Raw genomic sequence first — 72,089 nt, 5'->3', positions numbered from 1 at the left:
ACTGACAGTCCTAGTGGGATAGGGTTCCTCCAAACAGTTTCTCCTTCTCGTCATTTGCTTTTAGTAAGAATAATTTTGTTTCGATTTTCGATTAGAGTTGAGTTATTTTGTACTGAACTTAATTTCAACAGATGGAAGCAAAAATGTTGAATGAAAAACTTCGTGTAGATTCTTTTATTTTCTTCTTTTATTTTTTTTTTTTTTTCTGAAATAAGGAAAAGAAAAGCTAGGGAAGATATCCCATTCCAAGTGCATTAAAGATCAAATCCTACAATATATACAATCCAAACCTCCTGGTTAATTATTACGTAGGAAGAAGAAAAAACAATTTGCCATCATTATCTGTCTCATGACGTTTTGATAGTCATATATCCAAAGGGTTCCCAAGTCCACGAGATGCTTGTCAATTGTGAGTACCCATTACTCTTTAACATAAACACCAGCATTCTTCACATGAGTTCACATCTCCGCCCCACAAGGGGCTGCCCCACAACAATGCCCACAGCACAGCACGTTCCTGTCGTGTATTGGAAACATCTCCCGATAATAATGTCAGAATTGATGTTATCATCATCGGGAGATACTCCTAATATACGGCGGGGATACACCGTGGGGCGGCCCCTTGTGGGGCGAAGATGTGATCTCTCTTCACATAGGCTGCATTGATTTAAATGTAGAAGGGGTTGAAAAAATATAAAGTTTTTGCATTAAAAGATGCTCAAGAATGGATGTAATATTTCAGCCTGAAAAAAATATTCATCCCTTTTGTATTGGAAGTTGAAACAAAAGGGATGAATATTTTTTCAGGAGATTTGCACAGTGTTCAATAACATGGGTAGTTTTGTTTTCAAGAACTGCAGTTCCATTGAAAACAATACAATTTTGCTGATATGGCTATTGTTTTTGTTTTTAAAAACAAAATCAATCATGTTGTTCAACACCCCTGCTTGGCTTCAAATTGTATTATATAACACAAGTATAAGGACGCATACTTCAAATTATATTATATAACATGTGTATAAATAAATAGTAAAGTTATAAGTTAAAGTTATATAATCAAATTTAACTTTTATGACCTACACAAAAAAAAAAAAAAACAAATATCTACTTTATAATAGTATATATAAATGTTCATGACCGGATTGAGAACAAGAGTTTCCACTTTATTGTGTAAAATGGGCCCGAAAGCAAAGCTTCTGTCTTTGAAAAAAAAAACAAAAACGATCAAAGGGACAAAGTAAGTCGCAAAAGGGGCACAATTAAGGGAGATCATAGATCAAGCCTGGGATGGGCTTAGCACCCACAAGAAGGGGACATAGGGCGGGCCTCTTTTATTACAATATTCTAAGACATAGAATATGTGTATAAAATTTATTTATACAATTTTTAGTGTTTTAATATTAATACATATATGATATAAAATAACACATATACACATGTTGCAGGCTGGGATGGGCCTTAAGTATTGGATCCAGGCATGACACAAAACTTATGCCCCAAATTTGGAAATTTATGGTCCAGGCCAAAAATGCTCACCGTAAAGGAGGGGAGACTTTTCATAGAACTATGTTTTTCCCATAGAAAATAAAGGTATTAGGTATAAAAAGTCCTTGATTTTGTATCTGAAGTTTTTGTTTTTCAGCATTTAAGATAAATTAAGTACAAATTGATCACCTTATTATGACATCTTCATTAATTAATGAGAGGGAAAAGAAGTATGAGTAACAAAGAAACAACTATTCAAAGTTTCCCAACCCCAAAGAAGAAGAAAGGCAAAAATGGGAAAAGAAAAGCAAAAGAAAAAAATGACGCTTTTTTTTGATAGATGACTTATAGTTATAAGCTCTTTAGCAAATAATATTTAGGGTAAATTACAAATACTCCCTATAATTTTTTTTTTGTCATAAAGACTTCCTCCGACCTTTGGCCATTGTACAGAGACATCGCTTCATTAGTGTTCCGTCAATTAACTTCGGAAAAGATTCGCATTTGACGGTTTATATTCTAAACGCTCAAACTACCCTTTTCTGATTAATTTTACTTTTAATTTTTAAAATCATCTTATTTTTTAACACTTTGTACTATTCATACTTGTGCTTGCCTTGGGACCAAAATGACGATGCCGGTTGACTTGGTTGTAGGGAATGGGATTAGCAGAGGAACAAAGGGAAGGAGGGAAGAAAAGACTGGGAGGTAGAGAGAGAGAGAGAGAGAGAGAGAAGGGAATGTTGCCGCTGTAACTACTAACAGCAGTGGTGGTGCAAGATCATGACTACAAAGGTCAGGAGAGAGAGAAGGGAATGTTTCCGCTGCAACTACTAACAGCAGCGGTGGTGCAAGATCATGACTACAAAGGTCAGGAAGAGAGAGAGAGAGAAAGCATAAAGCATACCTTCACCACGGTACAATGGAAGTTTATCTTCATGACCATGGTGATGCAAGTTACAAAATCCAATCTGTATTCAGAATTTCATATAATCGGAGAAGAGAACTCTTGTAGGAGTTGATCATGACAAGGCAAGTTAAGGCATCAATTAAAAAAGAAGAAACTGAGCCCACCTAGTATGGAACTCCATAGAGCTTAAGCATTTGGATAGGACCGATTGCAAAGGACAATCCCACCATTGCTGCCCAGCAGAGCGTGGACGTAATCACATCTTTCTTCTCATGAGGGACAAACAAATCGCTGTCTGGATGGAAGTGTGAGACTCACTTTCCGGGACTTCTGCTCCACTGTAACATAATTAAAGCGCAAACAGAGAGAAACAATAGTACATACATTAGTTGCTCTAATGGATTCTGAAGCAATCAGGAAATAGCTAACTTACCAGCAGATAGAAAGAAATGCAAGCAACGGAAAAGGCACCATGAAATGCAGCTCCAAACTCCTGTAAATCTTCTCGGACAACTGTAAAGGAGGAGATAATCAAATGTAAATAAGAAATTAATAAAAAAAAAAACACTGAGAAAACAAGAACAGAGAAGAATTTAAAGAAAGACAGAAAACAAGAGCAGACAATAGGCCAATACAGAAAATTAATTGATGGGATGCCATGATTCATCATTCTCCAACATGCCCGTGGTTTTGATGGTGAGTCCTATCGCTAATTCTCCTGCAATGTCATTACAACACAATTCGTTGAATCATGTCATCACAACACAATTCGTTGAGTCCCAAAATTTCTAGAGTTGATATTTAAGTTCATAAAATCTCTCAAAGAAGAAATAGAGCTATCAGAATAATACCAGACCACACTATTTAGCTTTGGATTTTTGGAGAATCTCCTAAGTCCCAACCACATTATTTAGCTTTGGGTTATTTGAGAAGATCGTATGATCGCTGCGCAATCCAAAACTCATTCTATAATACTGAAAAGAATAGAAGTAGGGGACCTCCCCAATCATGGCCAAGTACAAAGAGAGCCGAGAACATTGTTCCCTGCACGGCCCAGTAAAGCGGCCAAACAACTCAATTGTTGATGTAAGTTGCAGCTGCTGCTAATCCAAAGACGACAGCAACATCCCTGACAACAAAGCTCATAGACTGCCATGGGTCCTTGACCCAACAGTGTTTGGGAATGGCAGCTCGGACGTCAACCAATCGAAATGGAACAGGGGCACCGGGATCAAATTCATTATCGAACTTCATCAACCCCATTAACACCATTAATCTTCTCCTATCCTTTGTCCTCATCAACAAACACCAAGATTGAGTGGCCCAATCTTGGTGTCTACACGCACTCGAGACCCAGATGGGAGAAAAACTAACATCTCTTCCATGAAAACCACCGCCTTTACAAGCAATGAATCTAATCTTGGTGGGGTTGTTGGAAAAAACTCCCGTTCTTGATCCAAGAAAGATGAATATATTGCAATTTCCAAGTGATGCTGGCACTTTTATTCTGACGAGATGTTTGGAGAAAAGCGACATTCCTGGCAACACACCACCAGAGATTTTTTTTCCTTGCAGGAGATTTCTCGCCAAAGAAAGTCAATTTTTTTTCCTTTTTCTGCAATTGAATGTATTTTTGGGTCACTTAGGTTTTAAGAGAGAACATGAGAAAAAGAAAATAGAGAAAGTTTAATGGGATATTTTGGTAATTTAATGCCTTCTGTCATAAAAAATACAGGGGGGACTTTGTCACTGACTTTATAGTACAAGGGAGATCTTTATAATTTACCTTAATATTTAATTAGACATCCAATTTCCAAGCATTACCTGAACTTGAACTTGAACTTGAACTTGAACCAAGATGAAAGAAACCAATGTTTTCAAAACCACATTAAATCGGACGGTTGGACTGGAAAAATCGGACTGTTGATTCGGTTAGCGAACCACTGATTTGAGCAATCAGACCGTCTGACCCGGGAATATTCATTCCAACTGGACGATCAAACCATTCGACCTAAGAACCGGACTCAAAACGATTCTCTATCCAATCTGAATTTAAAAACCTTTAAAGAAACTAGATTCAACCCAAACAAACAATTGCTCATTATCATATCCAAGCTCAAACTTGAAAGTTTACAACAAAACCTTTCTTCATTAAATCACTCTCTTGGAGCTAACAATTGAATAGTGGAGCAACACTCACAAATCCTCTATATGATTTGAAATGTGTGAAGGTCCTGGGTCCAACCCAAGAATTAATGGGATGGGATGAATTAATCCTTACCAAACTATAACTCTATTTTGTAAAATATACATTTCTGTATTGATAAAGAATAATTACTCCTTAAATGGCAAGCACTCCACGTGTTTAATTACTAATTTATAATTTATTCAGTTTTATCGGCTACCTTCGGACCGGAGGGAAGTGAATGAAATGAAAGTAATTAATAGACCATCAAGTCAACCAACTGTATGGGCGTTAAATGGATGGATTGGATTGAGTTGGGTAAGGGTTTAATACCAATAATCGTATTCAAAAATTGGATTTCGAATTTCATATTTGACATAATGGAATTGAATTTGGATAATTTGAATAGTTAATTGGTCAAATTTAGATATGACCTGATTTGATTCGATAAATATCTAAATTCAATCGATTATTTAATTTATATATATAATATATAAAATATTTTATATAATTTATATATAACAATTAAGTTATATACTTTATAGACTTTATATCAATAAAATATTTATTTTATATATTTATTAATTATCTAAAATAATTAATTAATTGAATTTGAATTGAATTGAACATTTGAATATTTAATCAGATTCGAATTCAGATATTAATTTTCAATATCCATTAGATATCAAATTGAATTTGGATATCGGATTTTCTAATCGGATTCGAATTTGGATATTGCTTGATCTGATTCGAAGTCGATCCGTTTACACCCTTAATACTAATGCACCCATATTGATACATTAGCCCACCATGTAGGAAATGCTTGTCAAAGGGTCATAACCCACCTTGACCTAGGCATGATAAAAAAGCAAAAAACCGAACCGACCAAAAAAACCAACCAAAATTGAATTGAAAAATCAATTAACCAAACCGGTTGGTTTGGTTTTGGTTCGATGTTTTTAGAAAAACGAAGGTATCGATTCGGTTTCGGTTAACCAATATAGAAAACCTATGATTAACCAATCCTATTAGTATACATATATTTTTATATATTTTATATATTATAAATTAATAAATGTGCATTATATATAAATATATATATATATATATATATATTTATAATATATTATATATTATTTATTATTTAAAATACAATATTATATTTATTTACAATTTTTATTATATATATTTTATAATATATATTGTAAAAATTAAAAAATCGAAAATTGATGAATCGAACCAATGGTTAACCAAACTGGTCGACTAGCTAACCGACAAGCTTTAGTTCGGTTCTAGTACCAGTTTTGCAAAAACTGGTAGTACAGGTTCAATTCCAAAATATGCCCCACGGTTCGGTTGGCACCCCTACCTTGACCCACTCATATTGACACTTGGTCCTTATTCACCCTCTCCTATAAATACAAAAACGGGGTGGGTCGGGTTGAACGTGTGCCCAGAATAACAACTATTGAGGGAACTACCTCTCTAGGCTGTCGTGTGGCAAAAAATGGGTCCGGTTAACCCATATACCCGAAAGTAACATTTTTTGGATTAATAATCTCTTAATACTGTCACCGAGACTATCACGTGCTGAAAATGGGTCAAGCCAATCCATATACCCGAAAATAACATTTTTAAGAGAAAAAATCTCTACAATGGCTATCGTGTGGCAGAAATGGGTCAGGTTGACCCATATACCCAAAAATGCCAGAATTATGCAGAAAAATACCAAAAACTTTGCAGAAAATGCAAAAAAAAAAAGCAGAAAAATACCAGAAGATGAAAAAAGTTTGTAGAAAAAATGCAAAAAAAATACCAGAAATTTGCATAAATGCATGAAAACACCAAAAAAAAATGCAGAAGTTATGTAGAAAATTCAGAAAATACCAAAAATTGCAGAAATACCAGCAAATAGTAGAAACTGCAAAAAATGCATAAATTTTGGAGAAAAAAATGCAAAGGCAATGCAGAAAATACCGAAAATGCATGAAAACACCAGAAAAATGCATAAATTATGAGGAAACACCAGAAATTTATAGAAAATGTAGAAAATACCAGAAAATTTCAGAAATAATGCAAAAAAAAAACAGAAAGTTCAAGAAAATAGCAGAAAATATAGAAAAATACCAGAAAGTTGCAGAAAATATAGCAAATACGAGAAAGTTGTAGAAATGCAGAAAATAGCATAAAATTGCAAAAATTATGTAGAAAATTTCCAAAAATTTATAGAAAATGCATGAAGACACTAGAAAACATGAAAACATATATACAATGAAAACATGAAAATTGTAGGAGGAAGACTCGACCTTTACTTAGAAACCTTCAACCTGAATAGAGACTTTCAAATTACTGAAACCAAGGACTAAAGTATTGATATTGGGTATTGGGTATCATATTGGATAACACAGATACGGATACGCCTTGGAAATGCATGGATACAGGCAAAAAAAATATGAAAACATATGGATACACTAGGGAAATACATAATAATTTTATAAATACATTAATAACTTTAAATATAAGTAAAATAATCACAAAATAGTACATAAATACATATATATTGAGATGCATAGATATCATTTAATTTTAGTTATAATGGATCAATCGAGACTCCAAGACACTAAACGTATGCACCTATTATATGTTAATTATTATATCAATTATTATTTTAGTTTACTATTTTAATTTGTTAAAATTAATAAAAAATCAAATTGAATTAAAATATAAATTAATAATTTATAAAAATATAAACTTAATATAGATCATATCAAATTTGTTAAAATTTATAAGATACATATCATATACAAATTCAAAGTTTTTAATTACTAAAATAATTATTTCATTATTATTATTTTATTTCTATAAACTTTATGAAATAAAAATATTTTTTTGAAATAAATGTAAATTAGTAGATTTGATAGATTCAATTTAATATTATATTCTTCAATAATTTTTTATAATATTTTTATTTTTTTGTAAATAATAAATATTTTGTTATTACTTATTAATGAAAATTAAAATATTAGTTAATAATTTATTAAAAATATATACAATTTTAACATTTATATCATGTGTGAATTTATAAATTTTAAGTATTAAAATAATTATTCTATTTGTATAAATTTTTTATATTAAAAGTCATTTGTTTATATAAAATTAGATTTCATAGATTATTTGTTCTATTAGTTTATAAAATACTATTTTTCATATTATTTTTTATTTTTTAGCTAAAATTGCTAAATATAAATATGTGTTTTTTGTTTAAATTGCATATGAAAACAAAAGTTAATAAAATCTATTTTATTTCACTTTTAATCTCAAAATGAAATGTATCTTATTGGCTTGGAATTGGAGCAAGATGTGGATGTGTTAGGTGGCCTTTAGTTCGAGTCACCTCAAATGAACTTTTTATGAGGCTTCGCGAAATTGTCGACCCAACCCATCCTGACCCCCTCGACCCAACCCACCCTCGAGCCATATTGACTCGTCAAAAGAATGGGTGGGTTCCAAGGTGGGCCTAATCAAAAAGAAAATAGTCAATCACTACACTAATGTAGGGATGGCAATTTTCTTCGGGTTGGGGATGGGGATTGAGGTCCTCGCCTTGCCCCAACCCCGATTATATATATATATATATATCAAAACATATTTAAAAAATTATTTATAATTTAAACTTTTTATTTATTTTTCAAAAAAAAATACTTTTATCTAAAAAAAATTTGGAGATTCGGGTCCACAGGGAACCCATTCTCATCGGGGATCAGGGGTGGAGGACATATTTTATCCTTGGCAAGGTTCAGGAATGGGGATGCGTTTAATTTTAGTATCGGGTCAGGGATGGGAAATATGATCCCCACCCCGTTGCGTTGCCATGGGTTAACTTTGGCTGTTGAGAGAGTTTCTGGGTTGGACATGTTCACGTCAGTTCACCAATTCACATGGTAACGTGCCCAACCCAGAAACTCTCTCAACAGAAAAAGACTGTTAGCCCCCACCGGCCAAAGTTTTTCCGTTGCCATTCCTACAGTAATGCGTGTGATAATTGTAAAGTGTGGTGGGCTAATGTAGGGAGTCCATGTCCCAGTCTTACAACTATTGATGAGATCAACTGAACTCTTTCTACCAAATTTGGGTCTGAGTTCTGATTATTTCCTGCAAAATAAGTCAATTTCTTAGATAATTTTTTACAAGGAAAAGGGCTGAGCACCACTACCAAAAGTATTTGACAATGGATGGCCGTTGGTTTTAGTTATTCTGAATTTAATGTGCAACAGTGCAAGTGTAGAACATTGGGGAAGTTTGTTTTGTTCCAGATCCAAATTAGCACCCTTTTATAGATTAACAATGGAACCTAGATTTTGATGGTGGATAACCGGATATCATGAATGGTAATTTCCCTTCTCCTTGGGAGATCCACAACCCTTATTAGATCATCAAGGAATTGGTTCATAGTCTAAATGTTGCTTTTATTCACATGGATTTTGAACCGTCGTTACGTAGATGGTCTATTAAGTCAACTGGTTCTGTTTTACTGATCAGCGATCCATTGACCCGAATGGTTAGACCGATAAACGGTTTGACTGTTTTTATTTTATTTATTTATTTATGTTTAAATTAAAACATACTATCCATTCCAACCGGCCGTGGTCAACTCACTGACCTAAAAACCGATTGCCAAAGCGGTTCGGTTTTAAATCAGTTTTTAAAGCATTATTTATTTATGCGTAATTGCATAGAGAAGCAAATAGGCCAGTGGATGTATATATTAGCAAACATTGGAACCGAGAATGGAAGATTGCACTCGATGTAGCTCTGCTTCTCTTTGGGGGTGGATGATGTAAGCCTACGTACGTAAATTTTCAGAAAATTCATGAGCAAGTGCAAGTGAATCAGGGTATCGATGCTTATGCGGAAGAAGCGGTGTTTTAATTGAGTTTGGAGACTGCAGATTCAATGGATGGGACTAAGTTAAGTCATTAAACAAACAACTAAGTGAGAAAATGAATAAATTAGAAGAATCTTGAGTGAGAATTAATATAATAAATCGAAGTTGGATGGGGTTGTGCCAGGTAAGGGGGAAGGAACCTCTACCTAAATTAACATCTCTATTTTTGTGTAATTTTAGAAAAAGATGATAATACAACTGGTTAGGGGTGTCAATTGGATTGGATTTGGTCCAATTCAATCCAGTCCAATATGAATCCATTATAAATGGATCAGGTTTAATCCAATCCAATAAATATTTCAGATCAATTTGAACCAATCCAATTTATGTTTAGACCGTTCAATCTGTTCAAATTCATTTTGATTTAGATTGGTTTCAACTAAAACCCGGTTCATTAACACATATATTGTTATCTTATATCAATGGACTGGATATTGACTTAATCCAAACCAAAGCAATATAAATTTGTTGTGGACGGATCAGGTCCAATACAATCTAATAAGTATTTTAGGGCAGATTGGTCCAATCCATTCAAATTGATTTTAGACTGGACGGGATCCAATCCAAAACCGATCCATTGACACCCTTACAAGTAATTAGGTCCACCTAATTAACCTAGTTTATCTTGGGAGTGAATTGATTATACATTCTATCGGACTTTCACTCTATAAAGTATTAACGTGATTATTTTGATTCACCACCCACCAGCAACCAGAGGTCCAACCGCCACTAAACGTTGCTATTGGAAAATTTTCTTCTCGGCCAACCAGTGGTCCTTGAACTTAATTTGGGTTGGGAATACCAGAACAGCCTTGCTACCTGGTTTTAACTGTTTTGCTTAAAATACAACTGGGCTGGGTTGGATCGGGCTATAAATTGATATTGAATATAGGTGAAAAAAATGTTTTTAACCCGTCGTTGATTTGACCCGTTAAATTGTTCGAACCGTCATCCAATTAATACTTGGTTAAACCTCAAAAAGAGCCAAAATCTGTTAACTTGATCAAAAACTGTTTGATCTAGACGATTGGACTATTGACCGATCAACTTAGTGACCGATTGGACTATTGACCTAAACGATTGGACTATTGACCCGATCAATTTGGTGACTGAATCGTTTATATATATAAAGACAAAAACGGTTCGAAATCTGAATAAGTGATGATACGACAACAATACTGCTAGGAAAATGTGCATTTATGATTTAACAACCTTGCCCATACAGCGCAAAGTGTAAATCAAATCAACCTTTTCACTCGACCTTTTTAGGAGTAAGAGGAGAAATTGAAAATCCTTTTCCACCATTTTTTTCACCCATTATCCAAACAAGGTAAAGGTATATAAGTTTGTAATGTATTTTGTAGAGTTTAATAACAAGCATAAGAGACTATAATCATGATTGTGTAAGGTGGTGCTGGTGCTAGTTGCTTGATAATATGATACTATCGGTGTATTTTTTTTTTCTCACTCTCGAATGGTGTTATAAATTCTGATTCACCCCATCTTAGAATTAGAGGTGTAAAACGGGTTGTGTTGGGCCAGCACGACATGGCCCATGGCCCGAGTTTACATGGGCCTGTGTCGTGCTATGGGCCAGGCTGGTCCGTGGGCTAAGTCTTAGACCTGATCAGGCCGTGGATCAGGCCAAAGCTATTTATTTAAAAGAATTGAAAAAAATTGTTTATTTTATTAATATATTATATACTATTATTATATAATTATAATTTATATAATATTATGTATATATCAATATTATATATATATATATATATACGTATTTATATATTTATATATTTATATATTTATAGGCCGTGCTGGCCTAGCCCACAGACCGGAAACCCTAAGCCCGGTACGGACCATACAATCGTGCCAGGCCACGGGCAGCACGACCCGATTTACACTTCTACTTTGAATGAGTTAGTCTTTGAAGCCTTCAACAACAGTTCATAAAAATATCATAATTGTCAGTATTAGTCTTTCGAAGCCATTTTGAAATGATGATGGCAGATTCTGAAACTGCTATACCGTCAATATAAATAATTGAGAAATTAATTTTTTTATCTTTCGTATAAATTAAGGAATGCTTCCAACTAATTATCAAAGACCAAAACCAAATGGTTAGGCCACTAAGAATCACCAATCTGCAACAAATATGGTGTTTTTTCTTTAGTATTCAATGCTATGCACCATTAATAACTTCCCCTTGACCCCTTTTTCCCCAAAGTGTTGGTTGCGGGATTTAATTCCACGTTAACTCTGGAATAAACCAGCTAATACACCAACGAGCCAGCCCTTGGTTGCTAAGAAAAAAATGGTGGTTATGTTTATGTAGACAGGACTTGTACATAAAAGTTGGATATAATACTTTTAATCCAAAATCTTAAGCTATTAATTTATGGATCAGTTTTGTATATAAATTCTTTGATTCATTTTTCTTTTTCAAATGTGGGGCTCTTCACATTATACACTCACATGTAAATCTCAACAACCCTCCTCATGTTTGTCTCTTCCATAGTCCCCCTCATGTGTGTTTCTTTCATGGTAGATACATTGCACACTCTTGTTAACATGTGCTCTTATCTATATAACAAAGTTTGACATGCTCCTAATAAGAGTCATTTTCTCATTATTATAAGAAATCAACACTCAACCACTAGGTGCCAATGAGAGGCATCCATGGGTGGGTTTAGGCACCTAAGACTTACACACTAATTGGACACCACCTTTAACTTCAAAGCTCAAGCCAATAAGTTGTGTGCCAAATCATGTACATTAGTTTCTTTTTCCAATTTATAATTCTTTGCACTATACACTCAAACATGAATTTGGCAAATTTTGATGTAAAAGATAATCTAGAAGCATTTCTAGTTTATTTATTTATTTATTTATTTTGCACATTTTATGTGAATAAGTTAGAAGTTGAATCAAGTGGTTGAAACATTCAACCTGTGACCCCATTCACCAAAATGGTTTTATTTGGTTTGAATCTAACAATATCTATATCTATACTACTATAAAAGTACAAGTACTCTCTAAAATTTCTTGATTTTTTCTTGACTAAAATACCCCAGTTTTTGAAATATAGTCCCTTTATTCTAAGGGTAAAAAATGTAAATTCAATACTACTATTCATTGCATTCAATTCCCACATTTAAGGTATTAACTCCCATCACCCTCATTGAATCATATATTTAAAGCACCTTTATTTATAATTCTATAAAAATAAAGTACTTTTATTTATTCTCATCACTAAATTATACTAATTAAATTCATACATAATAAATTAATAATTCCAATAACATAAGAACTTATACTTTTAAGATCTAAATGGAGAAAATAGTATTTTCATCTAGTTGGTGGTAAGAAATTAAACCATTTTGGGTCAAATTGTTCAACTTATGTTGTCACAATTAAATAATAAAAAATTCAAAAATAGATCAAATGCAAAAAATATAGAAATTAAAGAAAATTTTAGGAACATTTTTAATATCATATATTTGACATATTAAATAATATTTATTATGATAAATAAGAAATATTTTTATTAATTATGGAAATGCAATGTAAAATTTAAAACCAATTGGAAATAAAACTATTTTCCTATTCTCTCTCATTAAATCTCATATCTAAGTTATATTCTCTCATTAAATCCTATATTTGAGATATATTTTTCTCATCATTAAATTATACTAATTATTTATATCAAACAAATATATATAAAAAAATTGTACACATCTCTAATATATTAATCATATCAAACAAAGATTCAGTGTAATAAGTAAAAATAATTTATATAATGTAGATGAAATATATAATTTAAAACTGATTTAAACGAAAAGTCATTTTCCTATCTAGATGGTGGGTCAGTTATCCAACTTTTAAAATAAACTCATAGTGTAATAATTGAATAATAAATAATTAAAAAAAGATAAAACCCAAAAAATGACAAAGTATAGAATTATGTCTAAAACATTTGGGAACATTTCTAATGTTATATATTCATCATATTAACTAAAATAGTTGTTAAGATAAAATTTATTTTTATTTATGATGGAAATGGAATACAAAATTTAATAATAATAAATTTTTATTATAATTTAAATTTCCCAGATGCAATCCACGTGAAGTCAAAATTTTTTGTTTATATTTGTTTTTATTTATTTATTTATTTATACTATATAAATGCAATGTGAAACTTTTTTTGGACTAAAACTACTGTTTTTTTTTTTTTTTGAGAAAGGGTATAAAAGCCATTTTATTACAACTTTAATGCCAGCTTTAGTGGCTACTAAAATGCCATAATTGTGTATTTAGTCCATCTCTAATGGCAAGGTTGAAAATATAATTTAAATTATTATTTCCCACGTCATTTAATCCCCCTCATTAAGTTTATACTTAAATTATTAACTCCCATATTCTCTTATTAAATTAGATCCGTGTCAATATTTTTAACAATATAAATCCATATATTTTAAAATTGACTAACAAACAAAAAAATTTTTAATCCAAGTGGTGGCTAAGCAATTCAACCATTTGAATCAAATTGATCAACCTACGAAGTTATAGTTACGTAATAAAATTTTTAAAATATAAATAAATATAAAATTTACAAAAAAAGTAGAAAAAATTAGATATAATTATGATATTTTTATAAATCAAATTAAAAAATAACTGTAATAAACAAGAATTATTTTTACTGGTAACGAAAATGAAATACATAAATTAGAACTCACCAAAAATGAAATTATTTTACTGTTTTGAAAAGATCAAAAGTTCAAATTTTGGGTCAAACATATTAACCTTTAATGCCATAAATAAATAAAAAAAGTTAATAAAATATAAAAATACAAAAATGAAAAAAAAATACAAAAATTTTGCAAAAAAAAATCAATTAGGCACGTGTACAATATCATATATTTATCAAACTAAACGAAAGGTAAATGTGACATATTAGAATTATTTTTACACACAAAAATACAAAAACGTTATAGAAAAAAAAAACTAAACACATCTATAATTCTATATTAACACCACTACTAAAAATATGAATAAGATTTTGGAAATTTCTTTTGACTAAAATACTCGTTTTTGAATTTGTTCTATATTTAATTATAAGGTTAAAGTTGTAAATTGAACTACTACTTTTTGACCCCCATTCAATTCCCTCTATTTAAATCTTACATATTTTTTATCAATGAACAAAAAAAGATACACCAAAAAGATTAAATATTACAAAAAAGAAGAATTTATCCAAGAAAGTATGCCTAGCAATGATACTTGAAACTTCACAATTCGATCCAATTATCATGTATTTGGATGAAGTGTTTATATAATTAGATTTGGATTTTCAATACAAATCCGATTAATAATAGAAAACAAAAAATATAAAAACAAAAAAAGCCTAAAGTTTATAAAAAAATTGGATATATTACTATCATTATTATCATTTAGAATTACCACGTGCAAAGCACGTGCACACTTACTAGTACTATTTAACGTACCAATGAGGATGTGGAACTTTATTAAACTACCCTTATTTTTGAATTTAGTTCTCGTTTAATTCTAAGGGTTAATAATATAATATATTTATAATTTTCACCTTATTTAATTCCCTCTCATTAAGTCTTATATTTAAAGTATTAACTCACATTCTCTTACATTAAATCTTGAATTTAAGGTACTTTTATTTAATAATTCTAATAATTAGATCTTTATCAAATGCATAGATAATTTTTAACAATATGAAACCCATGTTTTTAAAGGGTAAAATGCTAAAACATCCCCTGAAGTTTCTAACCATTGTTGGAAACCTCCCTTGAAGTTTGGTAATTGCAATCATCTCCCTTGAACTTTAACATAGTTGCAAGTAGAACATTCTCTTATAATCCTATAACAAGAGGCGTGAAAATGTCCAAAATAAACATGTAGTTACTTTGACTAAATGTTTATTTTCCAAGTTTTCCTTTCATATCAATCACTACCCCAAACCCTTCCAATCTTTTCCAAAATTGATTTATTTTATAAATTTTTCCTTCATATGAAACCCTCAAAGGTAAAGTTGCAATTTTAAACTTTTTTTTGTTGTTTAAAGGTCAAAAACCTTAGGGGAGGTTTCAATAATTTATCTTTTTTTTCAATTTATATGAAAAAAAAAACAAAACCATTCTTCCATCAGAGTGGTGGGTAAGCCAATTCAACCATCTAGGCCAATTGGGTGAATCCATGATGTATAGTTAAATAAACAATAATTGTTTTTATTGATAATGCAAATGAAATACAAATTTTAAAACCAACAAAAAATAAAATTAATTTCCTATTTGTTCTAGGTCAATAGTTCAACTTTTAGGTCAAATGTGCCAATATCTGATGTCATATTTAAATAATAAAAATTAAAAACATCATAAAAATGAAAAAAAATGAAAAATACATAAATTTTGCAAAAAAATAAACATTTGGGCGCATCTCTAATATTGTATATTCGTCATATTAAACAAAAACAAGTTAAATAAATAAGAATTATTTTTATACACATGGAAATATAAAAAAAATTTAATTTGAATTTAGTCCCATTTTAATTGTGTGGGTAAAAAATATAATTTGAACTATTATTTTTTACCTCATTTAAATCCCTCTCATTAAGTCATATATTTTAAGAACCAACATCCATTATCTCTCATTAAATGATATATTTAAGATATTTTCTCACCAATAAATTATGTTATTAGATCTATATCCAATACTTTTAACAATATAAGTCAATTTTTTTTTTGAAAATTGAACCAAAACATAAATTTGTCCTTCTATCTAGGTGGTGGGTAAGGTCAACCATCTGGGTTAAATGGGTCAAGCCATGGTGTCTAATGAGGGGTAATTTGGTCCTCCAATGATATCATGACATGTGGCATTGCAAAACAATAGAATGATATCTCGACACCATGTAAGCAGACCCCATGAACACTTCAGACACTTCCCAACCTTCTTGACAAACTCAACACTACTCCGATAGGTCGAATAGCGTAAAGCCAGGTAAGACCTCAGGTCGGCATAAGAGCGACCTGCTTCCACCAATCTAACCTGACTCCGGTTAGTGACTGCCCGACGTGTTGGATGACCTTCTCCTTAAGCGGGTTATCGCCTCTGAATTCCTTGGGATCACGACACCACATTGGAGGAGCCGGTTATCACCTTGCCCACTTCAGGAGGGATTGGATAAATGTCACCCACTTAACTGGAGTCCACCTCCAAGCATGAAACCACCTCCGAAGTAGACCAGCCAGAGATCCCGGACGCGTTTCGTGAGGCTCACGGCAACTCGCCTATATAAAGGCCTCACCTTCAACCTCACAAGGTACGCATGATTTACCTCTCGCAATTCTCAAGCTCTCTTGCTTTCTTACAAACAATTACCAGATTGCTAACTAAATCATCGGAGTCCCACCCCAAGTCAAGCTACCCAAACACTCCAATAATCACTTTCTTGTAGCTCAACCAAGCGACATATTCAATCTAGCATCCGAGCTATCTGCTAGTAGGGAGCACCAAATCATGCATCATCAATTGGTGTCATTTGTGGGAACGTTACACAAAAGTCGTATTCTCACACTCTCTCTAATTACAAGTTCAATGGCATCTTCCAGCAATAACCTCGTCAACAACAATGTACATGCTGACGGAATAGTCACAAGGGGGCAAGACCAACATGCCATGATTACTGATGTCCCCTCTGTCACTATCGGGTAATTTACCATGCCCCTGACCTTACCTGGCGTCCTTGTCATGCTGAACCCTAACCATCCTCCTACCCACCGCGAACGCACCTCTTCCACTAGTCGAACCCTCTATGGTTCTCAACGGAATTGATGGTCGCCAGCTCAACGAGCTGATGCAGTTCATCTGTGGGATAGACCTACAGATGAGAACATGGGAAGGCCGTTTTGTGGCATTAGCAGGGATTCAATAGCAGCAACAACAGCACCAACGATATCAGGTCACAGGGCAGAACACTAACTAGAACTAGCAGCCCGGCGACTAGAATCAAAACCAAAATCAGAACCAAGTATCGGACCCACCTCACTATCACAACAACCAAAACCAAGTTTCCGCCATGGAATTAACTTGAGCCATGACGTTTGAGACCACTAGCTCCATTGAGGGGTCCCGAAGAAGGCATCACAGACGTGCACGCTGCAACACAGGAAGGAGCCGCCTAGCTCTGAGTGACAATGAGGCGGAAAAGAAAAGATAAGAAAGAGGTGAGCCAAATCGCTACCTCATCAGCACAAGCAGTGGCCTGCACCTCGCCACTCGCCATGGAAATCCTCATGGCTCTACGACCTAAGGATTTCAACAACCCCATCTTGGAGTCCTACGACGAAACCACAGACCCAGTCAACCACCTTGATAGCTTCTAGGCCTTGATGCAGCTACACAGGGCCAATGACATGACCCTCTTCATGGCCTTCTCAACTACCTTCGGGGGCACAGCTCAGATGTGGTACTCAGGATTGGCTGCAGGCTTAATGAAGAGTTGAAGCCAGTTCACCAATCTCTTCACCACCCACTTCGTGACGAGCAAGTAGTGTTCGAAGTCAATGACCTGCCTCATGAACATGTTCCAACAACCCGATGAAAAGCTTTGGGATTACATCAAGCGGTTCAACCTAGAGTGGTTACAGATCCTAAGCCTCGACTCGGCCATTCAGCTCATCATAGAGATTAATGGCATCTAGCACCCTAACTTGCACTCATGGTGGAGTTTCCCAACCAAGGAACCAAGCTCAAAAAGGCTACGGAAGTGCTTGGATCCCAATTAGAGCTTAGAAGAAAATGGAAGAGGTCAGAGAATGAACAAGGATAGAAAATAGAGGAAGAAGAACAAGTCGTCGAGGCATAGCAGGTCCCCCCGTAACTAGCGTAGCGGGTCGCCGCACAGGAGCAAGTCCCCATATAGAGGCAACAGATCCTCAGGCCGGCATTCACGCACTCCACCCGTCCAGAACCGCAACTACATTGCTTTAAACGCAAAAAGGGGAGAATCATGATGCAAATAAAGATGACCGAGTATGTTAGATGGCCACCGAGGATGAGAGGAGACCCAACCAACAGCAACACAAACAAGTACTGCCACTTCCACCGAGAAATCGATGATGATATCGGAAACTATCATTTCAAGGACAAGATCAAGGAGCTGATCCGCCGAGGTTACTTGGAGTAGTTCGTCAAGCAAGAAGATTGCCATTGACCTGTTGACCAGCCCAGGGAAGCACCACAATCAAGCAAGGATTAGAACAGGGACTGGCCTTCCCCGAGACCCACCACCAATAGGTACCTGCCTAAATGCCATCGCGTGGAGGAAGTAATCTACTTCACCGAGAATGATGCTCGCAGGATCCAATATCCGCATGATGACACCCTCATGGTCAAGTTAGTGATAAAATGACTTTGAAATAAAGTGGATTCTGGTTGACTTCGACAGTTTGGCGAACGTTATCTTCTTAGAGGCATTCGAGCGAATGGAGTTGGAAAGTAAGGACATGCTATCGGTCAACATCCCCCACGTTGGCTTTAGCGGAGAAGTGGTGTAGCCTCTAGGTCACATAAGAGTGTTAGTGACAACGGGCTTGCCACCAAACTAGGTGCACTTCGACCACAACTTCCTAGTGGTCGTGACTCCCTCGCCCTACAACCCCATCTTGGGCCGACCAATCATGCACGCACTCAAAGTCGTGGTGTCGACCTATCATCTGTCTGTGAAATTCCCAACAGACTATGGAGTGAGTGTAGTGCGAGAAGAACAACTCGAGTCACGGAAGTGTTATGTGGACGTGTTCAAAGGGAAAGGAAAGTAGGACATTGATGTCGACTTGGAGTTGCGCTCAAATATCGACCCCACGAAGACGATGCAGATCGTAGCCCATCTCATGGAACCATTGTGCTCTGAACTGGTAAGTTTTTTAATTGATAATTTAGATGTTTTTGCTTAGTTGCCAACAGAAATGCCCGACATAGACCCCTTTGTCATAACATATAGGCTAAATGTTGACCCTTTAGTCAGACCAATCCAGTGGAGGAAAAGGAACTTGCCCAGGAGCGATGGAGGATAGTGGACGAGGAGGTAGGGAAGCTCCTTGCAGTAGACTTCGTTAAAGATGTTCAATACCTGAGATGGATGCAAATCCAGTGCACATGAAGAAGGCCAACGACAAATGGTGATGTGCGTCAACTACACCGACCTTAATAAAGCCTGCCCAAAGGACAATTTCCCACTCCTTAGGATAGACTACCTGGTAGATGCAACCTCAAGATTCGAGCTATTAAGCTTCATGGATGCTTATTCCGACAAAAACCAAATCTAGATAGATCCAGTTGACCAGGAAAAAATGCCTTTGTAATTGAAACGAGCTTGTAGTGTTATAAAATTATGCCCTTTCGTTTAAAAATGTTGGAGTGACCTGCCAACGCCTTGTAAACAAAGTGTTTTCTAATGTAATTGGAAATAAAATAGAAGCTGAAGTTGATTATATGGTTATGAAAACCCAATTTTTAAATTCTTTAATTTCCGATCTAAATTGCATTTTTGATATTTTAAGAAAATACAAATTCTTTAATTTCCATCTTTGGGGTCATGTTGGGTTCTTAAGGTACATAGTGAACCAACATGGCGTCGAAGCCAACCTAGAAAAAATCTAGGCCATCCTAGATCTGAGACCCCCTAGGTTGATTAAAGAGGTCCAAAGGCTAACAAGCCGAATAGCCACCTTGAACTAGTTTATGTCTAAGTTGGTTGGGCGGTGCCTTCCATTCTTTAAAGCCATAAAAAAGAACCAAGATTTTGAGTGGACTGAAGAGTGTCAGTTCGCGATTGGGAAGCTAAAAAGGTACTTGAGTTCACCACCCTTACTAACTAGGCTGGAGCCTAGAGACGAACTAAAACTCTACCTCTCAGCGAGTGATGAGGTAGTCAGTTCAATTTTAATTCGCGAGGTAGACAGGTTGCAATGACCTATCTACTATGTAAGTAAAGTCTTGGATGCTACCGAGATGTGGTATCCAAATATCGAAAAGCTGGCCTTCTCGCTGGTGCTAAAAACCTTTAAATTGTGCCCTTACTTTCATGCACATACCATTATGGTTTTGACCAAATTACCTCTGAGGCATGTCCTTCAAAAGCCTGAGGTCTCGAGAAGGTTAACAAAATGGGCAATCAAGCTCAGCGAGTACAACATCTAGTTTGAGCTACACCCAATAATCAAGCCCTAGGGCTTGGCAGAGTTCATCGCTGAGTGCACGTTCAGCATGCCAAACCCTGAAGTAGTCGAGGCTGTGACCACCTCAGAGGCATCTACCAGCGCGACACCCGACCCAAAATGGGACGAGGAGTCCTAGATATTAAATGTGGATAGCTCATCCAATCAACGTGAAAGCGGAGCTGGGCTAATCTTCTATGGACTTAGCAGGCCATGTAAAGCTGGAGTATACTCTCCGACTCCCGTTCCAAGCTTCGAATAATGAAGTTGAGAATGAGGAGCCAATAGTCGGGCTATCGCTAGCAAAGTAGGTCGATACAAAACATCTTGTGTTGTGCATTGACTCTCAATTAGTAGTGAACCAAGTGAATGGGCAGTATGAGGTCCGGGAGCCCGCCATGTTGGATTACCTAGCTATGGTTGTTCATAAGAAGATCCAACCCGACCAAACTGACCAACCCGGACCGACCCAACCCGAGTTGGCCGGGTTTTCTTCATCACCTGTTGGTTTCGGGTTATAAAAAATCATAAACCGATGATTCGGTTCAGTTTCAGTTTTCATGTGTGAAAACCAAAACCAACCCGAACCGAACCGACTTAGTAGTTAGTTCCTAGTTAGTAGTTACAACCTACTTAGTTCCTACTTAACTAAGTTGTCTCTATCCTAGTTACAACCTACTTAACTAAGTTGTCTCTCAAACTCTACTCCCTCCACAACTGGATCCATGGATGGGTCACAAAACATTAAAGAAATGTTGGTTTCCTTTGGGAATGTAGAGCCAAAAATGAACACTTGAACAACAACTAAGTCACCACTAAGTAGAGTCGAAACCGACCCAAACCGACTCAAACCGATCAGGTCGGTTTTGCTTAACACAGGGTCGGTTTCGATTTCAATTTCAGGTAACCTAACCAGGTTGGATTGGTTGGAAAAACATCTGTAAACCGACCCAACCCGACCCGTGAACAGCCCTATACCTAGCCAGGGTTAGAGAGCTCCTGCCCCACTTCCACTCTTGGTACATCCAGCAAGTTCCAAGGTTCGAGAACATCAAGGCTGATGTGCTCTCGAAACTGGCCATTGCAACGGACATCACGAAGAGAACAGTCTACATTGAAGATCCGCCACGACCTAGCATAGAAAGAAGGGTGACAGAAGAGGTCGCTCCTATTTTGGATGCAGAATCGAGCTAGATCAACTCGCTCATTGACTATCTGCGCCACAAGACCCTACCAAGGGAATACAACGTGGCTTGGAGGGTAGAGTGATAGTCAGCTCACCATGTTATCATTGGCGAGCAACTATTTCACGGGTTGTTCACGCTCCCCTACTTGCGCTGCTTGTGACCAATAGAAGCAAACCAGGTGTTGCACGTGATCTACGAATGTCTCTGCAGAGGACACTTGGGGGGTAGAACGTTTGCCTAGAAAGCTCTAAGACAAGGCTACTACTAGCCCACAATGAAGACAAATGTAGTGGAGATAGTTCGGAAGTGTGCAAGTGTCAATGGCACGCTAAAATACCACATCGTCCTACCACTGACCTAAGGTACCTCACTAGTTTGTGGCATCCACACAGTGGGATAGATATTCTTGGTCCCTTCCCACCTGTGACTGGGCAGAGGAGGTTCTTGGTGGTCACAATGAACTATTTTACTAAGTGGGTGGAAGCTGAGCCGCTAGTATCCATTACAAGTCACAATGTCCATAATTTCTTCTAAAGGAACATTGTCTGCAAATTCAAACTCCCTAAGGTGTTGATATCGGACAACGAGAAGCAGTTTGAAGACATCAAGTTCCAGAACAGGTGTATCGAGATGGGAATCCAATAGAACTTCACCTCGGTAGCCCATCCCCAGGTAAATGGTCAAGCCAAAGTGACAAATAGGGCAATCCTCCGCGTACTAAAAGCTTGGCTTTCCTGAGCTAAGGGTTTGTGGGTGGACAAGTTGCCTAGTGTTCTCTAGTCCTAGTGAACTACTATCAAGACGGCGGCCAGCAAGACTCCTTTCAACCAGATGTACGGGACAGAGGCTGTCATCCCAATTGATATCAAAGTGTTGACCTTGCAATTTGAGACGTACGATGAAGTGGCTAATATGGACGAGCTACGGACTAACCATGACTTAGTGGAGGAGGTTCGTGACTTAGCCTACATGCGAACTATGACATATCAACAATGGTAGCTCGATACTACAAAGCCCGCGTTGAGAGACACAATTCTGAGTTGGCAACCTGGTACTCAAGAAGGTTATGATACTTGAGTCTGGTGTAGGAAAGCTAGGTCCGAACCGGGAAGGCCCCTACAAAGTACTCAAGGTGATCGATGAAGGCACGTACGAGCTCGAAATGTTGGAGGGGAGGTAGGTACCCCATGCATAGAACATTGATAACTTAAGGAGATACTACTTATGAGGAGTTTGGAAGTTTTGAGCTGTGTCCATGAGAATAAAAGTATAGACCACCCAATATGGTAACTTGGTCAAACGAACAAGGGGAATCCAATCCGCTTTCAGTAGTAAGGCCCCCTATGCCGACCTAAAAGATGTCGGCAGCTCAACACATCGGCTGCGTTTTGACTTAGCCGATCGTAAGCCTAATCACTTTGAGATCTAGGCATAGGTGCACCTTAGCAACCTTGGATTGTGTTTTAACACTTGGCCTATTTTCTGGTGATAGAAAGTAGAAGGCGAGAAAGGGGGCACAGTATATGCAAAGAAAGTCAATTTCATTGAGTAATGCAAAGTACATCGTACATTGCTAAAAGGAGAGAGAGAGAGAGAGAGAGAGAGAAGAAGCGGATCTTTCTGAGATGGCCGAACTCAAAGGCTCGACGTATAACATATATATAGTGGGTCCAAGAAAAGAGGCAAGAAGTTCAAATGTTTCTATGCTCCTCAACACCCACGTCGTTGGCTCCATTGCTACCAGTACCAGCTCTGCCATTTGCGCCGCCCTCAACTCCCTCATCGACCTCGTCTTCCTCCTCGAAGCCAGGTTCCTGATCGACCTGGGTCACCATCTCGTTGGTGCACACCAGACTCTTCAACTTGGCCAATTTGAAGTCGGAATACATCGAGGCCACTAGCATCTGACATAGCTTGAAACCCTGATGGAAGGCGTCTATCCCAAACTCCTCTCTCTCCTTCAGAAAGTCAGGCGAAGTCTTGAAGTCCTTGATAGCTCGGACCATGGTAGCACAAATGTCGTCGAGGAGTTTCCCTTGAAACTCAGCAAGCTAGGCCTCCTTTTGTAACTCATGGCCTTTGGTTTCTAGCTCGTCGGTCAACATCTCAATGGTGCTCGCCATGTCAACATTGTAACTTTGCTCCTAGACAATCTCAGCCTTCAGGTCATGGACAAGACGGCTAGCTCGTTCCAAGCGAGATCAGTACTCCGTCACCTTCTCAAGAACTTGGCTTCTAGCGGTTCTCCACATGGTTTGCCCCAATAGTGTGTGGGCCATGGTGTTCGCTTGAGGAAAAAGAAACAGTGTATCATCAGCAAGATAAAATTTGGCTAAGTATGAAGGAAGGGTTTGGGTACATACCACTAGGAGGCAACGCATAAGCTTCTCGCCTAGTTCACCGGGACACGACTCATGAAGATCTACGACCTCCTTGCTATTTTACTAGGGAAATCTAGAAGTCCATGGTGGTGCATTTCTCCTCGGAAGTGGCCCTGACATCCGAAGTAGTGGTCACCTTGGCTCTGAGTTGTGGAAGGGGCTCCTTGGAGGTTCAAGCGGCCTCGAGTTTGAGTGAGGTCCCCTCTGGCCGTTCCTCTTCGAAGAGGTCAACCACTGGCATGGCTTTGGTTGCACTCCATCCAACGGGCGTGGAAATTACGACCTGAGGAGCTTCTTGGGGAGTCACCTTCCTCTTCTTCCTCCTCATAGCCTGAAACAGACAAGAAGTTGGCAAACCGAACATGTTTCCTGCATGAGAAGTCCAAAAATAAGTCAAGACCAAAGAGAAAAAGAAATATGCTAGAACTTGAAATGGAAACCTACCCGAAGGACTTAGCTTTCCTGGATTAGATTCTCCTCGGCCACTCAGTTATGACCTCCTATCCACTAAGAGTTGCACCCTAATTTGCATCCGTTCACTCAACATATCCTCCCCGGAGTCCCTAACCCCCACTCACCAAGCCGTTGAGAACGGCCATCCACCACTTCGATTAAGAAAGAAATACCTCCTTTTCCAGTCCGATACCTTGGATGGGAAGTCATGCAGTAATTTACACCCAGGCCGATCGAACAAGTAGTAGCTATACATCCCGAGAGTACTAGAGGAATTTTGCTTTATGTGGCATATGCTAGCAAAGGTCTTGAGATCTAGGGGAAGTCGACGTAGTGACAGAAGGAGATGGTGTCAATTGGAGTCCTAATAGAATTGGGGTGAAGCTGATCTAGGCTAACATTGTAGTTGTTCAACACCTCAGGAATAAGGGGTGATGGGGGAACCAAAAACCCACTTTCAAGGTCTCCTCGAAGATAATGACCTCATCATCGTCATGCTCCCATGGGAACTAGGGGAAGGGAATATCCAAATTGGTTTGGTATCTGATACCGATCTACGAGCTCATAAACATCCTCGACAACTAGTTTGGTGGAACTAAACTTAGATTTATTTTTGGATTGACGACGAGAGGATGAGGCTTCCTAATTGGAACCTCACCGTTCTTGGTCCAAGGATCCCTCCTCGGCCTAGCAGGACGGACCCCTCTCTTCCCCGGATTCGACACCCTACATGATAAAAATAAAGAACGGATCAAGGGGAGATGACTCACCTAGAATGAATAGACCGACCTTGCCGACTACACTGATGACTTTGACAACGCCAAGCTCTGCAACCTCACTATGCACCAGAACTCCAAGGTTAAGGACGAGTGAAATGGGCCCCTGAGGGTCCTATTAATCGAACTATGAACGGTTGAGATCAGTTAGATCCAATGGTTAACAAGGATGCAATGGTTTGTATTCTAAGGAGAAATTAGTTTAGCACGTTTATGATGTCCACACGACCTATTGACTACATGGTGTCCACGCGTCCCTAGATCACTACCTCGTGCCTAGGCTGAACTGATTGAATCAACCCGATCCCGAGCCATTGGTCGGACCACGATCATGGGCTGAACTTAGACCAAATTATCTCAGGCTAATACTACTCCCTCATCGATCTGATCACGCTAGATTCAGGAGTGGGGGCAATTGGTGAGGGGTAATTTGGTCCTCCAATGATATCAAGACACGTGGCATTATAGAATAGTAGAATGACATCACGACACCACATAAGCAGACCCCTGGAGCACTTCAGACACTTCACAGCTACCTCAATGACCTTGGCACCACTTCGGTAGGGCAAACAATGAACAACCAGGCAAGACCTCAGGTTGGCGTAAGAGGCGACCTGCTTCCACCAATCTGACCCAACTCTGTTTAACGATCTGCCCAAAACAACCTCCCCCTTAAGCGGGCTATCACCTCCGAATCCCCTAGGATCAGGATGCCACATTGGAAGAGCCAGTTATCACCCTGCCCGCTTCAGGCAGGATTGGATAAACGTTACCTGCTTGCACAAAGTACACCTCTAGGTGTGAAACGACCTCTGAACCAGATAGGTCGGAGATCCCAGATGCACTTCATGAGCCTTACAGCAACTCGCCTATATAAAAATCTCACCTCCAACCTCACAAGGTACGCATGATTTAGCTCTTGCAATTCTTTAGTTCTCTTGCTTTCTTGCAAGCAATTACCAGTTCGCTAACTTAAGTATCGGAGTGCCAACCTCGGGTCTAGCTACCCGAACACTCTAATAATCACTTTTTTGTAGCTCGACCAGGTGATATATTCAGTCCGACATTCGAGCTGTCTACCGACAAGGAGCGTCAGATCACGCATCATTAGTGTCATAATTAAATAATAAAAAATAAAGAAATATAAGAACACAAAAAATACATAATATTTGTAAAAAACATTTATGACATCTCTAATATAGAATTACTTTATATACATAGAAATATATACAAAATGTAAAATAATTTGGATGTATATTACCATTTTCATCTAAAATTGTCATGTGCAAAGCACGTACAAATTTACTAGTCACTCTAAAAAGTAGCTAGAAAACAAGATTAAAGATCTCAATCTTGCGCTTATGTTTTGCACATGTCCACGCACGGTGTATTAGTTATTGCAATGCTCTCCACCAACTTAAATCCAATGTACAAATGCACATTTGCTTTTTGCAACTGGGCATGTTCATCATCCTCAAGTTTTAAAATCAAGGGAAAATTCAACTGTTTTTTTTCAAAAAAAAAAAAGAAAAAACTACTTTTTCTTTCTTTTACTTTCTTTCTATCTATAGGTGCAACTTGGGTTTGGATTTTGTCAAAATTTAATCGGCTCAGACAAAAAATCAATGCCTGATACATGTAAAATCTTGAAATTAGGTATCTAACTCACACCCCTATTTCTTTCTTGACAAGACCTATGGTGCATTTTATGGAAATTGTTGTAACATAATTCAATTCAAAAGAACCCGCAGTAGTGACACATCATAATGATATCATCAATGTTGTTAAAGTCTTTAATGGTAGGTGCACCATAAAAAGTAATTACATACATCCGTAATGATTGGTTAAAATTTTGATTTAACGTGAAACAAATATTGGAAATGCATCTTAATTAGATGTTTCTTTCTTTCTTTTTTTTCTTTCTTCTTCTTCTTTATAATTTGCAAAGCAAAAGTTAATTTGATAAAAAAATTCATTCCTGAAATGAAAAGGCACCTTAACAAATTCATCAAAATATCCAATAGGTCCCTTCACCTCTAAAATGTCAAATATGGAAACTCTCTAGTAATACAAGGTTGGGGCATATAGCATTATAAGACAACAACATAGGAAGGAGTCCAATAAGGCTGTATTTGGAAATAATGCAAATATGTAGAGTGCCAAATGGTTCATATAAATTGCAAAACTGGGTTAGTTTTGCACTGACAAATTTACCTTCTTACCAAACAGACTTTTAGCTATAATGGATGCAAACATGAATTCCAATGAAGCATTGCAAAACAGACTTTTATCAAAAGCCCACTTGAATGCAAATTTACTTTTTTTTTATTAATGTACTTTTATATTTTATTATCAATGTAAATATGCATTGGTCTGTCATTTGTCAATGCATAAATGTAATGTTATCAAAATACAGGCAAAAGTGAACCAGAATGCCAATTTACCCTGAACCAGGATTTACACTCCATTTTCATCGTTTCCAAATGTAGCCATAGGAAAAATAAGGGAAGAAAAAACAAAAAAAAAAAGAAAAACCAATAAAAATTGGGCAAAAATAATTGTTCTTTTATCACAAGTTCTATGATAAAACAACGTATTTTCGATAGCGGTACTGCAACGCAAAATGCACCGCCAATTATAAGAGTTGCAACTTGAGCCCTATGATGATGCACCCCATGTGTTTGTACAATCAATGTTGTAGCATTTCCTGTATTAACTATGGGGAACAGTAAGTGGGCAAAATTATAAAATCCTGGGCTGGACTTGGGCCGAATTGAAGAATTTCAACAGAGTTGGGCCCCTGATTCCGTCCAGGACCCATCTTAATGAAATACCGAATCCAACCCAACCCGTCTCATAAATATTACCTCTGTACTCAGCCAAGGCTATATTTAAATGCAAAAATTTCAAATTCTACCATATATCAACAGATCGGGCTTGGTGTGAATCGGTCTATCTCAACCAGAAATTGACCCAAAGCCGATTAAGGTTGACCCAAACTTAATCCGACGTGGTCTGGTCAAAGCGGGTTTACCACTTAACCAGACCCATTAACATATCCCTACTATTATATCCAATCCACCTCTCCCAAAAGTCCAAAACCCAAGAGAAACGGGACCAGAATTATTCATTGGGCCTTTTTCTTATATTTAAGTTGCAATGTTTTTATTGGAAAAAAAATTGTATGGAAAAGAGGCATAGACCGACCGACAGAGCAGGGGACGATGGTAGTTTTCTTGGCTTGGAATTGAAGGGACATGAATAGGTCGGCAGTTAGAACCACTCTTGGTCACTCGACTGGATGGACGGACGGAATACACTCCCACTCACTCACACCTCTCACTGCAGACATAACACACAATTAAACACTCATCACGTACCGTCCGTCCGTAAGGTTGACCGGCGGCGCCACCATCAATAGCCGGAGAAAAAGTCTCCCTCCCCTTACCGTCCTTCCACTTGTCACATACTCTCTCAACTTACACTCCATTCTTCTTCTCTCATCCACTAACAAACCAATAGCTCAACTAAAAACAAGGGCTCCCCCACTTTATGCACCATTCCCTTTACACAATACAACCCAACAGCAACATTTACTACAAGAACACGCATTTTCTTCTTTCCACACTTGAAAGTTAAATCTCTCTCATTCTCTCTCTCTCTCTCTCTCTCTCTCTCTCTCTCTCTCTCTCTAGTTGTAAGGTTTGTTACATATGGCTATGGTTGTGGATCAACAGACAAGTTTTAAGCATTATTGTAGGATTTGTAAGAAAGGATTTGGATGTGGAAGAGCTCTAGGTGGTCACATGAGAGCCCATGGCATTGGAGACGAGGCAGGACAGATTGAAGATGAAGACCCCGTAAGCGATTGGGAAGACAAGCTGGGAGGAAATAGTCCGCCAGGCAATAAGCGCATGTACGCACTACGAACCAACCCCAACAGACTCAAGAGCTGTCGGATCTGTGAGAATTGCGGTAAGGAGTTTTCGTCGTGGAAATCATTCCTTGAGCACGGGAAATGTAACTGCGACGACGATATGGAGTCTCCTGTGTCCTCGCCGTTGCCCGGATCGGACGATGAAGATGGTGCAGGACGAAGGAGTTGTGGTTGGTACAAGAGGAAGAGATCGATACGGGCTAAAGTAGGTAATTCTAATTCCAATTGCCCGTCAAGCGAGGAGGAGGACCTTGCCAATTGCCTCGTCATGTTGTCAACTGCTCGGGTTGATGTTGATCCACTTGTAGCCGATGCTGAGGAGTCTTGCGCTTCGGCTAGTAAGGAGGAGGAGAGGCGGAATCCGGTGGGCGTCGTGCCGCTGCAACTCCCCATTGCCCATCGGCTATCCAGTGAAAAAGCCAAGGGGGTTCCCGCCGGAGGTATGTTTGAGTGCAAGGCTTGCAAGAAGGTATTCAATTCACACCAAGCACTGGGAGGGCATAGGGCTAGTCACAAGAAGGTGAAGGGGTGTTTCGCTGCAAAGATGGATGATCTTGACGATAGCCTAGCTGAGGAAGATGTGATCACCCACGACGGATACGGCAACCCCACCAAATCCTCCATTAATGCAACTCTACCTTTCGAGCAGGTCTCCCAACTTCCTCCATTGGCGGCCATCCCCTCCACCTCCAAGAGGAAATCCAAGCTGCATGAGTGCTCTATCTGTCATCGGGTCTTCTCTTCCGGTCAGGCCTTAGGTGGGCACAAGAGGTGTCACTGGGTCACTTCCAATTCGCCAGCAGACACATCATCGATTGCCAAGTTTCACCAGTTCCATCACCAAACCCAACAGCTGCATCAGAGGCCCACCAAATTTAACAAGTCCGAGCCTCTAGATCTCAACCTCCCTGCCCCTGTCGATGACATTGCAGGAATTCTTCAGGATCCCCAGAATCCGTTAGGCCTTGAAGTTCCAACGGCCATTTTTCTACAGACATGGATAGGTCTAGACACCAATTGCAATACCCACTCCGATAAACATCACAACCACCACCCCAGTCTTAGTAACGACGATAACAATAACAACACCACCACAACCAACGCTAATACTTCGGTACAGAACGTGGATGATGAAGCAGACAGTAAGGTCAAGCTAGCAAAGCTAAGTGAGCTAAAGGACATGAACATGGGTGGTGAATCCTCGCCATGGTTGCAGGTGGGGATTGGTTCAATTTGTAATGGGGGCAGTGACCCCTGAAAGGTTTGAATCAGAGGTGCAACCTCATGCTGTATTTTGTATAACTGTAATTACAGATAAAACAAACCTGAATCCATGATTCCTGTCGCCATTTTATATACCCTTTTATTTTAATTTATAATTACTTTTTGTAAGTCCATGGGAAAAAAAAAAAAAAAAAAAACTCAACCGTGATTATTCTTGATTGGAGAATTGGGCCACTTACATTAAAAACAAAGCCAGATTAATTAGTTGGAGAATATAGCGAAAAGAAACTTATTGGGCTGAGATTAGTATTAATTTGTTGGATGAGTTTGCCTCCATATATTGTCCTCTTTATTCCTTTCACAGAGTGAAGGGACTACTGAAGGTTTCATTTTCTCTATTATTGGGAGATCCCACGCCAAAGGGCAAATGCGACCCATACCTAATAAATCCTCGTGGCCTAATCATGCAACTCGTCAATCCAATTCCAAATTGCCGACCCGTTAGTGATGATGATTTGGAATTCACTCTATTCAAATCACTTTCAGTCACTTTAAAATTATTCTATTGATAATGATGCAGTATTTGTAATGCACGATCTAATTCTAGCAATTACAACGTGGTTGATAATCGATCCAAATCGGATGAACAAAACTTAAAAGCTAGACAGGATCAGAGCACCAGAATGCTGGAAAAGAATCTTTGGTGGGACCAAACTCCTATGCTTTGTTGGCCACTGTCATTACAGCTGAAAGTTCGCCTTAAATATCTGTCTGAGACTCTGACTGATGGTTGACTCTCTAAACCAATGCAACAAACCCAATTAATCGAAGGAAAGCACACTGTAATCTCGGAACAGAAAGCGAGCTCCAAATTGACACGCGTCAAACATGAAAGAGTTTCGTTAGCATGTTTGGTTCCCTACCACACTTTAAAAAAAAAGGTACTTGTAGTTGTCTAATTTGTTGACCTACGCAAACGACCACTCAACGAAGAACAGTTGTGCGAAGCATGTGGCATGTGGGGCCGCTTCTTCTTCGATTTATTTCTCGCTTTCATTTTCGTATTTACAAACAATAATGCGCCACGTGGAATCATCCTGAAGTAAAACTTGATGGAAACTGGAAAGGCTGTTAGGTTGGTTAGCCCAGGCCCCACGGCTAAGCTGTTGTTTGACCGACCAAAATGGTTTAGGCTGATACTGTCCAAATCCGAATAGTTGTACCAGTAATTGAAGAGAGCGGACACCCATAGGCCGAGATCACATCTCCGCACCACAGCACATCCCCGCCCCGCCGTTTACCGGTATCATCTGGAGATGTTTTCAATACATGGCTGGGGAATTTAGATCTGCACCTCACAACGGAGCGCCCCACAATGTCCTACAGCGCATCTCGCCTTATATTAAAAACATCTCTTGATGATAACTTCATCAAGTCTTATATTATCATCAGAGAGATGTTCCCAATACAAAGCAAAAATGCACTGTGGGACGTTATGGGGCGCCCTATCGTGGGGCACAGATCTAAACTCGTTGTGAGGCGGCTCCATATGGGACGGAGATGTGAACTCCCATAGGCCATAGCCCAAATACGAGAACGGATTGACGAGGTTGATAGACTTCTTTTACTAATAATGGTGATCAATCATTTTGCTCTACGCCAATTATAGAGTGCATGTGGCCCACGATCACAGGTCCGGATCTGCTGACCACAAATCACTGTATACAACACCCTACCGCCTGCGTAACATTTCTTGTACTATTTTATTGCCATTTATGAGGAGATCCAGATGTTACTGTTGAGTTTAAATTGACTCTATCTTCTGGACTTGTAATGGGTCGATGCTCTTCAAACGGAGCGGATCTTATTCGAATCAGGTATATTCAAATTCAATTATATTGGATTCAATCGGATTTAGTACAACGATCTGAATTTGAATCTTATCAGGTCTTTGGATATTTGGATATTTGGATTTGATTTGATTCGACTTGTTTTCTTTACAAATTAATAAATTATTAAAAGAAAAAATAAAGTATATCAATTTAAATAAAGAAAAAACAAAAAGTACAAGTATTTTTTAATTTCATATATATATATATATATATATATTGTTTTTTATAAAAAAAATAATATAATAAATTTATAAGAATACAATATAAATAATATATTTATAAATAAACATATAACATATATTATATATATTTATATTTATAAATATATAACAGATCGGATCGAAACTTCTTGGATCGGATAGGGGGTGATCAGAATTCGATTTGAAGATCCGACCAGGGGTGATCCGAATTCGACCAAATAGGGTCAGATCATGATCTGGTCAATTTGCACCCCTAGATGCTCCAATACAAGGTTGGGCTGTGGTAGGGGCCAGTGTGAGACATCTTATGTGGGTAGGGATGGCAACGAGGCGGGTTTGGGGAGGGCTTTGTAAATTTTAGACCCTATCTACCTCCCTAAACCTCCCAACCTACATTCGCCCCAAAATTTATAGAGGGTTGGATTTTGAGAATCCAAACCCTCTCCATACATGAAAATACAAAACCCTCCCCAACCCTACTCTCCTTGCATTCAAGGGTAGGGGTGGGTTGGGTTTAGAACCCACATGTAATTTCTTGTTATTTCTTGTCATATATAAGCAATAAATAAGTATGATAATACAAATAAACAACAAAGTTTACAATTATTTGATTAAGACATAGAAATACATAAACTATCAATTATCTTTCATATAAAATCCATCTTATTATTAAATTCAACGCCCAGTACATAAAGTTTTTTATGCTTTCCAATAATATGTGGGTTAGAGAGGGTCGGGTTTAGCCTAATATCATACTCTAGCCATACCCATATGGGTTGTAGAATCCCTAAACCCATCCCCACCCGTTGGAAAGGGTAGGAATGGATACCCGTTGAGTAGAGTAGAAATTTTCCATCTCTATTCCCAAAGGTCCATAGATCATCATCATCATGCAAGCCTTATCGTGAGATCAACTACATGAATCGTACTCATTTCCATTGTTAAAATATCAATGCTTAATTTCCATGATAATGAGAGTTTTATAAAGGTTTTAGTAGCACCAACAGAAAATCATAGGGATGCAACAAATCGGATCGGATTCGAACCAATGTATATCCAAATCCAATCGGACACTGTTCTTGTCAGATCTGATCCGGTCTAAAGATTCAATCGGATCATATAGGCCTCGATTTGAATTCAAATCCTATCAGTAAGGCGGATCTTTGGATCTGATCCAATCCGACTTATTTTCTTTAAAAATTAATAAATTATTAAAAGAAAGTTAAAATATACAAATTTAAATAAAGAAAAAAAATACAAGTATTTTTTAATTATTTTCATCATATATATACATGCATTTATAAAAAAATAAATAATGCAAAAAATTATAAAAATACAATATAACTAATATATTTATAGATAAATAAATAACATATATTTATTATATATATTTATATTTATAAATATATAACATATATCGGATCAGATCTTCTTAGATCGGAAAAGGGTGATCCGAATTCAACCATATAGGATCATATTGAATCATGATCCGATCCATTTGCCACCCTAGAAAATTAGATGCAACCTTCCTTTTACTCGAGCTTGAGACTGATGGTACAAAATAAGTTCACACTAACAACATCCATGGTAGGTGTCGAATTTGGGTACATGTGCAACCGGCCCATCAATATTGCTAAATATTTGTGTGCAACCAAGGTTTAAAATTTCGATGCAATAGACCCAATACGGGGCGTATCATATCTTTGAAAAATAGATACGGGATACGCATGGAAATCGGACATCTCGTCTTTTTTTTCATGCGTATCGGACCCGCATCGAACCGTACCAAGGCGTATCGGGGCGTATCGGTAGCGTATCGACAAAAAAGATATGGCAAAGAATTGAAAAAAAAATAAAGGGAAAAAACAACTTATTTTCCTTGAAATAAGCCTTCTTCCACCCCCAAATGACTCTAAAACTCCAAACATCATTCCTATAGTGTTAGATTTGCAAAAAAAATGTAAGAAACAAGTGTGAATCGTTAATTTTTTTTGAAAAATTTTCAAATTTTGAAAAATATGGCAAAAATAGGTAAATTTGTTCAATTTTTTCTTAAATGTTTAAATTTATGTTGATCTACATTTCTTACATTCAAAATCATAATTTTTTTGGGTTATTAATAAATTTATGGAAATTTCATGAAGATATTTAGAGAAGATATAAATTAATAAAAAATTTGAAAATGTAATTTTTCTCTGCCTATAAAGACTAAGTATGTTTTAGATCTATGGATTTATCCATCATATCCATAGAGCAATTGGAATTTCTTATTTAGTATTTTTTTTATTTTTTATATTTTAGAACTAAAAAAATAATAATTAATAATTAATTATATTTTATCATTTGATTACAACAATTGAGTATATTATAATTCTATGGATGATCTTTCATATCCACAAACCAATTGAAATTTCTTATTTAATATATTTTTTTATTTTTATATTTTTAGAATTAAAAAATAAATAAATAATTAATTAATTAATTATATTTTATCATTTGATCGCAATGATTGAATAGATTATAATTCTATGGATGATCTATCATATCCACAAAGCAATTAAAATTTCTTCTTTAATAACTATTTTTTTGAATATATTATATAATGTTTATTTATTTTTTATAATTATTGAAAATAAATAATAAATATATATTGATTATATTTTTACTTAGAATTTGTGTCAATGCATATTTTATGGTTGGATAGGAGATTTGAGTTTTTCCCAACCCATAAAACATTGAAACTTAAGAATTATAATTTATAAATTATAGTTGAGCATAGGATTTTTAATGAAATTATAATTACCTACAATATATTTCTTCATAAAACCATTAAAATATATTAATTTAATGTATATACACCTCATTGAGGTCTTATATTTAGTGTTATTGATGTATTTTTATGATTTATTAAAGTATCTATAGTGTTTCCAAGCGTATCTATGTGTATCTTAGTTTTCCGATATGCATGCGTATTCAAGGCATATCCCAATACATCTCTTAAAATTGCCTTTCCGATACACTTGACATTTCCGATACTTTGGACCTTGTGTGCAACCTACTAACTTCATTGTTCTACCACCCAGAGCCAAAATACACTTCAAATGCTAACCTAGGGATGTAACGCAATGGATTCGGCATGGGTTTGCCTAAATTCTAACTTGATGCTACAGTGACTCAACCCAAATCCGACTTGACCATATAGATTCTAACCCGACACTGACCCAAATAGACTCGTAGCTAGGGTGTCAATGGTATTCAAAAATTCAATTTTGAATTCAAGATTTGACATAATTGAATTAGATTCGGATAATTCAAATATCTAATCGATCGAATTTGGATATCCTATTCATACCGAATAGGTAATCAGATTTGAATTTGGATACGACCTGATTCGATTCGGTAAATATATGAATTCTACCGGTTATTTTATTCTTATTTATAATATATAAAATATTTAAATGTCTAATATAATTTATATATATATAATAATTAAATTATATGAATAATTTATATATTTATTTACTTTATATAAATAAAATATTTATTTTATATATTTATTAATTACCTAAAATAATTAATTAATCGAATTCGAATTTGGATATTAATTTTCAAAATCCGTTGGATATCAAATTTTCTAATTGGATTTGAATTTAAATATTGCTTGATCTGATTCGAACTTGATCCGTTTACACCCCTACCTATAGCATTTCAATCGTACTTTCTTAACACATTTTAATGACATAAAATCCATTAATTTAAATTACGAAATTGTTTTATAGATTTCAAGGTGTTATTTTTCCCATTTAAAAAAGAAGAAAATCAAAACCAACATGTAAATAAATCTTAAACTTTAAAGATATAGAGTTAGAAACCAAAAAGTTACAGGAATACTTTGTATATATGTAAGGCATCATAACCTGGCAAACTAGGTCAGCCAAAACCTGAACTCAACTCGAATTGAAGAATCAAAACCCTAACCCGACCCTAAAGCCAAATATATTGACCCTAACCCAACCTTATAGGGTCAGATCAACCCAAATGTACTATTTAACCCAATCCATTGACATCCCTAATATTGATGCACTCTGTTTGAGATACATGCACCACCTCTTCGTAATTTTAGCCCATGCTAATTTGGGCTTGGCCCGACTGCAGTCAGGAATGAATTTGGGCTTATCCAACATCATTTGGATAAGCTTCAGGCTTTAATGTATATTTTCTTTAAATTGATTTGTTTTTATAAAATAAATCTTATCAATGACTGAGAACATGTTTTGGCTCAATTTTGTTCCCACGGAGCAAAGCTCAAAATAAAAAGAAAATCCTACATTATATATAAAATATCTTTCAAGAAATGCACTGCAGCTTCAGTGGTGTCATGTGAAACAAAAGTAAAATGATTTCATTTTGCATGACGAGTAATTGCACGCAAAATGAAGGGGAAAGCATATCACCCTCTTGTTTCAAACGATACAACGTCCTATTGTTGTCAACTCTTGTACAATCAAATGCAGCCTTATCGGGGCTCACACCTTCATTTTCTTATAATTGTGCCCAAAACGTGGCATTTGGCATGCAGGTTGTATAAACCTAGTCCCAATGTAATAGGTACGGTACGTTAGGTAAGCATAATGATTGAGCATGTAATAGTCACGTGGCACGTTTCTGAATTAATCGGTCTTTTATCAAAATGTTTTTGTTTGGTTAGGCAGAAATTATCTATTATTTTATTATTTTTGTCAAAATAATTAAAAATAAAAACAATAAAAAATGAAACCTAAACGTATAGGGAGTTGGGACTTATTTACATTTTTTTTTTCATCGTTTTTTATTTTTAATTATTTTGATAAAAATAATAAAATAATAGATAATTTCTGTCTAACGGAACAAAAACATTTGGATGAAAGGCACATTAACTGAGAAATGTGCCACAAAGCTATTATATGCTCACTCGTTGTGCTTACCTCATGTGCTTACTACATCCAGACCCAAAACATGATACTTTGAAGCAGAGAACTCAGCTTTGGTCAAGGAGGTGGTCAAACCAATGTTATAAGACTCGGACCGGACTAAAATCCGAAATGTTCCAGGGGTCATAATTTAACTGGCTCACCTGGTGGTTTGCTTGTTCAACACGTGAAAAATGTCATAACCAGGACCCAGTTTTTCACGGTTCGACCCTCCAATCCAATCTGATGAGGGACTGTTTGGTACAACCGGAAATGCTGAACTGAAAATTTTATTATTTTGTCCTTTAGTGATTATGTTTTTATGGTGGTTGTAGGCTTCTTAATGACTGAAACTGGAATTGGGTAGATCATAATACCTTTGAAAATTCTATTTGGCCCAGTTCAATTTTTGGTAAGTTACTTATTCAGGTAAATGTATTTGTTTGGGTAATCCATGTAAGTGTATTTATCCATGTTTTTTTATTTACCAGATAAATAATGCAATGACCACTTTAGTCAAAAAAACTTATTATTAAAAGGGGTATTTTTATCTTATTCAAGTTATCAAGTATTAACAACTTCCCCCCAGGTGGCAAAGTTATTTATCCACCTAGAAGAAGGGTATCACTTACCCGAGAAAAATAAATTTTCCCTGATCCCCACATAAATCAGAAAAAATGATCATGAATTTTTTCGTCAATGGGAATCAAAATCCCATTGACCAACTTTCCCCCTCTTAAAATCCAAAAGAACTCCCCTTTATTTATTTCTTTTATGAATTGAAAAACAAAACAATAAGTATTTCAGTTTTAGCAACTTCAGCCATTATCAAACAGTCCTGTCATAACTTTGTGTGAAGTTTTCAATATTGACCTACGCATTGCTGATTGAATATGGGCCTATGGCCTGGAAAAATTTGCGAATTGATTGTTTTCTATTTTGATGAGAATGGCTGTTGTTTGCCAATTGCCACAGAATATACCAACTACTGTGTACAAACGAAAAGCAGAGCATATCATTCATTGTAAGTGTGAAAACACAGTAGGACAACTGTATGCACACATGTAAGTAATTGGATAGCTGTGAGGGTTGGGAATCATGCTGTTGGCTGCTGCCAACTCCCCTTTTCCGCTGTTTGTGTTTGTAATGAAGGGTGAAAATGGAATTGGATCAACTTTCTACTTGAATTAAAAGATTCTGAATCACTAAGTATGTGTTTGATAGAGCTTCCATTTATTAAAATCAATGTTTTCATTTTATTTATCTTCAAAACAAAGAAAATTATTTGATAAACTGTTTATTGACAACTAGGCATTACATCAGTGGTTGAGTGAATAAATACTCAATCGTGGGGAAAGCATTTAAATGAAACTTTTTCTAACGATTGATGTGTACATAAATCAAAACTCACTTTTATGAATACAAATATGTACGGATGAAATTAATGAAAAAAATGCTGATTTAGCAATAAAATGACAACATTTTGATAAATGCTTATCATGAAACCTCCATGAAATAAAACACATGCTAAAATGATACAATGTGTGTCAATTGACTAACTTTGAAGCATCGCAATCACTTGGTATTTCATAATAATGGACCCCAATTGTGTAAATAGAAGGGCCATTACCCAATGTTGTTCCTGGCTACAGTGGGTTGGCCTCTCTCAGAGCCCAAGATGCACATGAATCAAAACCAACATCCATTAAATCCAATAAGAAGGAAATACTTCCCAAACCCTAATTTCAAGTCCAACACAAACTGAGTTTGTTTATCTGAAGAAACACGAGAGGGTCAGTCAAATCCATCTAATTTTACTGTTTCACCCGTTCATACAAAATGCAAATATATACAAAAATAATACAAATTATAAGGTTTTAAACTCTACATATTTGCATTTATACTCCTCCGGATTAATTTTTTTTTCATGTTTTGCATATTTGACAATCTAACTAGCTACATCTTCTTAAAGTCTCCATATTAACCATTGATTTCCTTTCCACTTTCAACCACTACGGTTTTTTCAAATCTTCAAACTACTACACTTGTTAAGATCCAAGACCAAATAACTAAAATATTACGGGAAAGGGATAATAATCATCACACATCGAATGACAAATTGCATAAACAACTAATCACCTTTCATGGTTCAACCATGGCCGTGCAAGTGTTATGGCGGTGATGGTTACGTTGTCTGCAGTATGGTGATATTTCGGAGAGAGAGAGAGAGAGAGGGACGCAATTTGGAATTTAAATTGGGCATGAGTCAGATCACAGTAAAGTAGTACAGTGAAAAAGGGAGAGAGCATGAAGAAGTGGGAAGGCATTGGACAGTAGATGAGGGGGAGGGGATCAATCGATTCTTGTTGCCTTGAGCGTTAAGGACAAAGACAAGCTATGAAGCTAAGACTAGTCTAGGCAATTCTCCTCCTTATCTTGGAGTAGAATCTTCTCTATTAAATGCAATCCATTACATAATAATATATCTGTGTGTTTGGTATTACTATTTGGGGGGGGGGGGGGTGGGGGTGGGGGTGGGCTTTTCCCTTTAAGCCGACCTCCATCTCCCATCATAAAATATTTGCTGTTATATCATCATCACACATGTATACATTTTTATGCCTTCTTTAATTTTAACCCCTTCTCTTCCTCACTCCCAACACACTAGTCTTTGCGCTCAAAGCACCACCTGCGTTGCCTTCTTCATTGCTTTGCACTTCCGAAGGTCTAACCTTATCCTTAACAACATATCAATATATGACTCCGATTGCTTCTTACGTCTGTGTGCTCTACTCTACTGTTCATGCTCCTGATTCGATGCATCTCCCACTACCCCGCTATCTATTCTTCAAGTGATAATCACACGCCATTTTAACCGTCCGATTCTTTGTGGGTCCATTAAATAGGATGGCCTACGCCTCTACCCGATAATGCCAATAAAATATTTTACATGCCACCAACTCACTGAGTCTAAATTGTGATGTTGGTGGTCCGATTATAGAATCTTATATGGTCAACATGCAAATGGTCCAAAGAGGATGTTGTTTAGCTTTCGGGCTCAAGGCGGACCCCGCACCTGAGGTTTATCTTGACATGGCTTATCTAGGCCCATGAGAAGGGAGCCCAGTTAGTGTGAGCGTGGGTCCATGACGTGGACCAAATTCGCTTTGGGCCCGTTCGAAAGTCAGTATTGTATTCACGCTTCACGGGTTCTTTGAGTTTGAGCCTTGAGGGCATCGTGGTTCGTGGATGGCGGATGGGGACTGCCTTTGGGGCTTTGGATGTGAAACGTGTCAAACATCTTTGAGAGGACACGTGTTACTCATCCAACGGTTGTGAAAGCTTGCTTATCACCTAACTATAAGTATATTACGTACTCCTGCACTAAACAATACAGTAACTCACTGGACGATTGTGCGTCTCATCAACTGGGACGTTGTGATTATCTTGTTCCATAAACATTAGATTATACAAGTGATGGCGTTTAGTGTTTATTTTATCATTGCAATGGTGGCTAACATACGCCATGTAGGCTCACCCACTAGCCGGAGCCACGTGACATGAGCAGTTCCAGTGATACCACTCTCATGATTCCTTCCTTGCAAGGGCCCCATCCTTTTGCTCCGTCAATTCCGGTTCGGTGCAACTGCAATCCACACCGTCGTGACTTTCCACCTGCCACATTGTTCCGACTTGGGTGCGCATTCTAGTCGCGGTGGCACCGTGGCAGATGAGCTGGAGCCGCTGAAAGGTTTCCACGTGTCCACCTATTCACACTCTTTACAGTACATTGGTTTTAAGACTCTACTATGTCAAACTTATTGACTTGCCTGTTATCACAGAGACTAGGTCATCTGTCATCATAACTTTTTACGACTCACCAGTCGCCACCACTTGATGAAAATCCAGTGGTTATAATACACGCGATGCGATGAAAGAGTGGTCCCCGTCCAAAGAAATTCTTAGATGTGCTGTACGAACCTAGTTCCTAGTTCCTAGGCCAGGGCCAGACCCGGGGAGACTGAAAAACAAAACTGACCCGGTGCCGGTTGCCATAAATGCTGTTACGGTAATCATGTATCGGAAAGCGACCACAACTCCTCAGGGACCACTTTTTTTTTTCGCCTTTGAAGATTGAGCATTTGAATCCGGATTAGATGAACGCTTTAGCTGTGTTCAGCGGGCTGTGGAACCAAAGATGAGGTTCCACGCCAGTAATAAATTCATGGACACCACTGTAAAATGCGCGAGACCCATGTAATTTATTATTGACGTGGAACCTTATCACGGGTTCCACATCCTGCTGAACAGTTAAACCTTACACACCCGCCAGGCGCCAGCGCCGTTCATCAATCAATAGATCAACAGCTGAGATTAGTTTAAGCGTTAAAAATTTCAAATGATTTCCCAAATACTAACTTTTCATCCTGATATAATCAATAATAAACCCTGTTTGGAAAAATTCCAATAGAAATTGAAATTGAATCCATAGTTTTTATCCGCGATAAGAAAGAATAGGAATATGATCGAAATGACGATACTACCCTTGAAGGACCAAACTCCAAAAGTAATCCAAGTTTAGAAGCAAGGCAACGTGTAGGACAGGACCTGTATGTGGGTTATCGTTTGGGTGAAGCGTTTGGTCAGTGACAATAACAATTAAACGATCTGGGTTTTATTCTGTAATTCTGCTTGACCACAATGGCATCATGGCAAACATTTCATTCTTCTGCATCTGATATAGTAAGACAAATAAATCCTTAATATCTAGGAACACTATTTTGGTTCACTTTTTTCAGCTTTTTATGATCAAGTACGAAGATTTCCCAGGTGTATCATAAGGGAAAAGTTAGCCTGTTAATATTATGCAAAGCGTTGCCCTACACCTTTACTTTCATACAGGAGCACATGCTGTTATCTGTGCATCACAACCATTAAACAAATCAGGGCACTGGTATGATTTTAAGTTGGGACATCATGCCGAACCCCTATTTCGCCATATCTATCTAAGACCATCAAAAGGGAAAAAAAAAAGGACTGATCTGATGCTTAAGAAGTTAAGATAAAACTTAAAAGTAGGGCATTCAATCTCCCAGGGACCAGGGTGGAGTGGGGGTGGGGCCATTCGAATTGTGGGTCCGTGTATCCTGAAGAGCCTGTCACTTGTTATGGGCTCTCAGCCTCTCACTCTCTCTCTCTCTCTCTCCCGTAAGCAGTCGAAAATCCAGCCCGTCCAGCGCGTTCTGAGCCCATTAATTCACAATTTACAAATGGAACAGTAATGCTGTACCTCGGAGGCCATCTGAACCCAACCCAAGTATCTCATGAGTCATGTCCCCATGAAGATAGAGAAAACCTAATGCTGTCTGACATCTCGAATGTGACACAATAATATGGACTATGGGCAGTTGAATTTCATCATCGCACAATTGGGTCTTTCTTTAATCTAGTAAACCCTAGAAAATCAGACAATGGGTGATCAACAGAATCAACGGCCGTGATAATTCAAATGGGGTAGGAGAGACAAACTCATGGTGTTTCCTCGTAGTACTGGGCCTATACTTGATCTTCGGTCCAACTGGATTCTCAACTTGACTCCAGTTAGAGTCTGGCAAATAGAAAAAACCTTAGATATCCAAAGTGAGAGAGGCAAGTTGAGATGGTGATGGTGTACGTTTCAGAACATCTCTGGTACTTGTGGATGTACTCCATGCAGCAGCACATCTCTCCCTGGGAAACCACGGCCTCGAGATGTGTGCCACATCTTATTGCCAAAGATGACGGTGAGCCGTGACCGTGTGAGCGTATCTTCACCGCGCACGTTAGAATCAAGACTAGACTACTCTAGAGTCTAGAGTAGTGCAACTGCAAAGGGGAGGCTCGGTCCACGCCTAACATAACGGCATTTACTCCACAGAAAATTCCTCTCCTCTCACGAATGAAGGTTAGTTCCATTCTCTCTCCCCTACCCCCATCAATCGCAGTCGGATCTGCTCCTCACAAATGGGCGCCTCACATATACATCCACCGTGCACTGGGAATATCTTTCATCAATATTCACGAATAAGTACGGGAGATGTTCGTTCTCAATCATCAATCCATCTTCCCTTTTTTATTTATTTTCTTTAATTATTTTATTTTTCAAAAAAAAATCCAAATCGATTGATAATAAATAAACTAATAGCTAAATGACTATTTAAAAAAAAAAAAAAAGCTTAATCCGGCATGCTATAGCTTTCAACAGTTACAGTTGGCGCTTGTAAAACCGGCAGAAAGTACCAAAATCCCTATAAGTAACTTAAGAATACGGAATTAAAACCAATATCAAAATTAAAATGAACAAAATGGAACAGAAAATGAGAAAAAAAAAAAACCAGCACTTTTCTGAGCCACGTGGATTTATCTTTTACGCTTCGTCGTTGCAACAAACCCAGCAGTTTTCTTGACTTGTACAAGTAAGCATGGATCAGTTCCTTGGTATAACCGGATTTAAATACCGAAAATGCCCCTGAGATGAGCGAAAATGGAACACAATGAAAACATCTTTGCAAACACAAAAAGCATTTTCTGGTTCAGGTCGGGCTCATGTACCCAATGAGTCCTACCAACACCCAAAAAATTCTTTCATTTTTTTTTTCGGCTTTATAATTATAAGATGCGTAGTAGGGAATGATATTTTTCGAAGTTACAAAATTGTCCTAAAAAAACTAAAATAGGAATAAATTCGAAGCGGGCAAGACTTGCATGTTACATGTCCCTCTTTCCCCCTCCATGCACACACTTTATTTCGTTTTAATTTATTTCTTTAATTCTTTTTGCCGTTTTGAGAATTACTCTTAATTAAATTTTCTTTTTTTTTTAATTTTTACTTTTTATCAATTATTTATGCTTCTTTGGTTTTGTGTGCCTTTTGGTGGAGGAATGCTTGTCACCTACTCCTTTTAGTTTCCACTCTCCTTATACTTGTTAAGCTTCCCTTTGCAGAGAGGAAGAAGAGAGAGCCAGAGCAAGCTTGGGAGCTCCGTTTCTGTGAGTTCAATGGAGCGACACAGTTGTAAGCTCTGTTTTAAGCGCTTCGCCAATGGGAGAGCTTTGGGTGGCCATATGAGGTCGCATATGGCCACCCTCCCACCTCAACCAAAGACCCAACCTACTCATCCCATCGGAGATGAGACTGAATCTGCCTCGTCTTCGTCGCCATCGTCTTCGTCGTCCTCTTCCGGTGAAGAAGTAGAGGAGGAGGAGGAGGAGGAGGAGGAGGAGGAGAAAGCTCTGTATTATGGGTTGAGAGAGAACCCCAAGAAGAGCTTTCGCTTGGTAGATCCTGAGTTTTCCTTTGCTGTTGATGCCGGGTCCGTCGTTCAAGATAGGGAAAGTGAGACGGAATCGTCGAGGAACCCGTCACGAAGACGATCGAAGCGAAATCGTAAATCGAGCATCGCAGAGCAGCAGCAGCAGCAGCATCAGCAGCAACAGCAAGAGGAAGTTAAGAAGCCCAAGTTAAGCAAATCAAGTAAGGCGGAGTCGACGGCAGAGCCCGAACCGGTAAGCTCGGTATCTGATACTACTCCTGAAGAGGATGTTGCTTTATGTCTTATGATGCTTTCGAGGGATATATGGATGAGGGAGGAGGAGGAGGAAGAAGAAGAAGAAGCAGAGAGATCCATTGAGGAGTCGGATAACTCGGAAGAGCTCAAATTTCCGACTCGTACTCGAGGAAGGTACCAGTGCGGCACGTGCAAGAAGGTCTTTCGCTCTTATCAAGCTTTGGGTGGTCATAGAGCAAGTCACAAGAAGATTAAGGGCTGCACACCATCTTCTTCCCCTGCTTCTCGAACTCATGAACTCGAGTCCGAACTCGGTAATGCAGGCACTTCGGTCGTCGATCGGAGAATCCATGAATGCCCGGTTTGTTTCAGAGTCTTTGGGTCTGGACAAGCTCTTGGTGGGCACAAGAGATCTCACCTTTCAGCTTCAGCTACTGCTGCAAATTCTACTAAATTTGGGGACAATTTGATAGATCTTAATCTCCCTGCTCCTCTTGAAGATGACGATATGAGTCAGGTTGAGCTTTCGGCAGTCTCGGATGCAGAATTCGTCGATCAGATCAAGTGAGACTGAATTCTGCTTTACTTGGTCAGGATTCAAATCAAAGCTCGCAGCTCTGGACGTCAAGTAGAGGTAAAAACTTCTTCTTTTTCTCTTCATTAGTCGATCTGAGATTATCCCAAGCTGCTTTGACAATCAGGAAAAATGGGCTCTCTTGTATTTAAAGATTCTTCTTCTACTTCTCAAAATTTATGCTTTCTTTTCTTCTTTTAAAAAAGCTGTTCTTTTTTTTTCTCTTTTCTGACTGTAATTCATCTCTTTGAATTTGTCAAGTGCTGTTACTTACTTTGTAACAACTGATTTTAGTGCGTCCATTAATGGAAGAACCAAAGATTTAATTTATTCCATGTCTATCTTCATTCGCTAAGAATAGAAAAATAAAATTCCGGGTTCGTTCCATTTGATTGTTGAAGTTGAAGAACTTGCTCTGAAACTACCGCAGAGCTCGATTCTGGAAATGGGCTCTGCTCCTGTTTCCAGCTGTTCTAGGCTTCTAGCTAACCGATTTCCCTTTTCTCTCAATAAAATAATTCTAAGAAAAAGTCCATCTACGACACTTCTATAATCTAGAAATTATTAATTATATAAAACCAAGTTCGACCTGTCAACGCTGGCTTTGTACAGTTGGTGAAGAAGCTAATTCTCTCTTATCTACTCCTTTCCATTCTCTCTTTTTCTCTTCTTCTGTTTCTTTTTTGTCCCATATTTTTTCTAGCTTCTGTTACAAGTGTAAGATCGGATGTACATTAGTAACAGAACCAGCAAAACACTCACACATACCAAAAAAAGAGAAAAGAAAACCAGTAAAACAACTAAAATCAACCCAAAATAGAATGAAAATGAAACAATTAAGTTACCACAATATCCTTAAACAAGTATGCAATTTACGTTCCCTCCTTTTCCAAGTTTGGGAAATCTCAATTGACATTTAGACAATAGCTGACCGAGAATATCAAAATCCCATCTTTCACTGAAAAGCATTTCCTCCCTCTGAAAGAAACGAAGTATCATGACTTGAAACATCAGTCACAGTTATTAAATTGGTAATAAATGAAATAAATGCTTTTCACATTTTAGTTTAGTTTCCTTCTGTTCAGCTCCACAACTCCACAGTAAAGGCTGAATTCCAAGGGCTTTTTAGTCATCTTACCGCTTTTATTAAATGGGTTTCGAATCCTTGTATTCTCTCCTCGACCCTACCTTTGAGATTTATTTGATTTTACGTTCTAGTGTTTTATTTTTGATTACTTATAGTAACGCCCATGACATAGCCAAAGCCAAAGCCAAAGCCAAAGCCACCGAAAGAAAGAAAAAAAAAAATTATTTGATTTGATTTATGATGTATGAGGCAAAGTTCTCTTGCACACTCCAACTTGCCTCAATCAATCAGAGTTACGCATCTTATATATGTAAAGAGAGAAACTATTCCCTGTAAATAAACTATACACAGGGAAGCAACGTCCATGGATCGTGGCCGTCCACTTGGCACTTAATTAGAAAAACCGACGCGAATTGAACTGAACCTAATTAAAAATGTGGTCCAAGAACTGGATGATGTGGCAACCGTTCACGTTATTCGACGTAGGAATTAAGGATAGTAATATTATTTTTTTGGGTTTAGGGTGGTTTCGTTGGATAACACTTAGCAGCGGTAGATTAATTAGAGTTAAGAGATGTGAAAGTGAAACATACTCACGGATTTGAATTGGGAAATATGGGCTTAAAGGGGCAAAACTGACAATTTAATTTCTGTGGGGTTTCGATCAGCGTGATTCGTGCCACGAGTTATGAAAGCTTGGAATAAAGAGGTGGACACCCATCAAAGAGAGGAGAGGACCATGGTCAAATATTATTAAGATTTTACGCACGTCTGTACCATAATTTTAGTATGCTTTGAATTTCTTGCTTTTACTTAGTTTTGTAGTTTGAATTTTGTTTTCCCAAAGACCCAAACCACTGTAAAAAGTAAAAAGATAAGAAAAATAACTGAACAGTAGAAAGGTTGACCAAATTCTTGGGGGGGCTTGCTTTGATGCATTGGTAGGACCGTCCTGGCAGAATTAGTGAACTCTTCATCCTTATAATTCATGAACAGACTGTAGAGCCCCACGTAGAAACTTTGGGTCCATGATTAGCATCATCACCATGCCATGGCGCTATAGACTGCATGTGTCAACAAGAAAAATGACCCAATGGTCTAACCAAACTGGCTCAACCAGGTGCCCTCTGAGGGTCTATTTTCGGTATTCAATAAATAGATTTATTATGGCAAAGGCATGAAGCCTCTCACATGGCCAGTTGACCCATTCATCCGAAATCCGAATGCCTTCAAACGTGAGCAAGCACTAACTAAGGTTCGGTAGCTGCTCCGACAATTGCATATTTTTCATTGCAGCTAAATTAAAGCGCCTATGGAACGAACTACTGGAAGTAACCTGAAATCTCGGATAATCAGAGGGCGCTCGTAGAATCCAGCACTCCAAATAGAAGGGACAGGGATGGACCAGTTTGAATCCCGTGTAGGGAGATAGTGGTCAGCTAGAACCAGAAATACTGAAATTCCTCTCCATAAACGGAGGTAGTGGTCGAAGTACAGGATAATGGAGGGTGTTTTTGGTAATTGCATCCTTCCATGTATTGACCATTACCCGTTTTGTTAGGAGGTATGTCGGACCTTGGTTGGCCCGTCAGCCGCCGGTGGTGGTGGTGGAGCCGTGGAGGGGTTTTGGGAGTTGGGAGCAGCAGATCCCGACTCAGCTGCAAAACCCATCACGCATGTGGGTTGTTGAATCCACCTTTTGGCTACATCATGATCCCCAGTGAAGTGAACCCCACGGCCACTCTCTTAAATCTCAGTCTGGTCACCTTGGGAGGGTAATGTGGCCAAGTCTAACTCGATTCAAAGCTCCATCAAACGAACAATAACCCATTGGCTCTCTGTATTTGACCACGTATTCGGTCCTCGTCAGCTGAAGCTCTATATCAAATGTCTTTTCCCCGTTAAACTCCAGCTGTGGAGGCGTCAATTAATTATTAATTAACTAATTAATTAATAGTGTCCCTTAGTAAAGTGAATTGGTATCAGATAAGAATCATTCCAGTACCATGTCGGTTATGGTGTTGATATCCAGATTCCAATTAAAGGACATGAGATCGAGATCAGCCCCCCTTTATGTGAGGGGACCATCACATATGTATTTTTCGGGATACTATGGCCTTGTATTATTATGATTCCTTTGTTGTGGCTTTAGCGCTTAAGCCATTAACTTCATTCAGTTGAAGTGCACAACATCACGCGCGTTCATAACTCTGGCAATGACGGGCCAACTCCGCGGCTTTACGTTGGAGGCGTTACAACTTACAGGTCGGTGGGTTGTTGAGGAAAAGGATTAAAGAGAAGGTATGAAACAAAGATGAGAGGTTATGACTTTTGAAGTTTTGAGTTATGAATTTCTCTCCCACATTGTCATCAAGTGGGGATGGGAAAACGAGGGGTGAGGGCGTGCAGCCGGATATCCCTTAAATAAAATTGCAATTCTAAGCAAGGCCGGACTACTCCACTCTCCAAACGCGCAATAAAGTTATTCACCTGTTTGATTCGAATAAAAATTGAATGAAATTGCAATATGGATTCCACCTAAGTGTTTTTGAACTGTTGTTGATCCGGATGGTCAGATCGTTTGCCCTGGGAATCATCCAAACAACTGGTTTCATTTTATCTTAAATTCAATTCTTAATCAAAAACCGTTAAATTGGTCAGCGACCTGCTGACCTGAGTAACCGAACCATCAATCTATTTGATTCATTCAACAGTTTTTAGTTGTTTTTCTTTTATTATTATTATTTTTTTTAATTGGAATAGGCCATTCATTCGAACCATCGATCTAAAAATCAGTAGCCAGAACGGTTCCGATTTCAAGTTGATTTTTAAAACCTTGATTCTATCATAATGAAAATCTCAATGCAATTCAATCCGATGCCATTCTAATTCCAATTCCAAGCCCTATTCCTGTGAATCAGATAGACACTAAGGCAGTGGTCTCGTCCACAAGATTTGGTCGTATTCTGCTGGGTGTGGACGCCCAATATAGTGTGGACAGGTCCCATCCACACCCCAATTTTTCATCCACAACAAAATCTCACGATTAGGGACCGTCCACATTTGATTTTTGATCCCCTACTTCACACTTTCCTTAAAAGGCTACCCTATTGTCCATTTCGCATTTTAATATTTTTATTAATAAAATATTAATTATTTTACTTATTTTTTTTTAATTTTAATGTTTTATCAATAAAATTATATTTTAAATATTTAAAACATATTTTTTAAAAATGTAATTATTTTATAAAAAAATTATTATTTATTGGTTAATATTAATTCATTGATGCATTTTTCAATGTAAAAATTAGATATTTATGATTAACTATGTAGGTCAAGGTTTTTGAACCGCCGTTGACCTAGACAGTCGGATAGTTCAGCCTGGGAACTATCCAGGCAAACGGTTCCGTTTTACCCCAAACCCAGTTTTTGGCCAAAAACCGTTGAAAAAGTCAACAACCCATTGACCCAAACGGTCAAGCCGTCAACCCGAAAACCGATGGCTAGAATAGTTCCATTTCCGAGTATTTTTTTAAAGTATTGGTGTAAATCATTCATAAATGTATGAGATACATGGAATCAAAAAGTATAGTGTGAACTGGTTCACATCACGCCTATAGAACGCCACTATGGATGTGGACTGGTTCAGTCCTCACGATTTGTCCATAGTTCAAAACAACTATGAACTGTGGTATGGTGTAAATTAATCCCTACCACAGGATGTGGTGTAAACCAATCGAGACCCACCAATTTTTCATCCATACTATAAATGTGCAATTAGTACATTTATAGTCCACTTCTAGCAATCGAGGCCAATTATGATTTGCTAAATCGGTCTCATCACAGGGTCCCACCCACATGTATAGTAAGGAGATGAGGTGGTGTATCGTGATTGGCTGAAGTAGGCCAAGTGGCTATGCGATTTTGGGTTATAGGGGATGGTGTCAAGAATGCAGTGCGTGATTTTATATGCGGGTTCGTACTTCAGAGAAATCCATAAATATTTGTGGAGATAGGGCCTCTGCCAATCTGCCATCCCATTTAGACAAGACGTAGGCCAGAAAATTAATCTACTTGGTAAAATCAGATTACGGAATTTGGGAACAAACGTACCTGCATTACAGTGTGTCTGATCACGCCCGTGAATAAAATACTATTCAAACCCAAGGAGTTAATGTCTTATACTTTTTTTATTTTCAAGTACTCTCTCTCTCCCCCTTTTACTCCAAAACAAAAACGAGGAAATAAAAAAGTTACTGGGCTTAGGGCTCCGGCTTACTGTGGCCTGTGGGTGCTAATTGTTGTTGATCATTTATTAATTGTTATCATCTGGTTATCCCTCAAATCAAATGGGTAATTGAGACGGAGACCCATTGTTCACTCCAATGAGTCAATTGCTGACGAGTGACGACCCCCGTCGTCTCGTCGACCGTGGTGGTTTGGATTATGACCAGTTGCCTGTTCGAATGGTTCTATCCAATATCCAATATCCATCCACCAATTATGCCTATACTCTGCTGAATATACTGTTTTCTCAGATAAAAACAACGTTGCCCTCCGTTAACGGCTTTACCGCCAAATGATGATTTCTCCGTGTCTGTCTGTACTTGGAATGGGGGATGGCAACAAGTCAGGATAAAATCTCTGCCAAGCAACAAAAATCAACAACCTCACCAAAGATAAGGTTTTCTTTGCCTATCATGTCTTTCTTCCATAGTCCATACAGCTAATTAAGATCATCTTTCTATTTTAATTTCGTTCAGAACACAGGAACTTCATTTCAGGTCTTTCCATCCGTCGAGTCGAGCTATTCAGTATTTAGAAAAGGACTGAAATTTGATTTCCCTTCTTTCTTTTGCGGTCTGTGAGGTCAGGAGTCTGAACTGAAGTAACAATTACCAAGAATTACTAGCTAGCGCCTAGCGGTAGCGGGGCATGTTATTCAAAGTTCAGTAATCAGTACAGCCAAGACCATGGCGCCGGCCCAACCAAACACAAGGATAGCTTAACGACCTCGGTGACTTTTGGCTTTGGGGAATAATAATAAAATATATAAAAAGGCCACAGCCCGCAAGGACAAGGCTTTTCCTTTGCGTTTGAGACGATTCAAAGTATATATGCCAACCTTGTCACTTAACCACTGCTTTCAAACCGGACCGTTTTCCAAAACTGCTTTTTTCCCCTAAAACTGTTCATTATGGTCAGTAAATGGCTAAACCGGCCATTTAGCCGTTCGAACGATTTTGACCATTTTCTAATTTTTAATTTTTTTATTTTTTGTCAAAACAGACTGGCCGTTCAAATTGAACGGTCAGACCATTCGAACCGGTAACCGGACCCCTAACCGATTCGGTCACCGGTTCGTTTTTAAAAACCATGCACTTAACCATACATGGGAGATGGGACCACTCACTTCTCCCTCCAGCCTTCATCCACAACCACATCTCCCTTTTTTTTTTTATAAGTTTTACCAATGGAAGAGCAGAAGACATCTCCTTATCTCGATCCCCACTTTTCTTTGTGTTTTGCCTCTCTCTCCTCCACGCCTGACGCCTCCCTCCCATCTTCCTTTAATCCTTTTCTTTCCTTTTCGCCTCTTTACACTGTTTTTATATTATTATTCCACAGTCCACACCTTATTATTCCACATTCACGCTAGTCGCTATTCGCTAGCTACAAACGCCATGATTCCATTGCCCACCATACCCTCCGGCCCTTGTAGTTGCAATTGCATTGCACCTCACTTCATACTAGTAAGTAGTGCCTCTTCACATGTGACATCCGACTCCCGCAGGGCAACAACCCATTTGACATGTCTTTAGCCCCGTCTCCTTCTCCCTTTGGGACCTATATATACAATTACCCTAGCATTAATTCCTTCACAAATTAACCCCACCCCAAATCTTCCCTCCTATTTAATTTGCACCTGATCCGTAGGATTGGAACCCTTGGATCAAGCCCAAAGGGGCCCCATTCCCATTGTATGTGTAATGCGTTCCCATATATGAGCATGATATATGGACATTGATAATGCTAATTAAAATTACTACTTACTTAATCATGGTTTATGCCAACGAGACGGGCCTCGAAATTTGGCTACCATCTTGCCTTTTGTAGAAAGATCCTTCTCCTAGGGGTCCCCATCCGTTTGTATTAATGGTTGTGAAGGGTGTTCCCCCAAGCTCATATAAGTGGAATCACGAAATGGTACTGGTAGACCGTGACGACAGTTGATACATCATCCCTGTGAAAATCAACAATAAACTAGCTTCCAACTAAAACTAACTGGCAGCCATATGCATATGTGTCATGTGCGGGTCGTGTCACGTGTGGGGACTATAACCTATTACTTATCAATAACTAACCTACCTCATTCAAATTTCAAAGAGGAGTGAGTACTGGTTCAACAATATAATGCCCAACCCCCAAACACCCCTCCCCCTCTCCTCCAGCTCCGGGAAGATATAGACAAGATACCAGTTTGGAGTTAGTTTGGGTAGCTAGAAATGAACCCAATCCACATCTAAACCTGGTTCAAGAATATAATGGCAAACCCCAAACACCCCTCCCCTCTCCTACCCGGAAAGATATAGACAAAGGTACGGTTTTTGTATAAGAACCAGTTTGTAGTTAGCTTGGCTACCTGGTTTCAGCGCCAGAGTTGAGCTTTCCAACTCCAATTAGGTCGATTATGTTAGATTTGAGCAGCAACCAGAACATCCCAATTCATACACCTCTGGCACTGAAATAGGAAGCGATTCATTATATCAGTGCCCTATTACCCTAGACTTAGCCATGTGAGAATCCACCTCACCTCACTTGGAGATTCCCTATTTATTTATCACAACTCACAAGAGTGTTTATTCAACGAGCTGAGTCCATGTAGTCCCCGCTTCCAACTCCTCAATCATTAATGTATAAGCATGGTGTTACAGTTTTTAATTAATTGCATGTGTTAAAGAGTTTAATAGGAGACCCAAAATACAGCCTCTCCTGTTCCAAGTTTCAACCGAATAACTTGCATCGAAAATTAATGATATATTCAATGCTTATCTTATCATCATTCTATGGTCAACATTATCTTAATTTCTTTTCTTAGATTGGAGTACTCCAAATATGCTATTACCATGGTTACAGACTTCTCCTGCAACCACCATTTATGGGTGGTGTTATCAGCGCGACAGCTGATAACTCCAGATGAGTCGGTGGTCCTCAATTTACCTACCTGTAACCATGGTAACAGCAGATTTTATCAGTTCTTTCAGTTGTATGTAGCTTTGTCATTGTGTTGGGCCAGTGATAGAGAGAACAACCCACCCAATTAACGTCAAATGGATAACAGGTGAGGGCCGACCAATTTAACTGGGTGAACCAGGTCAAACCATTTGGTTTACAAATCCCTCTTTAGGCTAACCTGGACCAGACCAAGTCAGCCACAGTAGGAGTTTTATACTTTATAGCCATGCCTTAATCAACTGGCTAATTACCCTCCCCGAAAACAAAACTATTATTGCTCATCGTCCATATAAGAAAAGAAATAGTTAAAAACATGCCCACATGCCAAAGTTGCCCCAGGCTTAATGTCAATTGTTTAGGTTAATCTAACAAAGTTTGCTTGTTTGCTTTTAGTGTATAAATTAATTTTGATCACGATCACGGATCGTCAACACACTGGTGATGTTGTCACTTGAGACAGAACCTACATCTAATGATCTAATAGTAATAGCCCTGCGCTAAACATTTTTTATATATAATTAATCCAATAATTACTCTGGGGTTAAGCTTAACAGCTACTTAAATCAAGCTTAAACCCTTTATTTATTTATCTGTTGCTTGATGTATTTCATCTATCACCAATCATACATCCCACCTGCAGCAGATTAGAATAAAAGAAGTCAAGAGAGTGCATCTGTGCTTCACCCTCTCTATGTCCGGGCATCAAGCATGGAGACTAATTAATTCACATGTCTCTACATGTTAATGGAAGCTTGAGTTTTAAAAGGGAATTGTATATTATTGGATATTTTGTTTCGTTTTCAAGTGCAGTATTTGTTTACATAACCAAATAATGATGTCAGACATTCTTCTTGCCACGTGGATCCTCTGGTCTAGCTACGCATATAGTAGTATCCTTGCCCACGTCACTCCCATAATGTATACTGCCTAAGGCACTTAATTTGTTTGCTTTTTTTAAAAGAAAAAAAAAAAAATATATATATATATATATATATATATATATATATATATATATATATATATATATATATATATATATAAAGGAATGTTGCCTTTGCCACGTGGCAGAGGAACATTGAGCAGAACCATGGCATATAAAAAGATAGTGTGTACAGAATCGTTGGGCGAATATTGGACCCACTCTGAACTGCTGACTCAACTGCTAGGCGCAACTTGCCTTGTCTCAAGAAAGTAAACTACCACGTTTAGACAAAAACCAATAGTAGTGAAATACTAACAAAATCACACATTAAAGGCTGATTTTAATAGAATCAGAGCCATTCTAAATCCATAACAGGCAGAAGAAACCGGCCATCCAGAGGCCCATACATAGCCCAGATGTGAAAGTCCCAATGAGATATGAGACCATCAATTGCTTGAGAACGACCCATCGGTTACCTTATGTCGCATGTCTCATTTCCAGCTCTACTGCACCAAAATAATAACACGTTGCGCTTTCAAGGGCTGCCACCTGTACAAAGAGTTTAGATGCCCACCGATATATTATGAGGTATTGAAGGAATAATGAGGGTTGGGCGGGGACTACATGGTACTGAATTCTTAGTACACTAATAATAATAATAATAATAATAATAATAATAATAATAATAATAATAAAGACAATTGACTGACAACTTACAAGAGTAAGAAGACTACCTTGAAAAATATGAATCTCTCTCTTCAGTTGAGTAAGCACAAAATTATATTAGAAAACCTACAGAGTACTTAATATATGTTTTCACTGAGTGTGTGTCTATTTTTGATCTGAACTCATGTCTTAGGTTATGTTTAGTCTGATAGAAAATAAGTGAAAGAGAATTGTCTTTTTGTTAGATAACAAAATTAGGAACTTCACCTAGGTTACAGCTTAAGTTTTTAGGTTGAATTGTTGAAAATTTCTATTTCTCTTATTTTATATATCAAATCGAATATAACCTTAAGGTAAAAAAATAAAAAATAAAAGAAGAAAAAGTTGTTTTGCCACAAACCATTGCTTAACTAGTTAGATATATACAAACAGGGTTCGATTATAATATTAGAAAAACTTATAAACAATCAATTGATATTAAAAAAAAAAAAAAAAAGTGGTAAGCAAATTGTTTTATCAAATTCACCCGGTACCACGTATGTCTGGCAGCATAGATTTTTCTACAAATAATTTAAAAATAAAAAAAAAAAATGAATCTGGCCAAACAAGTCTTATTGTTTACACAGATGATGATCAAATAAAATTGTGAAAAGCCCTGTTGCTTGTGTGGCCTACTAAAAACAAAACGAGGGGAAAAGGAGTAAACGAGCACCTATACTAATGGATGCAAAGTTGGGAATTTTTGGAGTGGCTTATTTAGAGGGTAAAGAGTAAAGGAGAGGAAAAGTGTAAGAAACAAGAGGTCGGCATTTGATATTCGTTTGGTTGTATGAAAATGATGGGCTAGCTACACCCTTTTTTATTTTTGAATAAAGCCCCTAGGGCTGGCTATACTCATATTGAACATTCATATTCATGTAAAAGATATCATTTGCAATTAATATTCACGGACAAACAAAGTTTTCTCCTGTTTTTGGAGGTCCCATAGCCATTACTTCAATTAATGTGCAACCATATATATATATGGATCGTTTATAATCTTTATTTGATCTTTAGTGGGTTGGTTTCGGTTGATCCGATTTCTATTGTACTTGTACTTGTTTCGTGCTAGGAAGCTCACCAGAAGATTCCATAATTGGCTACGTACACTGAATCCGCAAGAGATTTCTAGCTTTGTTGACGTACTAAAAATACTTATTAATTTCCAATCTCTGTTTGGTCCCAAAAAATAAAGTGAAAAATAAGAATTTTATTACTACAAGGAAGCTTAGATTAAATAAAACACATCACAACAGTTCTCATCACTTCATAAGCGGTAGGGAGTGTGACTGTGTGAGGAGTCAGTTTATGTATACACCAACAGGGACAAGGCTGAGATGTAAATGCGCGTGATATTTAAACTCCTATAAAACCCTTGCACCTCTCCAAGTTCCGGTATCACTAAAATATATACATGTTTAATTAATGAATTAGTACACGCACTTTGTTGACTAACATAAGTGGAGCCGCGGCCAGTGGGCCTTTCTCGTGCTTTTAATCTTTTTACCCACTCAGTGACAAATACCCCCATACTTTTACTTGTGACAAAGGCCCTTCAATTTTTACGTTGCATAAAGATCCCCTATCCAATAGAAGGCGCTAAATTACCACAATACCCTTAATGTAATTTAGCTTTCTCCTAAATTTTAACCTACACAAACATATCGTCCAAGAACCATTTCACGAGAACCCTACAGCACTCTTTGTCAGAAGTTGTTGCCACCATCTCACCGACGAAGAGTTATTCAATATGTGGTCGACGGATATAAAAGAATTTCCAATATTACCAAAAAATCATTTGCATCATTATTGGAGAATAAGGTATTTCTATTGGCGTTGCCAAAGAAGAAGAACCAATGTAAACGTATGATCCATCAACTATTTCAACCATATAAGAACCAATATTTTCAGGAATTGTTGAATTATCAAAATGTAAGTAAAAGGGTAAAATTGTTCAAGCAAATAATAAAAGAGTAGTTTTGGGATTTAAAAAGCTTTAAACAATCATAGTATAAAGGGGGTTCTTGTAATTTACCCTTTTATTTTTTTCATGGATGATGGATCCATTAATTGTATTTGTATTGATGGTTTGTAATGCTTGTGGCAACTAACGAGTTATTCAGTACTATAGCTCAATAAAGCATGGAGTCTTTTAATTTATTGGGCCCTAATGTGGAGTGGCTGAAACCACACCACAAGAATACCATCATATGCTACACTATTGTGTGGACAGTGTAGATGCTTTTGTCGAACAAAATTTTTCAAAAGTATCTTAGGAATTTACTATAAGACTTTATACAAATTATTAGTCCACAAGATTTAAACTTGAATGATAAATTGCAAGATGACAGTTCAATCCACACTATATTGTCGACAAAACCCAACTATATCTCAAAGAAATACTTTTTTGTTTCATTATGGCATGGATCAAAATGGATTGAATTATAATATTTTCAATTGAACCACACTAATGAACAACCCACCAGTGGCCCTAATGAATCCAAGTCACCCCAATCCATATCTTAGGTGAGAGGTATGAAACGATGGGCTGCACAACTTATGGATGCTTCACTGGTTTCCTTCAAGTTTAATTTGAGCTTTTTTTTTTTTTTTTTCTCCTTTTGCAATGAAAACTATGTTTTTCTTACCATTTATATCAAAGCAAACCAGGAATGAGAAAGGTTTTGCTGTAAAAAGGGCAGAAATAATAATTGAAAGATTCCTGTCAAAAGAAATTAATTAATGACCATTTATACACGAAAGAATGCAATGCAGTAAATTTTGCTTACCATCATCCAATTGAATGATTCTGACTCATTCGTATTGGCTTCATGGAAATGCAAGAAAAAAAAAGTGAACAAGATTGGAAGTCTTGGTTTGATCTGCTTTTATGTCTGACACGTACCCTTGTAACGATTAATGCTTTGGATTTGTAATACCTAGGCTGCAGAAGACAGGGCCTTCTGTGCCTTACAGTGAACCAATGCCATATCCTCGTTAGAGGTATATATATATTGAAACTCCACTCTGCCTAGCTCAAATGCTGATAGTGACTTCCAATTGTCTACTTTTTAGGTTTTAAACAGTGTGTTCAAACAATGCACAGGATTTTACCCATGGTTTTTAAAAACGAACCGGTCAGGGTCCGGTTATCGATTCAAACGGTCTGATCAGTCTGTTCTGACAAAAAAAAATTTAAAAATTAGAAAACGGTCAAAATTGTTCGAACGGTTCAGCGGTTTACTGACCAAAATCAATGATTTTGGGAGAAAAAACGGTTTTGGGAAAAACGGAACCAGTTAAGTGACCGATTACCAGTTTTTCCAGTCCGACTGTCCGATTTTGAAAACCATGATTCTACCTGACTCCTTTTTCTTTTTTTTTCTGAAAATTTGTCTAAAATCCATCATTACTTTTAATGAATTCTTTTAAATTTATCATTACTTTTAAAAACGTCTAAAACTCACCATGTCGGTGAGATAATGCTAACTTGACTAACGAACATCGCTATCATTTCTTATGTTCGACCCATTTTGCAATATCCCAAAATTATCCACGTCATTTTTCAACCCAAAACCCTAACAGTCCAAACAAAAGAGAAAGCATTGGTTGTTGTTTCTTCCACCATTTGCGAAAGAGAAAACCAGCATTTGCCACTGTTTCTTCCCCTGTCTGAGAACGTGAAAATCCATTGCCGCTGCTTCTCCCATTGTTTGAGAAGAAGAACAGTCAGAACTGAGCTAAGAGTACACCCTCATCATTCTTCAACCCAAAACCCTAAATGAAAGAGAAAGCCCATTGCCACAACTTCTCCCATAGTCTAAGAAGAAAAACAGTCAGAACGGAATCAAGAGCACACCCCGTCATTCTTCAACCCAAAACCCTAACTGTCTGAACAAAAGAGAAAACCGGTCTGACAGAAAAGACGATGATCACCGTCTGAGACTTCCAGCGGTGAAGAAGAGCAACTTGGAAAGGGATCAAATGATTGCTGGTCCATATTTAGAAGATAACCACAAAACATGTGCTCTGATTTTTCATGAACCACTATTACTCTGTTTAACTATTTCGTTGGTTTGGCAAGACTACATGTGAATCACAAGGTCAGTGTAATGGCAAGACAACTTCAAGTGATGACCTAACAAGCATATACAGGAAGGATGCCTCTCAAAGATGGGAAATTATCAATCCGGATAGTCTATAGTAATAGTAATGGGTTTGTGAGCACATTTGCATTTGTTACTATCAAGTGTTGCTATTCATCAAAAGAACGTGCTTATTTGCAAGATAGAAATTTATCTGTGAACGTGCTTATCAATTCAGAAGTCCATCTCTAAATACCTTTCAAAGATAGAAATTTATGGTCTCGTGAGAAGTCTCAACACTACGGGTGCAAGTCGGGTTGGCCCAAGTTAATAGTTTACACTGTTTTAGGCTCGGGCTTCAGGTTGAGCCCATGAAAAAGTTGCACCCCTACTCAACACTGGATTAAGGTACAGATAATCTTATGGTCTCTTGAGAAGTATGAAAATAGCTATTTACTCTGAAGTCTGAAAAGAAAAATCTATTTACTCGTTGTGTTCACAGCCATGGATTGAAGTACAGATAAAGTTATGGTATCATGAGAAGTCTGAAAACGAGTGCAAAATGAGATTCTCCAGGTAAAAACGAATGCAATAAAATCAGATTTCTTCAAGTGCCCTAATTAAGCAAAAATGAAAAAAAAAAAAAATGAATTTGTTAGAGGTTCCTTGGACGTTGAGAGTAAGAAGACTCTGGGACGTTGAGAGCAAGAAAGACTCTCAATGAGCGGGAATCTTATATATGAAATAGGGTTGGGCGCTCAAGGGCATTTCCGTTAAAAATAATATTATTTGACAAGTTGTTTCACCGTTTAGGGGCAATTTGGTCATGAAACTTGCATTTAGTTTGACGTGGACAACTTGGGGGTGAATTTTGGAAAATAAAATATCACTGACATGATAAGTTTTGGACATTTTAAAAAGTTATGATGAATTTGAGAGAATTCTTAAAAAGTGATTGATGGGTTTTAGAAACTAAGATTAGAAATAGAAACATGCTTTTAGTTTTAGGGGATAAAAACAATGGAAACATGCTTTTGGTTGTATGACGTACTGTTGGTTTTCCGAAACAGAGATCAGAAATGCTATCATCGATTCCGGGAGGAAGAGAAGAAAGCCCTCAATAGCTGGAATTAATATTGTGTGATGGGCTTTACTTTGGACCCAAATCCATTCAGATGTGGGTCGGTAAAATCAAGCTTTGAAGCATTGAGTTCTACCTTGTGAGGAAAAGGATTTTGATACATGTTTTTCATACATCAAACGGTAGCTAATGCTAGTGGTTACCGTAATTAAAACATGTTTTTGTTGATTTCTGAAGATTATTTGTCTGAATCAAACTAAAATTACTTTCACTTTGTTTTGAAGACATGCATTCAAGAAACCGTTTAGTTTTTGGCTGATAGTTATATTTTTTAAAAAAGAATAAAAAAGAAAACATCTATATTGAAGAGTAGAATATAAATGTTTTAGGCTGTGTTCGGTTTTGTGGGCGTTTATTGAAAAACGCCGCCACATCAGCACCACATAGGCATTGGTGTTTATTACAAATGAAGCAAAATGAAACAACTGTTTGGTTTCACCATTTATTTGATAAATGGTTGAAAACTTATACGCTTTGATTTATGTGTATGGGGCATTTGGGGAAACGTCAAATTTTTGTTTCCCCCAACGTCCCAGCATTTCTCGAAACCAAATATTGATATGACACACTTTAATGGATATTAATCTGAGGTGGAGAGCACCTCGGACACCTCACACCCGTCTTGACAACCTTGGCACCACCTCAACAGAACAGACAACGAACAGCCCAACAAAACATCAGGTTGGCATATGAGGCAACCTGCTTTCGACAACTTGACCCGAGTTCGACTAGCGACCTGCTTGGCGTGCCAGGCGACCTCCCCATGAGCGGATTATCATCACCGACTTCCTTGGGATCACGATGCCACGTCGAAAGAGCCGATTATCACCTTGCCCGCTTCTAGACACGACTAGATAGACACTACCCGCTTACGAAGAGTCCATCTCCGGACGGGAAACCATCTCCAAACCAAATGAGCCGGAGATCTCGGACACACTTCATGAGCCTCATGACAACTAGCCTATATAAAGGTGTCCCCATTCACAAAAAAGGTACGTGCGGATTTAGCTTTCACACACTCTAACTCACTCGCATTCTTGCAATCATATTATCAATTCGCTGACTTAAGCATCGAAGTACCCACCCCAGGTCAAGCAACTTGGACACTGATATCTTCTTTTGTAGCTCAACTAGGCGACCTACTCATTTCGACATTTGTGTTGTTTGCCACTAGGGAGCACCAGATCGCGCACCATCAATTGGCACCATCTGTGGGAACACATTACAAAAAGTCGAGTTCTCACCTACTCACTAAGACTTTGACCTAATGGCATCTTTTAGCAACAATCTCGTCAACAACGTCAACAACAACACACACATTGGTGGAGCAGTCACCAGGGGTAGGACCGGCATGCCATGCATATTGAGGTACCCTCTGTCACTATCGGGCAATTGACTGTGTGCCTGATCCTACCAAACATCCCCGTCATGTAGAATCCCAACCTCCCTCTACCTGCCATGAATGTGCCTCTTCCCGTGGTTGAGCCCTTTGTGGTTCCTGTGGTGTTTGATGGCCACCAGTTTCACGAGTTGCTACAATTCATCTACAGGATAGATCGGCAGATGTGGACGTGGAAAGGCTGTTTTGTGGCATTAACGGGGATGCAACAGCAGCAGCAAGAACACCAACAACACCAGGTTGCCGTGCAGAACGAGAACCATAATCAACAGTCGGACGACTAGAACTAGAATCAAGTACCGGACCCACCTTGGCATTACGATGATCCAAACCAGGTTCCTGGTATTGAATCACCACAAATGACAATGTGGAGGCAGAAGAGATGGAAGAGAAGAAAGAGGTGACCAAATTGCCACTTCGTCAGCACATCCAGTGACCCGCACTTCGCTACAAGCCACTGAAATTCTCATGGCCCCATGGCCTAAAGACTGGAATCATACAACGGAACAATCGACCCGTTCGACCACCTAGACAGTTTCCAGGCATTGATGCATCTATATGGGGCCAACGATGCGATCCTTTGCATGGACTTCCCGAACACCTTCCAGGGTACAACTCGAATGTAGTATTCGGGACTGGCCGCATGCTCAATTAAAAGATGGAGCTTGTTCACCGACCTCTTCACCACCCATTTCACAACGAGCAAGCAGTGCCCAAAGTCAGTGACATATTTACTGAACGTGGTCCAGCAACTCAATGAGAAGCTCTGGGATTTCATCAAGCGGTTCAACCTGGAACGACTTCAAATACCCAACTCGACCCGGTTTTACAGCTCACCGCGGAAGTCAATGGCATCCGACATCCTGATTTGCGTTGGAAGGTTGAGTTGAACCGTCCAGCCTCTATGGAGGAGTTCCTCAACCAGGCCACCAAGTTCGCTAAGGCCAAAGAAGCGCTCGGATTTTGGTTAAAGCTGAGTGGTAAGCGAAAGAAATCAGAAGACAAGTTTGAAAGCAGCAAGCAAAGGTGAAAGACTAAGTCGCCAAGGCATAGCAAGTCCCCTTGTAGTCAGTGTAGTAGGTAACCACGAAGAAGGAGCAGGTCCCCTTACAAAGGCAACAGATCCTTAAGCCAACATTCTCGAACCCCTCCCATCTAGAACCGCAACTACACTACTCTAAACGCAAAGAGAGGAGAAATCCTAATGCAGATAAAGATGGCCGAATACGTCAGATGGCCACCTAGGATGGGAGCAGACCCAACCAACAGGAACCCGAACAAGTACTACCACTTCCACCGAGACATCGGCCATGATACCAAAAACTATCGTAATCTCAAGGACGAGATCAAGGAGTTGATATGCCAAGGTTACTTAAAGTAGTTCATCAACAAAGCCCAACCACCACCAACGAAGCGTCGAATCCGTGGTGTGACCAACATAATCATGGGTGGGTCCACTGTGGTAGGATGCAGCACCTCAGCTGGAAAGAACTCAGTTCGGGAGCTCGTGCACAAGGACGAGAACCCGCCTAAGCACCCTCACATGGAGGAAGTAATCTACTTCATTGAGGATGATGCTCATAGGATCCAATATTTGCATCACGATGCCCTTGTGGTCAAGTTAGTGATAAATGACTTTGAGGTAAAGCAGATTATGGTTGACTCTAGCAGTTCGACAGATATCATCTTCCTAGAGGCGTTCAAGCAAATGGAGCTGGAGAGCAAGAACCCACTACCAGCCGACGTCCCCTTGGTTGGTTTCAGTGGAAAATTAGTGTGGCCTCTAGGTCGAGTATGAGTACCAGTGACAACAGGCTCAGCACCGAATCAAGTGCACTTCGACCACGAATTTCTAGTGGTCGCAACTTCCTTGCCCTACAATGCCATCTTGGGTTGACTGATCCTACATGCCCTCAGAGCTTTGGTTTTGACCTATCATCTGTCGATGAAATTCCCAATAGATTATGGGGTGAAGTGGTGTGAGGAGACCAGCTTGAGTCATGGAAGTGCTACGTGGTTGCGCTGAAAGGGAAAGGAAAGCAAGCCATTAACGTCAACCTGGAGCCGCCCCTAGAGAATGGTGACGAGAGAGCTCGCCCTATGGCGGACATTGTCCTAGTGCCGGTCTCAGATACCGACCCCTTAAAGATAGTGCAGATCAGAGCCCGCCTCATGGAACTACCACGCTCTAAACTAGTAATTTTTTTAATTAATAATTAAGATGTTTTTGGTTGGTCGACAGTAAAAATAACCGGCATAGAACCCTCTTTCATAACTCATAGACTAAATGTTGACCCCTTAGATAGACCTGTCTAGTAGAGGAAAAGGAACCTCGCCCAGGAGCGGTGGGGGAAGGTGGATGAGGAGGTAGGGAAGCTCATCGCAACAGGCCTTTTTAGAGAGGTCTAATACCCGAGCTAGATTGCAAACCCAATGCTCGTGAAGAAAGCCAATGGAAAGTGGCCCATGTGCGTCGACTACACCGCCCTTAATAGAGCCTACCTAAAGGATAGCTTCCCACTCCCTAGGATAGACCGCTTGGTAGATACGACTTCGGGGTTCGAGTTGTTGAGCTTCATGGATGCTTACTCCGGCTACAGCCAAATCTAGATGGATCCAGCCGACAAAGAAAAAACCGCTTTTGTAATTGAAACGGGCTTGTATTGTTATAAAGATATGCCCTTTGGTTTAAAAAACGTTGGAGAGACCTACCAACGCCTTGTAAGCAAAGCATTTTCTGATTTAATTGGAAATAAAATAAAAGCATATGTTGATGATATGGTTGTGAAAATCTAATTTTAAATTCTTTAATTTCTTATCTAAATTGTGTTTTGATATTTTAAGAAAATACAACATGAAGCTCAACCCGAATAAGTGCGTCTTCGGGGTCACGTCGGGAAAGTTCCTCGAGTGAATAATGAACCAACGTGGCATTGAAGCCAACCCGGACAAAATCCAGGCCGTCCTAGATATCAGACCCCCTAAGTCTATTAAAGAGGTCCAAAGGCTAATAGGCCGGATATCCACCCTGAACTAGTTTATGTGTAAATTGGTTGGATGGTAACTTCCATTCTTTAAAGCCATAAAGAAGAACCAAGACTCTGAGTGGACCGAAGAGTGCTAGCTCGCATTTAATGAGCTGAAAAGGCATTTGATTTAACCACTCTTACTAACTAGCCCAGAGCCCGGAGACGAGCTAAAACTATACCTCTTAGTGAGTGATGTTGTAGTCAACTCGATTTTAAATCGTGAGGTGGATAGGGTGTAGCGACCTATCTACTACGTAGGTAAAGTCCTACATGCTGCTGAGATGAGGTACTCAAATATTGAGAAGCTTGCCTTCTCGCTAGTGCTAATAGTCCACAAACTATGCCCTTACTTTCAGGCCCATACCATTGTGATCCTGACCGATTGACTTCTAAGGCAAGTCCTTCAAAAGGCCAAGGTCTCGGGAAGGTTAACAAAATGGAAAATCGAGCTCAGTGAGTACAACATTTGGTTTGAGCCACGCCTAGCAATCATGGCCCAGGTCTTGACAGACTTTGTCACTGAGTGCACGTTCAGCACACCGACACCTAAAGTGGTCGAACTCGTGACCACCTCGGAGGCATCTACTAGCACGACACCCAACCCGACTTGGGACGAAGATCTCTAGATCCTCCATGTGGATGGCTCATCCAACCAATGTGGAAGCAAAGCTGGTCTAATCCTCTATGGCCCTAGCAAGGTGAAGTTGAAGTTGGAGTACGCTCTCCGATTCGCGTTTTGAGCTTCGAACTATGAAACTAAGTATGAAGCGTTGATTGCCAGGCTATCACTGGCAAAGGAGCACGAAACATTTCGTGGTGTGCAATGACTCTCAATTAGTGGTGAACCAAGTGAACGAGCAATATGAGGCTCAGAAGCCCGCCATGTTGGCCTACCTGGCCAAGGTTATAGAGCTCCTATCCGACTTCCACTCTTAGTGCATCCAGCAAGTTCCGACGTCTGAGAACACTGAGGTCGATGCACTCTCATAGCTGGCCAGTGCAACGAGCATCACGAAGGGAACGATCTACATTGATGACCTACCACGACCTAGCATAGAAAGGGTGGCAGAAGAGGTAACTTCTGTTTTGGTTGTAGAACCGAGCTAGATCGACCTACTCATTGACTATTTGCACCACGGGACCCTACTAGTGTAATGCAACGCAACTCGAAAGGTAAAACGGCAATGAGCTCTCTATGTTATCATTGGTGACCAACTATATCGTAGGTCATTCACGCTCCCCTACTTGCACTACTTGCGACCAATAGAAGCGAACTAGGTGCTATGCGAGATCAAAGAAGATCTCTACAGAGGACACTTGGGGGACAAGGCACTGGCCCAAAAAGATCTAAGACAAGGTTACTACTGGCCCACAATGAAGGCGGATGCAGTGGAGTTAGTTTGGAAGTGCGACAAGTGTCAGTGGCATACTAACATACCGCATCAGCCCGCCGCCGACCTGAGGTACCTTACTAGCTCATGGCCATTCGCATACTGGGGGATAGATATTCTCGGTCCCTTCCCACCCGCGACCAAGCAGAGGAGGTTCTTGGCGGTCGCGATGGACTATTTTACTAAGTGGGTGGAAGCCGAGCCGTTGGTATCCATCATGGCTCGCAATGTCCATAATTTTTTGAAGGAACATCGTTTGCAGATTCGAACTCCCCAAGGTGCTGATATCAGACAATGGGAAGCAATTCGAAGACACCAAGTTCCAGAACTAGTGTGTCGAGATGAGAATCCAACAAAACTTCACCTCGGTGGCCCATCCCCAGGAAAACGATCAAGCCAAGGTGACGAACAAGGCGATACTCTGCAGACAAAAAGCTTGACTTTCTCGAGCTAAGGGTTTGTAGGTGGATGAATTGCTCAGTGTTCTCTAAGCCTACCAAATTACTATCAAGACCGTGACCGACAAGACTCCTTTCAACTTGACGTATGGAAAGGAGGCTATCATCCCAACCGAGATCAAAGTGCCGACTTTGCAGTCTAAGTCGTACGACGAGGAAACTAATGAGGATGAGCTACAAACTAACCTCAATGGGTAACTCGATACTACAACGTTGAGTTAAGAGACACCAATTTCGATTTGGTAACCTGGTACTCAAGAAGAAGTATTCCCCTCCAACAAAGCATGTGTGGATCTTGTAAACTACTGCATGGATTGGTTGTGTGTAACTGGAGTTGAGGTCTTCTACCAGCAAAGCATGTTCCAAGTTCCAACCCTCTACCAAATTGATTTAACACCGCACATCAAGATCATGTTGGTAGAGGGTTAGAACGTGTTTTGTTGAGAGGTGATTCGGACTCGTGTGACTGTGTATGGATCACCTATAACTATATTTTACTCGTATAAATCCACAACCTATTTGGTTATGCTTTATTATTTTGATACCATATGACAACACTTATATTCTCTCTAGCTTAGATTTAACCCAATCGAGCCCAGTTCTGCCGTAGATTTGGGTTGGGCTATTGGAATTCTGGTGGGGAGACCGGCCGTTTGATAAGAGCTGGCTTTGAAGTGGCTAAGCCGACTGATTAATTTCTTTGTCTTGAGTAGATAAATAAAATAGCTAAATACAAAAAGAGTCCAACTTCAGTCCAGCCAGCTTCGGTCAGGGCATAGTTCGCGCAAAAGGCCACGCGTCCTCCACTTAATTTAAAATGTTTGAAGTATGCGTGGTGTTTAACGCCGTTCGCTTGCAAATAATGAAACAAAATCGAAAATCCACTCTTTCGAGTCCGCTCCTCTCTCTCGCTTGATTGTCACATGTTCTCTTCTCCTACGCCGTGCTGGAGTCCGCCACCGAGGTTTCTCCCCGGCTTCATTTCTTGATAAATGTAGCCATGGCAGTGTCTACAAAGCTGTTCTTGACGATGGTAAGCTCGTTGCTGCTGTTAAGAAGACGATGACGTGGGTTGGAGCCACGCTTCATGGTGGGGACTTCAACAACATGAACAACCATCCGGTGGACAACGAGATCGAAGTCCTTTCCAGAATTCGAAGCCCTCGTCTGATGAATCTGCTGGGATTCAGTGTTGATGCAAAAGAGAAGCTTCTCGTCGTTAAGTTTATGGAGAATGGATCTCTTTACGATCTCCTACACGCAAATACATAAAAGGATTAAATTTACAGGAAATTGTTGTGATGAAATTGAATTACCCAATCAATGTGCCAGTTTGGAAGTATATTATACAGATGAAGCAGTCATTCTTCAAGTAACTCTACTTCAAATTTCCAACCGAGACCTATACCGATCGCTTCTTATCGAGTATCTTCTTGTGGGAACCTTTCTGCACGCATACTACCAATCTCTACACATGCAGGTGACCCAGCCCCCTAAACTGAGGATTTTTCACCAGCTGAAACACCAACCTTCTTTCCCCACCCCGTACTAATCCTGCGGTTTGCAACAGCCTCGACTTGTTCAACAATCTCATGGCATGAGGCATACTCAGAGCCAAACTTGATTTCCTTCGGACCAGCGCAACCTGATAACTAGAAGAGCCCATTTTCCTTGTATCAACTGGACCAGTTGATTTAGGTTGCATGCAACTACCACCAGCAGCAACCCAAGTACTTGCTTCTCGCCCAAAATCCTCACTAACAGCACCACTTGAAGGACTTGCTGCTTCTCGCCCTGAATACTCACCGTCACCAATAGGAACAGCACTGACGGAGCTAATTGCTTCTCGCCCAAAATTCTTACTTACAACACTAACCGAACTAACTGCTTATTGCCCGATTTCCTCAGTAACATCACCAATCGAACCCATTGCTTCTTTCACTAAATCCATAGCGGGCTGAACACTGGATACTTTTGTATTCCTCAATTACGAAGCTCTACTGCCATATTTGGAAGTCTTGACGACAGCCTCTTCTTTCCCATCTTCAAACTCCTCTCGATCAATTGCTGGAGATGTCTTCTTTACCCGCTTATTCCTGAGATAGTGAGATTGTTCCAAACTACCGAAGGCACTTTCTTGCTAACTGTTTGTAGACACTCAACCACCTCCACCATAGACGGCCTCTTTTTCGGCCGTCAACCTGACACATCGTGCCGCTAGAACCGCTAACTGTCTCATCACAGACGGGTCCCCAGGTGGCCGAATCGACACCAGAGCAAATTCAAACTGCTTGATAAGTGGCAAGGTCCAATCAACCACCGAGGGCGGGCTGTAGTTCACATTAATGGCGTTTCGGCTACTGATTCCGCTGCCGGTGATGGTTGTTTGTCGTCGGCGGCGATGGTTGTGCAGTCGCCACCGCCGGGAGGATGGGTGCCATCCAAAATCATTAGGGTTAGTTTTCATGGAAGAAAAGAGATGCAAAGAAGGTTGATCCCGCCGCCGGTGATGATTGTTTATCGCCGGCGGTGATGGTTGTGCAGTCATTGCCGAGCAGATGGGGAGAGAGAGAGAGTGAGATTCATCTACGACAGGAGAGAGGAGCAAACAGTTTTGCTTAACTACACTAACGGAAATTACCACTAATGGGGCTAAAGGCTTCTTGCACGCTTCAACGGCTCACACGATTTGGAGCATGGTTTTCAAAACTAGATCGGACCGGAGGGTCGGACCGGAAAAACCGATAATCAGTCAGCCATTCGGGTCCGATTTTACTAGAAACCAGAAAAATGAAAAAAAAACGTTGAAAAGTCAAAAAAATTGCTGATCTGGGCGGTCGGACTACTAAACCATGAAGGGATGAGAGATCCATCCTATGGACGCCCAAAGATTGCGGAATAAGGGGCGAATTTCAAAAATTTTATCTCTCCCTTCAACTGGGAATCGTATTCCCTATTTAGAAAATCATATTTTCAAGGATCAATCTTAAACCATAAACTGAACCAGATCTGAACCAAAAGGAGTGGGAGAGGATAATACCTGATACGGAGAAATACTATCTCCCAACGGAGGTGTTCACGCCCAAGGAAGGATCCAAAAACTGCTCCCACTGAAGATGGCGCAGTGCAGGGTGGAGCAGAATCAGCAACGTTCTTCAAAAGAACTTGATCCTTCGTAAGGATCAACTGGACGACTTGAGTACAGCTCCAACCAATCTTTTCACAAAAGATTGAAATCAAGATCCAATCTTGATTGCTCCCAAGAACTGGAGATCGAACTGAAGGAATGGCAATGGTAGGAAGGTGGCGGCAGAAGAGAATTCGCAGTATGCAGGAAATCTCTTAATCTCTCTTTCTTGAAGAGAAGAATGCTATTGATGATGTAGTTGTGTAGTAGGCTGCCGCCCCCTTCCCCTTTTATAATCTCAAAAGGGATCAGCTCCTAATCAGATTAGGAGCTGCTAATCCAAATCATATTTGGGTTAGAAGTCCCTTAGTGATAAGGGATAACCCTTATCTTATCTGCAGATAAGATCAGCTGTCTCCTAATCTAATTAGGAGGTTTCCAGATCTAAATCCCATTTAGATCTTGGACTCTCTGAGTGGATAGGGTCTAAGCCCAATCCTTTCAGCTGACCCTCTTTAGAATTCGCCCCCTTTAAATGACTGATCAAATCAGCCCAGTTCAAAATGGGCTTAAGGCCCATTTAAGGTTATGTACTCAAAAGGCTTCCAAATTGCTGCCCAGTTGGGCTTCCTTATATGGCGTGGGACCCAAGCATTGATCTACACATCAGCCACATGGGTTCGGCCCAGCCTTTGCTACAAGGCCTGGCCGAATACACTGTTAATGACAGTGCACCCCTTGAAACCCATCAAATGGGCTCTATGGGCCCAACACTTACACTAAGTGGTCCCTGGGCCAAGCCACCTTGTAACACCCAGGGACTGTGGGCAGATGCAAGATTAGCCCATCAGGCATTATCCTCAATGGTCTTACACTTAACCTCTCAGCCCATAATGATCATACACTGCCCGACAAGAGAGGACCTCTCCCTCGGCTGCAAGGAACAGTGTTGCACTCTCCACTTATATGGATCCCGGGAATTAAAACCTTCTTGCAAACAATTTAGAAACCATACATATATACTTTTATATCTTATATAAAATATATTTTGCAAAACAAATCTCAACGGTTGAAATCGGCTGCCGGCAGTCTTGGTTTCCATCAGTGAGAGTGCATCCCCGATCATTACCTTTGTCCGACAAAGGGGCTGATCCTGTCACTATGATCACCCACTCAGATGAATTCTCGGACTGTCCCAACATACCCAGGTTTTGACCCCCGCTAAGGATCTCACTGATTGGTACATCAAAGACAGCCCAATCCGACACCTAGTATAGTATCATAATCGAGTCTAGGGGTCGGGTGTAACTTTCCAGTTTTGGTGGCACTACAGTGTCAGCCTTGTCAGGATAGGTCTCCCCAGACCGACCCACTGGTTGTGAACATTCTAAACTAACACGAGTCTCATTAAGTGTCCAGTTTAAGGGTATTACACAGAAACATACCAAGGGAACATGAATCAAATATGTATCTTTATTCATTTACAATAAACTCATAAAGTACATCATTCTGATTGAAGCTAAGGGCATACAAAACTGTCTAACAGCTCCCACTTGCACTTAGGTCCAATCAGGTACTAGCCGGAGTCCCATGCTTTCCACGTGTTTCTCAAACACTT

The 72,089-nt window shown here is 38.8% G+C and overlaps 2 protein-coding genes and 1 pseudogene across 2 annotated transcripts; 2 read left to right on the top strand and 1 right to left on the bottom strand.

The window, feature by feature from the left end:
• Positions 1-586: 586 nt before the first annotated feature.
• LOC148804337 (omega-3 fatty acid desaturase, chloroplastic-like) lies at positions 587-3,931 on the bottom strand (annotated as a pseudogene).
• Positions 3,932-28,101: 24,170 nt separating this feature from the next.
• On the top strand, positions 28,102-30,834 carry LOC104602352 (zinc finger protein ZAT9-like). The gene has a single exon (XM_010266005.3). The coding sequence runs from the start codon at positions 29,282-29,284 to the stop codon at positions 30,761-30,763; it is 1,482 nt and encodes a 493-aa protein (XP_010264307.1). The 5' UTR covers positions 28,102-29,281; the 3' UTR covers positions 30,764-30,834.
• A 13,830-nt stretch (positions 30,835-44,664) lies between these two features.
• Positions 44,665-46,221, top strand: LOC104602351 (zinc finger protein ZAT1-like). Its single transcript, XM_010266004.3, has one exon. It carries the CDS (start codon positions 44,809-44,811, stop codon positions 45,883-45,885), a length of 1,077 nt encoding a protein of 358 aa, XP_010264306.1. The 5' UTR covers positions 44,665-44,808; the 3' UTR covers positions 45,886-46,221.
• Positions 46,222-72,089: the final 25,868 nt, after the last annotated feature.

This window comes from Nelumbo nucifera, chromosome 1 (assembly GCF_055504915.1).
Source record: "Nelumbo nucifera cultivar China Antique chromosome 1, China Antique-T2T, whole genome shotgun sequence".
NCBI classification, from domain to species: Eukaryota; Viridiplantae; Streptophyta; class Magnoliopsida; order Proteales; family Nelumbonaceae; genus Nelumbo; species Nelumbo nucifera.
Note: the sequence above shows the minus strand (reverse complement) of the source record. Positions and strands in the feature narration are given on the sequence as shown.

Bases quoted from the DNA above. Each gene is read 5' to 3' on its own strand.
- LOC104602352 (XM_010266005.3), top strand. From the start codon at position 29,282: ATGGCTATGGTTGTGGATCAACAGACAAGTTTTAAGCATTATTGTAGG.
- LOC104602351 (XM_010266004.3), top strand. From the start codon at position 44,809: ATGGAGCGACACAGTTGTAAGCTCTGTTTTAAGCGCTTCGCCAATGGG.